This window comes from Lithobates pipiens, unplaced genomic scaffold, assembly GCF_037356315.1.
Source record: "Lithobates pipiens isolate NorthernLeopardFrog02 unplaced genomic scaffold, aLitPip1_a1.2 Scaffold_16, whole genome shotgun sequence".
NCBI classification, from domain to species: Eukaryota; Metazoa; Chordata; class Amphibia; order Anura; family Ranidae; genus Lithobates; species Lithobates pipiens.
This window is the reverse complement of record NW_027507748.1, coordinates 40685491-40754931: the sequence shown is the minus strand read 5'-3', so window position 1 is coordinate 40754931 and position 69441 is coordinate 40685491. Positions and strand designations below refer to the sequence as shown.

At 46.5% G+C, this 69441-nt stretch overlaps 1 protein-coding gene across 2 annotated transcripts; it reads right to left on the bottom strand.

The window, feature by feature from the left end:
- Positions 1 to 8766: 8766 nt before the first annotated feature.
- LOC143981719 (cell surface glycoprotein CD200 receptor 2-like) lies at positions 8767 to 46588 on the bottom strand. 2 transcript variants are annotated; one of them, XM_077479762.1, is made up of 5 exons: positions 46509 to 46588; positions 29452 to 29757; positions 17490 to 17735; positions 13883 to 13989; positions 8767 to 9271 (listed from the first exon to the last, which is right to left on the bottom strand). In XM_077479762.1, the coding sequence occupies exons 1-5, from the start codon at positions 46558 to 46560 to the stop codon at positions 9239 to 9241; spliced, it is 744 nt and encodes a 247-aa protein (XP_077335888.1). In that variant the 5' UTR covers positions 46561 to 46588; the 3' UTR covers positions 8767 to 9238. The 2 variants fall into 2 exon arrangements, with proteins under 2 accessions (XP_077335888.1, XP_077335887.1); XM_077479761.1 differs by lacking the exon at positions 46509 to 46588 and having other exon boundaries at positions 29452 to 29812.
- Positions 46589 to 69441: the final 22853 nt, after the last annotated feature.

Below are 69441 nucleotides of genomic sequence, written 5' to 3'. Positions count from 1 at the left end.
AACCACTTTAAGTAGCTGAGAAGATATTGAAGATGCTTTGACATTCTGCAGCAGAAACAAATATATTTATTAGGTCTACAAGTGTGGAGATGGGACATTGAGGTTCACAAAAACAAACACAGTGGATGATCTCAGGGATGGAGCCATCTTCCATGTATGGATTCCCATATATAGTCAATCATACAGTTTAGTTACCATTAAGCAAGCGTTTTGTCTAATTAATTTTTTTTTTTAAGTGGAACTCCAGACACAGAAAGCAATAAAACCCTCAGAGCTTTTAACACCCTTTTAATCACTTGCCTACCGGGCACTTACACCCCCTTCCTGCCCAGGTCAATTTTCAGCTTTCAGTACTGTCATATTTTGAATGCCAATTTTGTGGTCATACAACGCTGTACCCAAATTACATTTTTCTTATTTTTTTCCACACAAATAGAGCTTTATTTTGATGGTATTGAATCACTGCTACGTTTTTTATTTTTTGCTGAAAAAATGAAAAAAGACCGAAAATTTTGAAAAATAAATAATACTGTTTCATAGTATGTTATAAAATTTTGAAAACAGGTCATTTTTCTCCTTCATTGATGTGCACTGATGAGGCTGCACTGATGAGCACTGATAGGTGGCACTAATGGGTGGTACTGATGGTTGGCACTAATGGGCGGCACTGAAGGGCACTGATAGGTGGCACTGATGGGCTCTGATGGGTAGCACTGATGGAAACTGGTAGGCACTGGTAGGTGACACTTATAGGCAGCACAGTGACACTGATGATGAGGTAATGATGGGCACTCATTGGCAGCACTGGTGGGCATTGATAAGTGGCACTATTGGGCAAATGAAGGTGGCAGTGTGGGCACTGGTAGGTGGCACTGTGGGCACTAGTAGGTGGCACTGGTGGGCACAGATGAGGCAGCCATGGCTCTCTGTGGGAGGGACCGATTTCCATCTGACAGAAGCCAGTGATCTGCTTTTTTTCACCTTTGTGAGATATACAGTATCTCACAAATTTATTTTTGTAAATATTTTATTCTATATTTTCATGTGACAACACTGAAGAATTGACACTTTGCTACAATGTAAAGTAGTGAGCATCTTCCTCAAGTGTCACCCCCGCTTCTCTGCTGGGTCTTTAGCTTGGCACTCCAGATACTTCTCAAGCTTCACCCCACTGGCCTGCTCGGTCACTGGCTTGACACATAAGGCTGCTCTGTAAGCATTACCTTTGTTGGCTGGGTTGGCTTCGCACCTGCTGAAGTTTCCCAATTCTTCACCGTTCCCCGGTTGGTGAGAACACCGCTCTGGTACTTTCTTCAGCTACTCACTGTGTTCCCTGGTAATAAGGTTGATAGACGCTTGGTTGTGACAGCTTCCTCTCTACTTCCGGCCAGTAGAACCGTCACTTCCTAGGCTGCTCTCTTGCTTCTGGATAGGCCCTCAGACAGCCTAGCAGCCAGATGTGCCAGGGATAGGCCTAGCAGCCCGGGCAGTACAACACACATCCACCCAGACAGCCGTCCAGGTGCACAGAACCTGGATCACCTGACTTCACCCAAATATTTAGGTTCTCCCAGCAGGCCAAGAGATTTAAGAAAACCACGCCCATTGGCTGAGATACCCCATATACTCCTAAACCGTCCTTGCTTTGCCCTTGTCTTATCTAATGTCACCTGGTACCAGGCCATCTAGCGGCAGAATAGAAAAGTGCAGCCATTCTGGACTAACAATGAGCCAAGGTAACTATACCTGGCAGGTAAATTTAGGAGCCACTCTGCCTAAACATCAGGGTGCTACATATTGCTTTAGCATTCTGCCAAACCCGAATTGTAGTTTTCATAGGAGTAGTCTTGTTTACAAGTTTAAATCGCCATCTTTTGCTAGAAAATTACTTAGAACCCCCAAACATTATACATTTTTTTAATAAAAAATAAAATAATAAAATGGTGATCGCTGCAATTGTAGAACCCTCTACCTTAGGTAGGCAGTTCCTAGTATAGGTTTTTGTGTAAGCTGCCAGTGCAGGTAACTTTAAGCAGGCCTACGCTGTGAGCTAGGCCCGTTTGGTTTGATCTGGGGGCAGGAGAGTGGTTTCTGTTTCCAGGGAGAATGTTCTGGAAAAGGGGCAGGGCAGAGAGCTGGAGTGACATGGGGTACATGTGAGGAGCTCTGACCAATCCCAAACTAGGATTGGCAGGGGGCAGGCCTCCTACATATACCCATGGTCAGCCTGCTGGGGGAGGAGTTGTTGGCTGGATGAACTGGATGATGGAGTGTTAGACTGTCGCAACTGAGGGAACCCCCTTTTTGGGGGGGGTGTACCTCAGGCAGGGAGCTTGGGAGCTTGGAGGGAGCCTCTCTTTACATGGTCATGGAGAGGTGTCCTGGAACAGGAGCTGAAGGAGAGAGTTGGTACGCATGTCCAGAGTAAAGTCATTCAGGAAGGATTCAGGGCAGATGTCGGTGAGTGGAAAGCTCTGGAAGAGGTATGCCAGGGGAGCTGGATGTAAAGCCAGAGGGAGAGACTGTGGGAGTTTGTGTCAAGTCGATGCAGCCAGGATGGCGAGCAGGATTTGTTAGTTGGACTTCCTAGGATCAGAAGTCCATCAAGTACATTTATTCTTTTCAAGTAAATCGGTTGCTACCACAAAGGGGTACTGCAGGCCCCGGCCCTACAAGAGGCCATCAGTAAAGACACTGGGACTTATTTAGAGTGAGTGAGGCCTAGTCATGTTCTGCTGGTGTGACAGGACAGGAGTACTAAAATTGGACAGTGAAGTAGTGTGGTGGAGGAAGTGAGCTGGAAGAAGAGTTCTGTGGTAAAAGCCTGTCAAGTTTAGGGTCAGCCATCTTGTTCTTCCGAGAAGTGTAATGCAGTTACTTTTATTCTACAAAGTACAATTTACCCTACGGGAATCCCATGTCCCTTTTCCCCAACCAAGTTCAATCCCCTAATAAAAACAACAAAAACAATACAAGACTGTTCATTGACTGAGAAATGTGTCTAATGGAGGTCATGCGAGCAGGGAGAAATGTGAGGATGCTGTAACATGTAGCAACCCCCGCGGGGCCATCTCTACACAATATTTTATGCCACACCATATTTGCGCAGAGGTCTTTCAAATGCATTTTTTGGGGGGGGGGGGGGGGGGGGAAACACACTTTTTTAAAGAAAAAAAACAAAACAGTAAAAGTTAACCCAATTGTTTGTATAATATGAAAGATGATGTTACGCTGAGTAAATAGATACCTAACATGTTAGGTTTTAAAATTGCGCATACTACAATTATTGCTCTCACTCCAACGATTGTGGCGATACTTCACATGTGTGGTTTGAACACTGTTTACATATGTGTTTTTTTCTTATTTATTTTACTTTTTATTTTTACGCTGTCCCTTAAATTTATTTATTTTTGATCACTTTTATTCCTATTACAAGGAATGTAAACATCTCTTGTAATAGAAATAAGCATGAAAGGTCCTCTTTATTGTGAGATCTTTTGTCAAAAAGAGCTCAGATCTCTCATTTACCTTTAAAAGCAATAAAAGAAAAAAGTAATTTTGCCTTTAGGAGAAGAAAAAAATCATACCTTTAAGACCAAAAGGCGGAAGTGATGTCGGGCGTTGCTCCAGTCCTCCAAGGGCATAGAGCCAAGTGGGGGCTATCTTGCCCTCACTCGGCTTCCTGCCCAGCTTTGGTTTGGATCGGCTCAGGGCTAACAGACAGGTACAAAAAGCTTGGAGACGACTGGGAAGTGGCGGGGGAGGGGGGCACCTCTCCCGCTGCCTTTAAAAGTGAACCAGTGGCAAATCCATGACGAGCCCACTTTTAACAGACGCGGAATCGCCCACAGTAGAAAAAAATATCAGGCTTATGACAGCTAGCTGCTGCCATAGCAATGGTATTTAGCGTCAATATAATGACATATATACTGTGTTCAGTCGGCAAGTGGTGCTTCTGTGTCACCACCATGCTTTTAGAGAGAAGAATGGCCGCTTACCAAACCTATATATCCAATGTATATCATAAGTGCATAGAGAAAACCGCAGCTTTTTGCAGTCTGGTCTCTGAGGCTTGAGGTGAATCCATGATCCCAACTCAAGGAGTATTAAAAACAATAGAGAGGACTTATAGTGTATTCCCTTTTAAAATAAATGTTTCATAAAAAATAATGTATCATTCTTACAGAGTAATCACCTTTATAAGGCAAACAGTGATGGCTGGCTCCGCCCGACGTGTTTTCCCTCAGAAGGCTTCAACTGGGATTATTATGGAGACATTGTCTCCAATCCCAGTAGTTGTGGCTCGGGTGCTCCCAGAGCAAGCTGCTTGCTGTGGGGGCACTTGTCAGGAGGGAGGGGCCAGGAGCGTGGGACCCGAGAAGAGAAGGATCTGGGCTGCTATGTGTAAAACCACCACATAGAGCAGGTAAGTGCTGTAGCTGTGAATGCTATTGAGGCCTATAAAGGGGCGAATCCTGATACAAAATTATAGCTTTTTTCAAGGCTGATAGGCAAGGTATTATCAAAAAAGGGAATGGTTATCTGGGCACCGCCACAGAGTACATTTAACAAAGGAAAATACAGTACAGTAGGGGGAGGGTACTTTTGATACAACTTCGGAAGCAACATGGAAAAAACACAAATGCTTTAAATTACATGGTTGGAAGATGCCTTTAGACTATTTGTAGTAGTACAGAACAATACAATTTTTTACAGACAGCATCAGCTAAATTGTATTCTGACATTCCATATTTTATAATGTAACTTTTACATTCAGTTTAGCCCAAATATAGCAGCATCCCCCAATCTGATTTAATTAAATCTGGAAAATTAAAGCCTATTGCAAATCATTTAAGATTGTGAATGTAAGCACGACAATTTTGGGGGGCTTTTTTTTCTGCAAATAAATGACACTCTAATGCTTATTTCTTCATTTTTAAATGGTTGTTTGGGGGCACTGTTGAAATAGGGGCCTAGTGCAAATCAAAAAAATATTATAATATAAATGTAGGCTTTGTAATCTTTTAGGGGGATTTTTTTTGTGAATAAATGACACTGATATGTTGATTTTTATATTTTACAATGGCTGTTGGGAGTCCTGTTCAAAACAGACCTTTGTGTACATAATGTAATATTGCACACATAGCCACCCCCAACTTTTGGGGAGTATTTTTGTCTGTCAATAAATGACTTTCTAATGCTAACTTCTAAATTTTACAAATGGTTGTTGGGGGTCTTGTTCAAATAGGGGCCTCTAGTACAAATAATATTAAACTGCACAAGTAGGTACTAAAAACCTTTTGTTTTTTTTCTACAAATACATTTCACCCTAATGATAATTTCTAGATTATTGGGGGTCCTGTTGAATTTGGGGCCTAGTGAAAGTATTTTCATACTGCAAATGGAGGCACAACGGTCTTTGGGGTAATTTATCTACAAATAAATGACACTCTAATGTTGATTTTTTGTTTTTACAAAGACTGTTGTGGGTCCTGCTGAAAATGGGGCCTAGTGAATATACAGTATTTCATACTTGGATCATACTGCCCTTGTGCTGCCCCAACGGGGCATAGAAGTTATATAGATTGTTCTTAACCATTTTCTATGGACGTTTTATATTTAGTTCACATGTGGCCATCTAGTTACCTTTTGTGGTAATGCACTTGTTTTCTTATTTTCTTTTTCCCTTATGTTTATGACACACTTCCTTTTGTATGTAATGCTCCACCCTTCTTCCCGAGATTGTAATTCCTGTGTCATGGATGCAGCTACAAGCCACATGTAGCAGGGCACATGCATTCTGCATAGTAAGCTACAGACAATATCATCTTTTGACCGCATAAATACTACAAGCTGTTCATCTGTTTGTATCCTGTCATCTGCTGTAACCTGATGTTCAGAATAAAAGCACCTTTGTGGATGGAATCAGTATTTGGTGAGTTCAAGCTATCTGAGGAGGATTGTCCTCAGTGATTATATCTTATACAGACCAGGCATAGAGGTCTCACAAGGGATAGTCGCTTCACAACAATCAGAGGGAGAATAGCCCTGGAAGGTTTACCCCCCCTTCATGACCAGGCCATATGGCACTGCATTACTTTTACTGACAATTGTGCGGTGGTACGATGCTGTACTCAAACAAAATTGATGTCCTTTTTTTTCTCACAAATAGAGCTTTTGGTTGTATTTGATCACCTCTGCGGTTTTTACTTTTTGCGCTATTAACAAAAAAAGACAGTTTTGAAAAAAATATATATTTTTTTACTTTCTGCTATAAAACATATCCAATAAAAATTCGGGCAAACATCAGGTCCGCTGGACCAGCTGATTGGCTCCTGCTGTGTCCAGTCACAGTGGGAGCAGATTGCCAGCAGTGTGTGTGTGCACCCCAGACCCAGAATTAGAAATACATGTACGTGATTTTGCGCTGAAGGGCCGCTCTGCTGCAGTAAATGTACGTGGGGTGTTCTGGTCAGACTGGGACCTAATGCAAATAATTTCATATTGCGCACATAGGTGCTACAAACTTTTGAGGTGCTTTCCTTTTCTGCAAATAAAGGACACTGACTCTAAATTTTAACATGTTGAAACTGAGACTTAGTGAAAGTATTTTTGTACTGCAAATGGAGACACAGCAGTCTTTGGGGGGGGGGGGGGGGCATTTATCTCCAACTAAATGCCACTCCTATGTTGATTTATCGGTCTTACACTGGCTGTTGGGGGTTCAAAACAGGCTCTACTGCAAAAAGTTTCCTATAGGTTCTGAGTTTTTAATGTGGGTACAACAATTTTATGAGCTGGCTTTTCTATGAATAAATGACACTCTAATGTTGATTTCTAGATTTTACAATGGCTGTTGAGAGTCCTGTTCAAATTGGGGCCTAGCGCAAATAATTTCAAACTGCAAACACAGGCACAAAAAAAGGCACAAAAAATGGATCAGATGCCGTACAATGCCATCAGATGCCGTACAGTGTCATCACATGCCGTGCAGTGTCATCACATGCCGTGCAGTGTCATCACACGTTGTACAGTGCCATCACATGCCATGCAGTGCCATCACATGCCTTACAGAGCTATCACATGCCGTACAGAGCCATCACATGCCGTGCAGTGTCCTTACATGTTTTACAGTGCCATCACATGCCCTACGGAGCCATTGCATGTACTACAGTGTGATCACATGCCGTACAGTGTCATTATGTGTTGTATAAGAGTACAGTGACAGAGATGATTGTATGTACAATAAAGGAGACTCTGGGGACATATAAGGGTCACTTTAGATGTGGGGGAGTTGTCAGTCTCCTCTCCTATGTACTTTACACAGGTATGCTCTATAATCATAGCACTGTGTACATTTCAGAGAACAGACATTGGGCACAGGTCACTATGCTCCTCACCATGTCGCCTCTTCTGATATAACACAGTGCTATGTGTAGAGAACTTACCTGTGTTCATTTCTGGACATGAGAAATGACTCTCCCCCAACTAGCTGGAGGAGACACTGATACAGACTTTGAATGAGTGAGGGGAGGGGGATAGGGAATTCGGAGGACACAGGAACATCAAAGCCCAGGAGAGAGGTGTTGGAGTCTGTCAGAGGAGAGCTTGCAGATAACAGCCAGGGAAAGGTGAGGATTTCACTGCTTGTATCACACTGTCTCTGCTTCTAGGTTTTAGTTGGGAGCATGCTGCCATGGAAACAGAGGCACACGAAGAACGTGCTCGTTCTAGATAGCAGCCTGGGTGTGCACCTCTTCACTAAACACCAGCCCCTGGGAAACATTTGAACTGAGAAAGAACTGTTAGAGGCTGATTCTGGGATTTTCTAAAAACTATTCTGCAAAAACTAAAGGACTGGTGAAAGAAAGAAATGCAATGCAGGTATGAGGGTAGCATGTACTACCTATTTTTGCATTCCCATGCTTCTCCTTTAATGAAGATGAAAGAGGAGAGTGCAAAAGTTGGCCTGAAATTGAACAATAAGAAAACTAGGATCATTGCAAGCGGTCTCATCACTCCTTGACAAAAAGAAGGAGAAGGAATGGAAACAGTGACAGATTGTATCTTCCTAGGCTCCAAGATCACGGCAGACAGTGACTGTAGCCATTAAATTAAGAGACGCTTGCTTCCTGGGAGAAAAGCAGTGGCATGGTGAAAGTTGGACCATAAGAAAGGCTGAGTGCCGAAGAATTGATGCTTTTGAATTATGGTGTTGGAGAAGACCCTTGAAAGTCCCTTGGATGGCAAGAAGATCAAATGAGTCAATCTTTATGGAAATCAACCCTGAAAATTCACTGGAAGGACAAATCCTGAATCTGAAGCTTAAAGACTTTGGCCATCTAATGCGAAGAGAGGACTCATTAGAAAAGACCCTGATGCTGGGAAACATGTAAGGAAAAAGATGAAGAGGACAACAGAAAACAAGATGGATGGATAGCATCATCATCAAAAAAATTAACAAAAGTCAAGCAAGCTCCGGGAGGAGTGGAGGACAGAAAAGCCTGGCATGCTATGGTTCATGAGGTCACGAAGAGTCAGACACGACTAAACAACAACAACAACAAAGTAAACTGTAGTTTGGTCTAATTAAATTAAATTAATCTTATTAAAAAAAGAACTGTTTAAAGTGGGAATCCAGGTACCGACACCCTCTTACACAGAGAACTATAATTTTCAAAAACAAAGCTTTGACTAGAGTTCTACTTTAAATCTGGAATTTATTAAAAATAACTTTAAAATATCAAATAAAGATGTATCCAGGGAACATTTTTATTTATTTATTTTTTAATAAAAAATAAATTTTAATGTATTAGAATATAACTACTGCTATAATAACTGCACCTTAACATAAGAATATGAAGAAGAGAAAAATGTCCACATTAAATCTATTGTATCTATTAGAAATCTTTAGGGAGAAGCTGATGCACTTCAGGAATAACAAGCATTCTTCTTCAGGATTGATTAGTTATTTTTAAGCAATGGTCATATACAGCACAGAGAAAACAAAATAATTTGTATGACTGTTAAATTAAAAGACAAAATGTTATTTTTTTTTGTTTTTTTGTTTTTTCTTTATTTTTGTATGAAAATGTAAAAATGATTCAAGTCTTTTTTTTTTTTTATAATTTACATATTTCTACTCTTCAAGCATATATTTCTCAATGTAGAACAGAGCAAATGGTTGTACTGGACGCGTCTTGGTTTCAAAGTCCGGATCAAGGTTACAGTAGAATTTTTAGGTCGGCCCATCCTGATTTGCAGTGGTCTTCTAAAACACAGAGAAAGATTGTTATTACTGGCAAACAGCTATAAAGTTTATTTTTATTTTTTTATTAGTTTTATTTCCTTTGTACTGTGGTAATATTTCTCGTTCAAAAGTTTTTATTTTATGTTAAAATAAATTACATGTACAGAATATAAAACAAATTATGCAATACCAGAAATAAAAAGTAGACATATTGAAGTACGGATGATACAAAGCAAAGAAGAATTTCAAGATATTCTCGTGGGAATAACAATAAATGGCCTTATATATTTTAGAATTTGAAAACATTCTTATAGCTGAGTTTTAAACATTTCAATCCCAAGAAAATATAAATATGTCTAAAAGAAAATATATGATTTTAAAGTTTTGACCATAACTTCTAAAGTATGTTTATAGTAAATATTATATAGTAAGGGAAGAACATAAAAGGTATATAGGAGGGGAAGGGGAGGGAATAATTCTCCGGAGGAGGTTTTATATATCAGCTAATGTTGTAATTTTATAAAAAATCTTAATCACCATAACAATAAAACTCGGTTGTCAATATTATCTGACGTATAATATTTAATCCAGGGTTTCCATATGATATCAAACTTTGTCATCTGGTTTTTATCTATAGCGTCCATTTTAGCATGGATGAAAGATTGATTCATTCTACGTTTGGTTTCTGCAATATTCACCACGTCTGTTTTCCATGCATTGGCTATAGTCTGCTTTGCGGCTATCAGGAGTGTAAGAACTAATTTGAATTGTTTCTGATTCAGAAAGGCTGGTTTTAAATTAAGGAGAGCTATGATTGGGTCTGGAAAAATTGGACGATCAAAAAATTTTGTAATTATCAGAAAGATAATTTTCCAAAATGATTGTACAATTGAGCAATGCCACCAGGTATGTATATAGGTACCCTTTTCTGGACAGCCACGAAAGCAGAGGCCAGTGTTGTCTGTTGAGAATTTGGCGATTCTCGCAGGAACCAAATACCAGCGTGTGAGAACTTTATATGATGATTCAGACGCCAATATATTTATAGAGGGAGACTTTGTGAAAGATCATATGTTGGACCAAGACCTAGAATCGATCGTACAATCCAAATCTTTTTCCCACTTGGCCACATATTTAGGTATAAGAGTATTAGAATTAGATATCAATTGTGTATACAATGATGTAATACGACCTTTAGCGTGTGGTTCCTTGAGACAAAATCTTTCAAATTGAGAAATATTATGTAAGTTTACATTTAAATTGAGAAGAGGAGTATAAAAAAATTTGATTTGGAGATATCTGAATATTTCTGATTGTGGAAGCTTATATAATTCACATAGATCTGTAAAAGATTTTATTGATGTAGTTGAAGTTAAATTATATAGACAAGTGATACCAGCCTTAGACCAAGCTTTAAAGGTTTTGGGATATTTCCAGGCTGGGTAAAAAGTCGTACTGTAGTAATATTTCAGACACAAGTAATTTATACTATTACTATAATATTTTATTTATATTAAATATATATCAGAGCTTGGGTGAACATAGCCACTTAATGCGTAGGTGTGGCTAAAAACACTTCCCAGATACTGGCATCGCTCATGTGACTACCCAGCCACGGTTAATATGGATGAGCAAAAATTTGAGATTTCTTATCCCCTAACATTGTCAAGAATTTGGTAGATTTAAGAGAGATTTTGCAATTTTGGTGCCATGCATTGGCATAAATGGGAAAAGTTAAATGAAGATGATGTTTGATTTTTTTTTTAGGGTGCAATAGGCTTTAACCACTTCTAGACCACCCTACGCAGTGATACTGGGGCAGGGCGTCCCTCTTGCATGAAATAATGTACCCGTACATGATTTCGTGCACGGGGTCTGGGGCATGTGCGGGCAGGATTGGGACCCACCGATCGTTCTGAGGAGAGGCAGAACGGCGGTCTGCCTATGTAAACAAGGCAGACAGTCATTCTACCAGAGGGGGAAATGGAGATCTCGTGTTTCTGCTAAGCAGAAATACTGATCTATGTTTTCCCCTAAGTCACAGTTAGGAGGCACCACCAGGGACACATTTAACCCTTTGATCACCCCTGATGTTAACCCCTTCCCTGCCAGTGTCATTTGTAAAGGGACAGTGCATTGTTTTTAGCACTGATCACTGTATCGGTGTCACTGGTCCCCAAAAATTGTCAGATTTGTCCACCACAATGTTGCAATCCCACTAAAAATCGCTGATCACTGCCATTATTAACCCTTTCATGACTAAGCCTATTTTTGGAATTTGGTGTTTACAAGTTAAAATCCATATTTTCTACTAGAAAATTACTTGGAACCCCCAAACATTATATATATTTTTTTAACAGAGACTCTACAGAATAAAACGGCGATTGTTGCAATATTTTATGTCACACGGTATTTGCGCAGCGGTGTTTTAAATGCAACTTTTTGGGAAAAGGGACACTTTCATGAATAAAAAAAAAAAAAAACAGTAAAATTATCCCATTTTTTTTGCATAATGTGAAAGATAATGTTACGCCGAGTAAATAGATACCAAACATGTCACACTTTATAATTGCACGCACTTGTGGATTGACGACAAAGTACGGTACCTAAAAATCTCAATAGGCGACACTTTAAACATTTTTTACGGTTACCAGGTTAGCGTTACAGAGGAGGTCTAGTGCTAGAATTATTGCTCTCGCTCTGACGATCGCGGCGATACCTCACATGTGTGATTTGAACACCGTTTACATACGCGGGCGCGACTTCCGTATGCGTTTTCTTTGCTTTGCGAGCTCGCGGGGACGGCGGGCGCTTTAAAAAAAAATTTTTTATTTTTTTATTTATTTTATTTATTTTAAAATGACTAAATTGTTTAAAATAAAAAAAATAAAAATTTGATCACTTTTATTGCTGTCACAAGGAATGTAAACATCCCTTGTGACAGTAATAGGCGGTGACAGGTACTCTTTATGGAGGGATCGGGGGTCTAAAAGACCCCCCACCCCTCCTTTACACTTCAGTGTATTCAGATCGCCGAAAACGGCGATTCTGAATACCGGATATTTTTTAAAAACCGGCGCCATTGGCAGCCGAGTAAACGGGAAGTGACGTCATGACGTCGCTTCCGTGTTTACTATGAGGAGACTGGAACGAAGCCGATTACGGCTTCGTTCCAGTTCCTCCCCAGCGGCCGGAGGCAGCGCAGAAGGAATCGGTGCTCCCGATCGAGCGGGAGCACCAGTAACAGCGGCGGGAGGCGGCGGGAGGGGGGGGACGTCCCCTCCCGCTCCTCCGGCATAACAGCCGAGCGGCTTTTAGCCGCATCGGTTGTTATGGCTGGATAGCCAATCGCCCGCTGATCAAAACGGTACCGGGATGATGCCTGCAGGTGCGGGCATCATCCCGGTATACCCCCCGGAAGCCGAGTACGCAGATGTGCGTACGCTCGGCGGGAAGGGGTTAATAAAAAAAATCCTAAATATATCCCATAGATTGTAGATGCAATAACTTTTGCGCAAACCAATCAATATACGCTTATTGAGAATTTTTTTTACCAAAAATTTGTAGCAGAACACATATTAACATAAAATGATGAATAAATGCTATTTTTTAAATGTTTTTATTGGATATGTTTTTATAGCAGAAAGCAAAAAATATTGTTTTTTCTTTTGAAAGTGGCGTTTTTTTTTTTTTATAGCGCAAAAAATAAAAATCACAGAGGTAATCAAATATCACCAAAATAAAGCTCTATTTGTGGGAAAAAAAGGACATCAATTTTATTTGGGTACAGCTCTGCACAATGGCGCAACTGTCAGTTAAAGCGATGCAGTGCCTTATGGCAAAAAATGGCCTGGTCAGGAATAGGTGTAAAACCTTCCAGGTCTGAAGTGGTTAAATAGCTCTCGAGGGTTACAAATGTTTCTTTCAACTACTTTCACCCGTTTTTGTGCCCAATTTTTTTTAAAAAAGACTCCTTATTCAAGATTTTTTTTTGCAAAAAACAAAAAAAAGTTAAAATAATGTAACTATACACAAATAATGATTATACAGACAAGAAATAGGAAAAACATAAATACAAACGAAAGAAAGAACAGTAAATAAAATAAAACTGCCCTAAATAAAAATTTAGCAAAATCAATTTCACAGAGATCATTCAATCGGGAAATCCGTTCGTCTGTGTGCTGGTCCGATGGACCAAATACAATGCAAGGGAAGTTATTGGTTACTGGCTATTGAACTTATGAACGGACTGTCGGAAAATACGATCGTTTGGAACAAGGTGACGTTCGTAACCTACAACGGGACTACATAGAGGCCAGTAGCCAATAGCTTTCATCTCCAAATTTTTTCTGAGCATGCGTGGCAGTTTGTGCGGCAGAATTCTCTACATACGATTGGAAAAAGTCCGATCGGATTTTGTTGTTGGAAAATTTTAGATCCAGCTCTCAAAATTTTTCCGTCGGAATGTCCGATAGAGCCCACACACGATCGGATTTTCCGACAACATTTTCTGACTTTTTCCGTCTGAAATTTCCGACCGTGTGTATGGGGCATCAGTGACAGACTATATCATATACTGTATGCTATTTTTTATTTTTTGAGTTTCGATTTGGGTTATGTTTCTCTTTATACCTTGGATTTGTATCTGTTGTACAAAAAGAGTCCAATGACAACACAACTGAAGATGATGAAGGCAATAATCCTCCAGATACAATGATGTGAAATATACAGATGATCACCTAAAGGCAAAAGGAAATGACATCATTTATAATCATGTTTACAATCTTGTCTGGATTAGTTGTCTCAGTGATTTAGTAATATAAGGGAACACATACAGTTTACATTGCAGTGTACAGTGACCCCCTGCAGGATGTCCCTTTCCATTGCAGCATGAGTTCCCCCTATTTTCTCCAGTGACACCCACAGTCCCAAGAATGAATGGGAGTCTATGGTAAGGTGACCACAGTTTCAAAATTAAATCCGGGGACATCTTACTGACCACACCCACTTATAATTACACCTTCAAAAGATGATATGAAGCCACACCCATATAGTAAGGCCCTCCATTTATATCACACCATAAAACGTACATATTTTACATAAGCAGATAATAAAAGTATAAAGACAATATAAACAGATTCCAATAAGAGGCACCATAATATGCATGTAGAGCACCACCTGCCGTACACCTGGAGGCGTGGCCAATAAGGTGGGTGTTGCTTCATGGTGTATGGCTTGTAGTGCAGTAATAAAGAATCTCCCAGCATTCTGCAGACATTCCCATGAGGCACCTGATCAACAATGTTCACTGAAGGATCCCAAAGTGACTGCTCAGGGGCCACAGAGAAAACCAGGGAAGGCCCCTAGAGAAAATGAGGGAAGGGATTAAATCGATATTAAAGTCTTGCTTTTTTTTTCTAAAATAAAAATAAATGTCATACTTACCTGCCCTGTGTAGTAGTTTTTCACAGAACAGCCCCGATCAGCCTCTTCTCAGTTCCCACCCCAGCACGCCTGGAACATCCCTCCTGCCGGGTGCCTCCACAGCAAGTAGCTTGCTCTGGGGCACCCAAGCAAGAGCGGTCCTGAGCCACAGCTCTGTGTGTCCATTCACACACAGAGCCGCAGGGTGGCCCCACCCCCTCTGTCTCCTGATTGGCTCACTTTCTATGGTTGACAATGGCTTCCAAAAGCCAATCAGGAGTGTGGGTTCCCAGAGAGCCAACTGTCTCATGGACATTGCTGGATCAAGAGGGGGGCTTAGGTAAATATTATGGGGGCTGGCCTTCTGCACACAGAAGGTATTTCACCTTCACGCATAGAATGCATGAAGGTAAAAAAACCTTGTGCCTTTACAACCACTTTAATAAAGCATCAGACAGCCTTGCCTTAAAGAGGAACTGCAGTCTGCTCACATAATTTGTAATAAAAAAATCTTTGCCATTCTGAAGCTTCCCTCCAATCACTTTGCATATTTTTTAATATATAGTATACTGTGACTCTGTACTTGCCAAATATGCTGCTAAAATCTCCCTCCACTGAGTCTGGCAGCTATCATTTTAACTGTGGGCAGCTGAAGCTGCTGCCTGTTCACTTCCTGGATTTCTGGCTCTGCAGCCCTGCAGCTCTCATTGGCCCTCTTATGACTCATCCCCCCTCCCTTCCTGGCAAACACCCATGAGAGTGAGAGAGAGAGAGAGAGAGCTGTGTATGATGTCATAAGCCTAGGCTAATGACCAGACAAGAAACAGGAAGTGGGCTGTATAAGGCATTTAATGGCAGATTATTATTATTATTTTTTAATACCGAAAGTTAAAACAACAAGAGCAGAAGATTTAATAGATGGAAAGATGAAAAATGACTGAAGGGCCGCTTTAAGATATCTAAAGGAAGAAAGGGGTTAGTGACAAGCAAGGCTGAAGATCTCCAGTGAGGAATTCATGGGTGACTGCACTGGGGGATAGCATTGGAAGGTTTAGGGGCAACAGGTGAGCTATGGGAGGGCATGGTTCTGTAGTCCTGGAATAATAAGCTGATAACAGTGCAACACAAGCAAAGAAAGACGTTTTTCACTTATATAACAAAACACTTTCAATGGTCTATTTAATAAACCAAAAGGGAGTAAATCAGGGAAATTCAGTGTTGAGGTGTAGATACAGTATCTCACAAAAGTGAGTACACCCCTAAGTGAAAATGGCTAATTGGACCCAATTTGGACATTAATGGATGTGTGTTGAGTTATTTTGAGGGGACAGCAAATTTACACTGTTATACAAGCTGTACACTCCCTACTTTACATTGTAGCAAAGTGTCATTTCTTCAGTGTTGTCACATGAAAAGATAGAATAAAATATTTACAAAAATGTGAGGGGTGTACTCACTTTTGTGAGATACTGTACATTTTAATGCTGATAGACATCAGAGATTTGTGCCAGCAGAGCAAAAACAGAGTCTACTCCACCAAATCAAAGAGGAGAATTTCCTGTTATTACTATTAGGCCTCTTTCACACGGGGCGGATCAGTAATGATCCGCCCCGTGATGATCCGCTCGCTCAGAGGGGATCGCTCCGTTGTCAATTCCGGCCGGAGAGAGCGACGTGTCAACATCTCCTGGAGAAGAAGAAGAAGAAGAAGAAGATGATGAAGAAGAAGAAGAACGGAAGGCGGCGGCGTCGACGACAGCGGCGACAGAAGACCGGGCCACCGCCTGTAAAAGAGCTATAAGAAGGCGCGGTGGCCCGGCAGAAGAACCGAAGAGGGGGACAAGACCCCCGAAGTCGGGAGAAGAGGCCGGCGGCGGCGAGGAAGAAAGCCGGACTCCTCCGCTAGCAAAAGAGCTACAAGAAGATAGCGGAGGAGTCCGGCGAGAAGACCCCCGAAGATGGAAGACCCCCGGAGCTGTGCAATAAAATATTTTATCTCGTGTGTTGTGTTTTTTTTTGGGTACTTTTATTTTACAGGTGAATGGGTAGGGGTACATTGTACCCCATACTCATTCACATAGGGTGGGGGGGCCGGTATCCGGGGGCCCCCTTATTAAAGGGGGCTCCTGGATTCCGATAAGCCCCCCGCCCGCAGACCCCGACAACCAACGGCCAGGGTTGTCGGGAAGAGGCCCTTGTCCTCATCAACATGGGGACAAGGTGCTTTGGGGTGGGGGGGCCGCGCGGCCCCCCCTTCCCCAAGGCACCCCCCATGTTGAGGGCACGCGGCCTGGTACGGCTCAGGAGGGGGGGGGGGGCTCGCTCGCCCCCCTTTCCTGGCCGGCCGGGTAGCGTGCTCGGACAAGGGTCTGTTGTGGACTTTGGGGGGACCCCCACACCGATTTTTTTTGGCGTTGGGGTTCCCCTTTAAGTCCATTCCAGGCGGCGGAGCCCGCGACGTCTCCGTCGCGGGCCCCGCCCACCTTGACACGCGCTCGAAATGAGCAGACTTTTCTCCGGGCGGGAACAGTCCGCTCATTTCGAAAGTACAGCGGACTGGACCACACACGGGCGGACTGTCCGCTCAAACCAAGTTTCAGCGGACAGTTTTTCGGGATTTCCGAAAAACTTTGTTCGTCAAACTGTCCGCTGAAACTGTCCGCTGAAAGCCCACACACGGGCGGACTGTCCGCTGAAACACTGTTCAGCGGACAAAGTTGAGCGAACAGTCCCCGCGTGTGTACGCGGCCTAAGAAGGCTGTTATGTCTGTTAGGAGAATCTAACATACTTTACATACACACTCATCAGTTTTACCTGGTAATAATATTAACTGGCTCCAGACATTCAGAAATGTGGGATGAGACACAAAGCATGCCACATAATCTCTGTCATAGTTGTATGTGCTGATCACTGTCCACGTATCATCCAAATCTTTAATTTCTGATTTGTTTATATCATCTGAATGTGGGATCCAGAAGATCTCTGCAGCCGGGAATCCACCAATGGCTCTACACTCGGGAGATCCATCACTGTTTCTATCCAGAGACACAGAGGGCTGAGCTGGAATAATAAATAAGAATTTCTTACATAAATAATTACTAGCGATGGTTTAGCTCATGTAAATATGGAAATCTGTGAAATATACACATTAGGAAAATAAGAACATTTCTAGGTATGGATATTGTTTACACAGCTACACTGGTCTTGCTTGGACTAATGCAAGTGTGTAGGTTCCATACCTGTTAGATCCCTCTACAACAGTCTTTCTCAACCTTTTCAACAGAAGAATCCTTGAAATAACTTTCAGATCTCAGGGAATCCCTGCTAAAATAAACTAATATCTACAACTCAGGATACATTAGTGTGATGGTGAGGGGGAAGAATGCTCCTTACACATGCGGTCATTGGGAAGAATTACCTCCTTACAGAGAGCTAAAAGGATCAATGGTGTCAGTGGAAACCTATCTGAGAGTCAGCAATTGCTCATTGCTCAAGGAACCCCTAGCAACTTCTGGAGGAACCCTAGTTGAGAAATTCTGCTACTCCAGTGATCAGTTAAATTGGTCTGGCTTCTGGGTTTTGGCAGTAGCTACTGGTGCTCCATCAGTCAGAGGGGTAGCAGACGGACCTGACCACAGACCCCACCCCCCATCGCTCCAGCCCACGCACCATACCCCCCGGTCGCTGGCTCACTCAACCTGTGTTGTCCCCGGTCTGACATGGAGGCGGCAGCGGCTTCCCCTCTCGGTCTCCTCCATGTCCTGGCCTCTGTGTTCCCTCTCCAGGTTGGGCTTCCCCTATGTCTCCTTGGATCACAGCAGCCGTACGTCTCCTCCCTCCTCCTCCTTGGCCAATAGGATGGCTTTTCCTTTTGGCCAATCGGGAAACGGGTCTAAGGACCCGCTTCCTGATTGGCTGGGAGGAGAATCAGTTTGACAATAGCGAATAGCTACTGTATACCTCCGCATGTAGATTAGGGGGCCGGATGCATAGATAGGGGGGTGGCGCCCCTGCACCCCTAATGAACGGGCCACCACTGGGTTTTGGCCTAATGTAACTGTGTAAAAATATCAATGCCTGGAATTCCTCTGTAATGCCTTGCCCTGAAGGGAGCACTGATAATAACCAAGTCTCCCTTCATAGTGTACAGAGGCTGCTCGACCTACAGTAGGCTCAGTTTGAAGTACACTGACAAATGTATGCTCAGCCTAAGGGATGTTTTTTATGTATTTATTACAGAAAACTTGAACAAGAGAGGGACATGGGTGCAAGAAACTCCAAAACGTTACAGTAGAAGAAAATAACAGGATGGCAACTTCAGAAAGACTTCTCTTATAGGAGCTTTTGCTGGGGGTAACAAGAATGGCCAGCTAATCAATGACTCTATGCAAGCAGTCCCAGTCCTTACAACAACTCCTGGTTCTTTCCCAAGTACATTCACAACCAGAGTCTTTAGCAAGTCCCTACTCACAATGTCCAAGTATAGCCATAACATTCTTGTGTGATGCAAGGATCCCACTTTAAGTCAGCCTTTACAGGTGATGCCCTCCAGCAAGTATCTTTTATCCCAGATTTCTTCAGACCCTCAGCCAAGCGAAGGTCAAGGTCCAACATCAGCTCTCAGCTACACAGGTTGCATCCCAGGGGCAGTAGATCTAGGACATGCACTCTCTGAGCAAGCCTCCCAAACATTTATCTTCTCTCTAAGCCACCTTTTTGGTACCAGGCATTGGTAGTGAGTAGATACATTTTCATAACTTCAGTGACTGACTCTCCTAATCTATTCTCCGTAAGCTTCTTCCAGAGAAAGGCAGGAGTAATCGACCACAAAGCTTAGGGAGACCTGAGCAGGCATAAAAATAGATCACTACTCCCCTGAATACAGCAGAGCCTAATTCTTTACCACTCCTGCACCACAGTTAAAGGAGAAGTTCAGCCAAAGGTCGTTTGGCTGGGCTTCACCTATGGATCACAGGAGTGCAATTCGTTTTGCACTCCATTGACTCTTTTTCAGCAGATAGCGGACTGACAGAAATCAGTCCAAGCACCGCGTCATCCCGACCACGGAGTCTGGATCCACCAGGTGCCTGGACTGATACTCGTCTCAGCCTGTCAGTGAACCGCTGAGAGCCTGAGACAGCCACCCTGCCCCTCCACAGCTCAGCGCTCCAGTGAGCGAGGAGGAACACAGTGGAGAGCTGCTGATTGACAGTCAGCAGCTCTCTACTTGGGGAGCTGTGAGAACCGAGCCATCAGTGGCTTTCGAATGCTCGGTTCTCAGCGCAGAGGTGCTAGGGGGACAAATGCAGCATCGGACCGATGCTGCATCCAGCTAGGTAAGTATAAATGGGAGGGAGGGGGATCCCATACTTCTCTTTTAATTCAAGTCAATCTTCCATGGGAGTGTCAGACCCAAAATTAGAGAAATGATTAGGGAGAGAGGAACGGGTAATATAAATGATCTTTTCTGCAGCTCTGCAAGTCTTGGATTTTAAGCACCATAAGTACAGGGGAAGTAAAATATACCCATAATTAAAATAAAGCACACAGAATAAACACTGTAAAAATAAATCTGAAAAGCATGGACACTGGTGGACTGACTACACGACAAAATGTTTTTATTGAAACAGGAAGTGGGCTTTCTAAGTACAGAAGGGCCCTTTCACACTGGCGGTTGAGGGGTGGTAAAAACAGGTGTGTTACATACCTGACAGGCGTCTGAAATGACATGGTCCACCTATCTTGTATCTCCAGCCCAGGCCCCACTGAGAGTGGAACAGTTGGTGCCAAGGGAAAGGAGGAACACGAGTGCTTGTAGGTGTCGAATGCAGAGCTTGTTGCTAGAGTTGTAGACAGTAGGGATGAGCCGAACACCAACCCCCGGTTCGGTTTGCACCAGAACTTGTGAACAGACAAAAAATTTGTGCAAACACAGTTATGGGACACGAACATAAAAAAACAAAAGTGCTAATTTTAAAGTGGTTGTAAACCCTTACAAACCACTTTGACATACAGGTAAGCCTAGAATAAGGCTTACCTGTAGGTCCAAGAAAAAATCTTCTAAACCTACACGGTTCAGGAGATATTTACTAAAAGACCGTCACAGCTGTTTGCGGCGCATGCCGTTATTGGCAGGCTCCCAATGCGCATGCACAGGAGTGACGTCATTGCTGCTCCGGCGCTGTGAGTGACCGGAGCAGTGATACCCAGAAGAAGATGGAGGCTCCGGACTACAGGGGACAGCGGTGACATCGCTGGCTCCTGTGTCAGGTAAGTGACACATAATGGGCTACTATGCGATGCATAGGAGCCCATTATGCTTTACCTTTGCAGGGAGACAAAGAGGAAGTAAACCCATCAGGCTTTTCGTTTTATTTTGGTTTTGTTATCCAGAATATAAATTAGCAATTGAAGAAATTGGTTGATAAAACTGGGTACTGTGTAGATATGCTAGTCGCCCCCTGGAAGAGCAATTTAGTGCCTTTTTTTGTAGCCTGTGATGGAAAGAGGTGGCCAGAACAGGGAAGAGCCTACCAGTGCCCATACCCTATCCACATGAGCAATTAATATTAATAAAATACTGTAGGTTACTAAATATTTAAAGCATATCTATACCAACAAACAAAAATGTATGTTGCAGATTACCAATTCTTAGATGTGATGGTTGCATCAGATGTTTATTTTTAGTTTTTCTACATTTATTTTCACCTGGTGATCTGGCCAGTGACACCCTACCTGTGTTAGGGCTCGTTCACACATACACCCTTTGTTTATTCAGCATTTTAAAAGCCTCATAACTGCCCATCAACATACGCTGTGAATATTACAATAGGCACCACACACACGCGGTAGCATCATGTTGTGCTGTGTTAAAAATGAAGCAGTCTGTTTATTTCATGAGGCATCAATGCTTGTCACTGTCAGCCGCCTCCACTGATTTCAATGGTAATGCCCTGTAACTGCACCTTAGCAGCACCTACAGCATTTATGATGTCTTGTTGAAGAATTCATAAATAGTGATGGCCGAACGGTTCGCCCGGTGGTCGCTTCGCGGCGAATTTCGGTCGTTCACGGTCCGCGCGTTCGCTCGCCTTTTCCCGTCGTTCGCCCCGGCGGACTTACGTGTTTAATGTGTAAAAGAACTTTGACCTATGATGACACGTCTGTCATGGGGTACAGGCCAGCCAATTGAGACATGACAGCACATGGACACTTGGACATTCCCCCTAACCTATAAATACACCCGGTCCGGTGGCCATTTTACATTCTTTCTTCTGTCACTATAGGGAAAGGTTGCTGTGTGGAGTAGGGACAGATAAAACGCTAGCTATTTGGTACACAAAAGTTCTTTTCAGGACTGGTATAGGTGTTAGGTGTATATAGGTTTGCTGTGCTACTGATTCTTGCAGCAGCCTGAGTGTCTTTTGTCAGTTTAGAGAAAGGGAAAGGACGGTGTGTGCTACAGGGACAGCCAGATTAGTCTTTCATCATCATCATCATCATTAGCTGTTACAATCAGGTCCACAAAAGAGCTATTCCAGTAACCACTAATCGTTCCAGTCTACTCTTTTTTGCCACTTTGTATAGGGACAGGAAGGAAGCAGTGTTGGCAGGCAGTGAGAGTCAGTTTAAAGACTTGCTGTTACTATTAGTTCCACAAAGGTTCTTTTCAGGACTGGTATCAGTGGTACGGTAATAGGCTTGTACACGTATAATATTCTTTCTTCCAAATATAGAAAGAATATTATACTTGACTGCTGCCCTTCTGCTGCAGTCTGCTAATCATTCACAACTCACTTGTTCCACAAAGCTCTTTATCAGGACTGGTAACTTGGTCTGTGTAGGGTGCTACAGTACATAGGGTTGAGTGCAGTACAGTCTGCTGTTCTGTAAGGACCGCTATCGGTCCACAATAGATAGGGTTGAGGTGCACCACTGCTGACCACTGCCCTATACTGCAGCAGTCCTTCATTGGTATAGGGACTGAAGTACAGTCTGCTAATCACTAACACACAACCTGCTTGGTCCACAAAAGTTCCTATAAGGACTGGTAACTTGGTCTAGGGTGCTACAGTACATAGGGTTGAGTGCGGTACAGTCTGCTGTTCTGTAAGGACCGCTATCGGTCCACAATACATAGGGTTGAGGTGCACCACTGCTGACCACTGCCCTATACTGCAGCAGTCCTTCATTGGCATAGGGACTGAAGTACAGTCTGCTAATCACTAACACACAACCTGCTTGGTCCACAAAAGTTCCTATAAGGACTGGTAACTTGGTCTAGGGTGCTACAGTACATAGGGTTGAGTGTGGTACAGTCTGCTGTTCTGTAAGGACCGCTATCGGTCCACAATACATAAGGTTGAGGTGCACCACTGCTGACCGCTGCCCTATACTGCAGCAGTCCTTCATTGGTATAGGGACTGACGTACAGTCTGATAATCACTAACACACAACCTGCTTGGTCCACAAAAGTTCTTATAAGGACTGGTAACTTGGTCTAGGGTGCTACAGTACATAGGGTTGAGTGCGGTACAGTCTGCTGTTCTGTAAGGACCGCTATCGGTCCACAATACATAGGGTTGAGGTGCACCACTGCTGACCGCTGCCCTATACTGCAGCAGTCCTTCATTGGCATAGGGACTGAAGTACAGTCTGCTAATCACTAACACACAACCTGCTTGGTCCACAAAAGTTCCTATAAGGACTGGTAACTTGGTCTAGGGTGCTACAGTACATAGGGTTGAGTGCGGTACAGTCTGCTGTTCTGTAAGGACCGCTATCGGTCCACAATACATAGGGTTGAGGTGCACCACTGCTGACCGCTGCCCTATACTGCAGCAGTCCTTCATTGGCATAGGGACTGAAGTACAGTCTGCTAATCACTAACACACAACCTGCTTGGTCCACAAAAGTTCCTATAAGGACTGGTAACTTGGTCTAGGGTGCTACAGTACATAGGGTTGAGTGCGGTACAGTCTGCTGTTCTGTAAGGACCGCTATCGGTCCACAATACATAGGGTTGAGGTGCACCACTGCTGACCGCTGCCCTATACTGCAGCAGTCCTTCATTGGCATAGGGACTGAAGTACAGTCTGCTAATCACTAACACACAACCTGCTTGGTCCACAAAAGTTCCTATAAGGACTGGTAACTTGGTCTAGGGTGCTACAGTACATAGGGTTGAGTGCGGTACAGTCTGCTGTTCTGTAAGGACCGCTATCGGTCCACAATACATAGGGTTGAGGTGCACCACTGCTGACCGCTGCCCTATACTGCAGCAGTCCTTCATTGGCATAGGGACTGAAGTACAGTCTGCTAATCACTAACACACAACCTGCTTGGTCCACAAAAGTTCCTATAAGGACTGGTAACTTGGTCTAGGGTGCTACAGTACATAGGGTTGAGTGCGGTACAGTCTGCTGTTCTGTAAGGACCGCTATCGGTCCACAATACATAGGGTTGAGGTGCACCACTGCTGACTGCTGCCCTATACTGCAGCAGTCCTTCATTGGCATAGGGACTGAAGTACAGTCTGCTAATCACTAACACACAACCTGCTTGGTCCACAAAAGTTCCTATAAGGACTGGTAACTTGGTCTAGGGTGCTACAGTACATAGGGTTGAGTGCGGTACAGTCTGCTGTTCTGTAAGGACCGCTATCGGTCCACAATAGATAGGGTTGAGGTGCACTACTGCTGACTGCTGCCCTATACAGCAGCAGTCCTTCATTGGTATAGGGACTAAGAGTTTTGTCACAGGGTGATTTAAAAAATGACAGGCAGAGGAAGAGGCAGGCCCTTCCGCAGGGGTGGTAGGGGTAGGGCAGGAGCACCAGCCTTGAGCCAAAGTGGGAAGTTGCAGAAGGTGCGTTCAATTACTTTAAAGGATGCACCAGACTTGGTTGAGTGGCTCACTCAGCCTTACTCTTCTGCACCCTCCTCATCGTCTCGATCTGCACCCTCTTCTTCACTCTCTGCTATGTGCACCCCCAAAGACACTACCACCAACAACACCACCACCACCACATACCTTCCGCTTGAGTCACAGGAATTATTTTCCGATCCATATCAAGAGGACATTTCTGATGCGCAGCCACTCTTGGTATTGGATCAGGAAGAGGAGGTAGCAACAACCGCTACTCAGCAGTCTGACGACAGTACCCAGATCAGCCCAAGGAGGAGGCTGGTCCCCGGTGTTGCTGCCTACTCCGAGATCTCTACTTATAGCGGTGGGGAAGGTGACGTTGATGATGACGTGTCTAGTGATGTCACTTGGGTGCCCACAAGAGAGGAAGAGGAGGGGAGTTCAGAGGGAGATATGGACCAGCAGATAGGGAGGAGAAGCAGGACTAACTTACATTGCACAGGAGGGACAAAGCAGACTGCAAATGTATCAGGAGCGAGTCATCGACCATGTACGGTCACATCTGGCGCTCCCAGGACACCGGCACATGGCTCCGCAGTGTGGGCTTTTTTTAACGTGTCCGCTGCTGACAATAGCGTTGCCATCTGCAATCTTTGCAGTCAACGCATTAGTCGCGGTAAGCCCAACACTCACCTAGGGATGACCGCCTTAAGAAGGCACATGAGCAGCCATCACCGAGCCGAGTGGGAGCAACGGAACACACAAAGCCACACTGCAGGCTCTCACCGTCCAGCCTCGTCTTCTACTTCTCCTCTCTCCTCACAATTGTCCTCCACTCCACCTTCCATCACGCCAAGCTCACGTTTTTCTGCAAAAAGGCAGGCTTCCGTGGGCCTAATGTTCGAGCGTAAAAAAAATGATGACGCCGGATAACCCTCTTGCCCAACGGTTGACGGCTGGCTTGTCAGAACTCATAGCTCGCCAACTACTGCTATATAAACTGGTGGACTCGGAGGCCTTTCGCAAATTTGTGGCCATTGGAACACCACAATGGAAGGTCCCAGGAAGGAAGTATTTCTCAGAGAAGGGCATCCCAGAGCTATATGGCCATGTTCAGCGGCAAGTGAATGTATCTCTGGCACACAGTGTCGGTGCCAAGATACATCTGACCACAGACACGTGGTCTAGCAAACACGGGCAGGGAAGGTATATCACTTTTACTGCCCACTGGGTGAACCTTCTGACGGCCGTCAAGCATGTAACCCGTGGCACCCGTGTAGATTTGGTTTTACCGCCACGGATTGCATGCAGGCCTGACTCTTCTTCTCCTCCTCCTCCTACTCCATCCTCCTCCCTCTCCTCCTCAGCTGCCTCCTCCTTTTCTGCTGCTAGCGTCTCTTCCGCTGCACCGCCCAAGCTCCCCAGAACCTACTCCACATGCCAGGTGAGACGTTGCCATGCCGTGCTGCGTCTGTTGTGCCTGGAAGCCAAGAGCCACACTGGCCCGGCACTCCTTTCAGCTTTGCGTTCACAGGCAGATCAGTGGCTAACACCGCTCAATTTGACAGTTGGTAAAGTGGTGTGTGACAACGGTGCCAATCTGCTTAGCGCATTGAAACAGGGCAAAATCACGCACGTGCCATGCATGGCACACGTCTTAAACTTGGTCGTGCAGCGATTCCTTGTCAAATACCCTGGGGTCCAGGACATCTTGCGGCAGGCAAGGAAAATCTCGGCCCATTTCAGAAGATCTTACACGGCCATGGCTCGCCTTGCTGACATTCAGCGGCGACACCATCTGCCAGTCAGACGTCTTATTTGCGATTGCCCGACGCGATGGAACTCAACCTTCTATATGCTTGATAGGCTGCTCCAGCAGAAACGTGCAGTTAACGTCTACCTGTATGAACTCTGCGAAAGAAACGGTTCTGGGGAGCTGGGGTTTTTTTCACCGCGCCAGTGGCTGCTCATGCGCGACGCATGCAGACTTCTGCGGCCATTTGAGGAGATCACCAAACTGGTCAGTCGCAGCCATGGCGCCATCAGTGACATGGTACCTTATGCCTTCTTTATGGAGCGTGCAATGCGTCGTGTCATTGATCAGGCTGTGGAGGAGCAGGAGCGGGAAGATGAGGAAGTCGCAATGCTGGATGAATTCCCAGGGGGGGCTACTCTATCTGAGACAAGTCAACAACAGGAGTCTGAAGAGGAGTCAGAGGAGGATGGTGCTGGGGCGGATGAGGAGGAGCAAGAAGAGCATGCTTTAAACCTTTCTGGGATCCCTGTTGTGCGTGGATGGGGAGAGGAGAATGAAGAGGACGACATTATCCTGGATGATGAGCAGGAGCCAGGCCACCACACCGCTTCCACTTTAGTGCAAATGGGGGCCTTCATGCTCCAGTGTTTTAATAGGGACCCCCGTATAAAAAGCATAAGGGTCAAGGACCAGTACTGGGTGGCAACGTACTTAGACCCCCGGTACAAACACAAAATGGCGGAAATGTTACCGCCGTCGCAGAGGGCTGTCAGAATGCAGCACTTCCAGGCCTTGCTTCGAGAAATGCTGCATTCTGCTTTTGCGTGCGCTGGCAGAGGAGAAATTCCCACTCCCAGAGAAGGATTTGCGGGTACCAATCCAACAGCGCCTGCAAGAAGAGGTCGGTTTGAAGATGTGTTGGTGACTTCCGATATGAGGTCATTCTTTCAGCCGACCCATCGACAGGTGTCATCCGGATCCAGCATCAGGGAACGCCTAGACCGTCAGGTGTCTGACTACATTGGGTTAACGGCCGATGTGGACGCTCTGAGGAGTGATGAACTCCTGGACTACTGGGTGGGCAGGCTTGACCTCTGGCCAGAGCTTGCCCAATTTGCAATCGAACTGTTGGCTTGCCCCTCATCCAGTGTCCTGTCCGAAAGGACGTTCAGCGCAGCAGGGGGGGTCGTGACCGATAAGCGTACTCGCCTAGCTCACGACAGTGTTAACTACCTCACATTTCTAAAAATGAATGAGGCATGGATCTCGGAGGAATTCAACACATGTGACCAGTAGACCATGTATATGTCTATAAAAATTTTTTTAATCAAGCACACAGACCTTGTTTCTTCATTTGGCTCACTTCCTTGTCCCAAAAAAGCACACCGTACTATATGCCCCTACCCTCCTCTTTGAAGAGGTTGAGCGGTGTCATATTTCTACTGGGGCTGCTTATGATATCCCTGTGCTGTGCTGACTTCCTCCTGGGGATTCTTATTATGAGGTGATCACACCATCCCTGTGCTGTGCTGAGTTTCTCCTGGGCCTGCTTATTATGAGGGGATCACACCATCCCTGTGCTGTGCTGACTTCCTCCTGGGGGTTCTTATTATGAGGGGATCACACCATCCCTGTGCTGTGCTGACTTACTCCTGGGGCTGCTTACGGTGCTGCTGTCAGTGCTGTATATCACGGTGCTGGTGTGAGTGCTTAATGTCACGGTGCTGCTGTCAGTGCTGTATATCACGGTGCTGCTGTCAGTGCTTAATGTCACGCTTCTGATGTCAGTACTCTCTATCACGGTGTTGCTGTCAATGCTGTATGTCACGGTGCTGGTGTTAATGCTTAATGTCACGCTTCTGATGTCAGTACTTTCTATCACGGTGTTGCTGTCAGTGCTATATATCACTGTGCTGATGTCAGTGCTGTATGTCACGCTTCTGATGTCAGTGCCCTCTATCACGGTGCTGCTGTCAGTGCTGTATATCACGGTGCTGATGTCAGTGCTTAATGTCACGCTTCTGATGTCAGTACTCTCTATCACGGTGTTGCTGTCAGTGCTGTATGTCACGCTTCTGATGTCAGTGCCCTCTATCACGGTGCTGCTGTCAGTGCTGTATATCACGGTGCTGATGTCAGTGCTTAATGTCACGCTTCTGATGTCAGTACTCTCTATCACGGTGTTGCTGTCAATGCTGTATGTCACGGTGCTGATGTTAATGCTTTATCTCACGCTGCTGATGTCAGTGCCCTCTATCACGGTGCTGTTGTCAGATGCGCCTATCACGGTGCAGGTGTCATTGCTGTATGTCACGCTGCTGGTGATCATCTCCTGCACCCTCTTCTTTGCCTACCCTGGTCCCTGACCTTCCCTCTCCTCCATTGCCTTCATGCGCTCCACAGTCCTGAATTGTCAGAACAATTTCCCAAATAAAAAAAGAATGCTTGTAGTTATCGATCCCAAATTCACCTCATACATGTATTATGTCATTGGCCATGTGGTGGGACTATGTTTTTCCTGCTAATAATTACCTAGTGGCTGCAAATTCGACCTAAAGGTTTGAAACGTTCGCCTCCCATTGAAGTCAATGGGGCCCGCGGCGAACGTTCGGTTTCGTGAACGGTCAGCCCCGTTCGTGGTCCGCGTTCGCGAAATGTCCCATCGGAAGTTCGTCCATCACTATTCATAAAGTGTTAGCTGGGCCTTGGGGGAGAGACAATGGAGGTTCTTGTTTCCTAGAACACTGTAAAATAATAGAGAAGTAGTACAGAGCAGCTCCAGACACTTCCTGTTTCCATGTGGTTACACCAGTGTCACCCTCCTAGGTAGGTACTAGAGTAGTTAGAATCGTTGTTGGCCCCTATGCTTAACAGAGGAGCAGCTAGGTAAATTTATTTGGGCTGTTTGCTTAGCAGGAGCTGTGATCATTTAGTTCTGCTTTCTATGCTGTCTGGAGTTTCCCCGTATCCAAGCAACCTAGTGCATTGAGGTTGGCTTTTAATTTTGAGACATCCTGCAAAAACGTTATTCCACTTTTTAGTAATAATTATATTTTTGGTCAGGGGTATGCTTTTATATACTATGGAAGACAGAAAATAATTTTACAAAATTGGTTTGACATTCTCATGATGGTGAAATCAGATATTACTCACCTAACACTTGTAACATAATTGTCTTGATGAAGGTTCCTGAAGGAGATGATACATCACAGGTATATTTTCCTCCATCAGATATCTGGGTGTTCTGGATGGTCAGTGTTACATTGATAAGTGTCATTCTTGTACTGCAGTTGTTGTATATCTGGGGTCTTCCTTTGATGTATGGAGCATATGAGAATAAACACTGAGAATTATTCTTGTGATGGATCATCCATATAACACTCGTTATTTGATCTCCGGGATTATCCCCACATCGTAGAATGGATGAATTGCCTCTTCTTCCCACCACAACTGTAATATCTGTAATCAGAAGATTGGCTTCTTTAGTACATTGTTCATTGACCTTCACTGTCATCTATTATGTATTATCACCAGGACTATTTACATTTAGTAACAGTGGTGGCCCGTCTATAGGGGGTGCAGGGGCGCCGCTACCCCCAAGCTGTTCTAAAAAAAAAGATCACTTTAAGAGTGAGTAGGGGCCGGACACACTGCGGTCTATGGGAAGCTTCCCAGCCTGCAATCAGCTGATTGCAAACTGGGAAGCTGATTTGCCTGTGTTTAGGGCGTGTTTGGGGCACAAGCAATGAGCCCGCAAGCGCTCCTACTCTTCACTTATTTGTCTAATACTCCAGTAACTTGTTTTGTATTGGTGGGGACCAGAAGACAGCGGGCGGTGCTTTTTCTGGGTGGAGTCAACTAGTGTAGGTGCAGTGGACTGGATTGAGGCCTGAGCAGTGCTGGTGCCTGTGGGTAAAGGTAAGTGCTGACAGCACTGGCCTCAGCCTCAGACAAGACTGCTCTCCTCTCTGAGATATTGCCGCCCGCCCCTCTGTTCCGCACACACTGACACTTCCCTGCACAGTGCCGACAGCCTGACTGAATTCAGTCTCCACTCTGACACTGATACTGACACTGGCCAGGATGGATGATTTCAATGTGGTCTGGACTGGAGCCATCAGGGTGACATGCCTACATTTGATGGGCACAGTGGCTGCATTTGATGGGCACAGTGGCAGCATTTGAGGGGCACAGTGGCTGCAATTGATGGCACAATTGCAGCCACTTTGCAATTGTGCCATCAAATGCACACAGTGGCTGCATTTGATTGGCACAGTGGCTGCATTTGATGGGCACAGTGGCTACATTTTGTGAGCACAGTGGCTGCATTTTATGGGCACAGTGGCTGCATTTCATGGGCACATTGGCTGCATTTCATGGGCATAGTGGTTGCAATTGATGGCACAGTGGCTGCATTTGGTGGGCACAGTTGCTGCAATTGATGGCACAGTGGCTGCATTTTATGGCACAGTCGCTGCATTTGATGGGCACAGTGAGGCTGCAATTGATGGGGGAGGGGGGTTCAGTATTTTTCTCAATTTTTCAGTTTGTTTGCACCCCCCCAAAAATTTTGAGCACCAGCCGCCACTGTTTAGTTATGTAGATTTTAGTCCCTACAACCTTACATGGAATAAAAATGTAGATTATCATTCCTAATCTGCAAATGCTAGTAGCCTATCTGACCCTTTTGTTTTAATACTTTCAGTCACTGACTAAATTATACAGTGCCTTGAAAAAGTATTCATACCCCTTGAAATGTTCCACATTTTGTCATGTTATAACCAAAAACATAAATGTACTTTATTGGGATTTTTTGTGATAGACCAACACAAAGTGGCACATAATTGTGAAGTGGAGGGAAAATGATAAATGGTTTTCAACATTTTTTACAAATAAATATGTGAAAAGTGTGACGTGCATTTGTATTCAGCCCCCATTACTCTGATACCCCTAACTAAAATCTAGTTTAACCAATTGCCTTCAGAAGTCACCTAATTAGTTAATAGAGTCCACCTGTGTGTAATTTAATCTCAGTATAAATACAGCTGTTCTGTGAAGCCCTCAGAGGTTTGATAGAGAACATTAGTGAACAAACAGCATCATGAAGGCCAAGGAACATACCAGACACGTCAGGGATAAAGTTGTGAAGTATAAGTATAGTATAAAGCAGGGTTAGGTTATAAAAAAAATATCCCAAGCTTTGAACATCTCACGGAGCACTGTTCAATCCATCATCTCCAATGGAAAGAGCATGGCACAACTGCAAATCTTCCAAGACATGGCAGCAGGGCCGGGCTGGCCTACGGGGATACCGGGAGATTTTCCGGTAGGCAGCCTGCCCTGGGGCTGCTTTTTGTTGCGGCTCCATCCTCTGCTCTATCCTATGGATCACAGCGCTGGCTGGCTCTATGTTCGGCGGCCGCTCTGTAACACAGTCCCGCCCCCTCAGACCAGCTCGTGTGATAGTAGATAGAATCAACGTTCCGCCTATCACATGAGCAGGTCTGGGGGGGGGGGGGGGCGGGACTGTGTTACAGCACGGCCGCTGAACACAGAGCCAGCCAGCGCTGTGATCCATAGTAGGAGATGTGTGCCACAATGCCTGGATAGGAGGATCGACGGGGGGCTGCAGGGGGCCCCTCTGCCGATTCTCCTATCCAACTTATTTTACTGTCCCCAGTTCACCTTGTGCTCCCTGCCCCCCCCGCCCCCAGTGCTCTCCTCCACCACCACACTTCTGCCCCCCCCACAGTTCTCTCCTCCCCTGTTCTTGCTGCCCCCCTGCTCTCCAGCTCTGCCCATCCTTCTCTAGCCACCATCCCAGTGCTCTCTACTCCCCCCTGTTCTGCCCCCCGTGCTCTCCACACCCCCCAGTGCTCCCCCCTGTTCTCCCCCCCAGCGCTCTCCACTCCCCCCAGTGCTCCCCCCCTGTTCTCCCCCCCCAGTGCTCTTCATTCCCCCCATGCTCTCCCCCCCTGTTCTATCTCCCCCAGTGCTCTCCACTCCCACCAGTGCTCCCCCCCTGTTCTTTCTCCCCCCAGTGCTCTTCAGCTCTCCCCATCACTCTCCAGACCCCACCCCAGTGCTCTCCAGCCCCCCATTCTCGCCACCGCTGTTCTTTCTGGCCCCCTGGTGCTCTCCAGCCCACCCAGTGCTCTCAACCCCCCGTGCTCTCCACCCCTGTTCTTTTTGTCCCTGTTTTTTTCCCCCCAGCACTCTCCACTCCCCACCCCTGTACTCTCCACTCCCCCCTGCATTTTGCCCCCACCCATGTGCTCTCCAACCCTACCAGTGCTCTCAACCCCCATAGTGCTCTCCAGTCCCTTGTGCTTTCCACCCCTGTTCTTTCTGGCCCCCACTGGTGCTCTCAAGCTCCCCCCCATTGCTCTCCACTCTCCCTGCTCTTTGTACCCCTGCAGTACTCTCCAGCCCCTGTGCTCTCCACCCCTGTTTTTCTGCCCCTCCAGTGTTCTTCACCACCCCGCACTTTTAGCCCCCCCAGGGCTCTCAGCCTACCGTGCCCTCAACCCTTGTACTTTTTGGCCCCCCCAGTGCTCTCAAGTCCCCCCCAGTGCTCTCCGCTCCTCACCCCTGTGATCTCCACTCTCCCCTGCTCTTTGCTCCCACCCATGTGTTCTCCAAACCCGCCAGTACTCTCTGCTTCCCCTTCTCTCCAACTCCCTCCCAGTGCTCTCCACTTCCCCAGGACCAGAGGACAGGCTGACTGGGGACAGAAAATGAGGACGGCTGAAGGTGCAGGTGGCCAGGGACCACTCCATCTCACAGCAAACAGATCCTCTGGAAGGAGCATCCAAAACGAGAACAGACCCTGCCTGCTGCTGGCCGTCATGGATATCCTGCTGGCATGCAAGGTACTGTACCGAGCATCAACAACACACCTTCCCACAGACAGGGACTGCAGACTGGGACATGGGGCATAGGAGGGGCTGCAATGATGGGCACAGAGAGACTGTATTCACAGCACAGTAAAGCTGCATTTGATGGACACAGTGAGGCTGCATTGATGGGCACAGTGAGGCTGCAATGGTGGGCACAGTGAGGCTGCATTGGTGGGTACAGTGAGGCTGTATGGTTTTCCCTTTCATGAACAAGAAAATAATGACGTTATGCTGTTGGGCTGGTATGAAATTTTGAAATTTTTTCTAGGGCTGGTTTTTATTCCCAGTCCAGCCCTGCATGGCCCAGTCCACCTACACTGACAGGCCGGGCAAGGAGAGCATTCATCAGACAAGCAGCCAAGAGACCCATAGTAACTCTGGAGGAGCTGCAGAGATCCACAGCTCAGGTGGGAGAATCTGTCCACAGGACAACTATTATGCCCCGTGCACACGAGCAGATTTTCCGTCAGAAAAATCTTGGATGGTTTTTCTGACGGAATTCCGCTCAAGCTTGGCTTGCATACACACGGTCACACAAAAGTTCGCTGAACTTTTGACTGTCAAAATCGCGGTGATGTACAACACTACGACAAGCCGAGAATATTAAGTTCAATGCTTCCGAGCATGCGTCAAATTGTTTCCGGGCATGCGTAGGAATTTTGCACGTCGGAAATACTACAGACGAACGGAATTTCTGAACGTAACTTTTTACGACCGAAAAAGAGAGAACTTGCTCTCAATCTTTTGCTGGCTGGAATTCGACCAGCAAAAGTCCAATGGAGCATACACACGGTCGCATTTACCAGCCAAAAGCTCTCATCGGTCTTTTGCTGGCCAAATTTCCGATCGTGTGTATGGGGCATTAGTCGTGCACTCCACAAATCTGGCCTTTATGGAAGAGTGGCAAGAAGAAAGTCATTGTTGGAAGGAATGCATAAGAAGTCCAGTTTGCAGTTTGCAAGAAGCCAAGTGGGGGACACAGCAAACATGTGAAAGAAGGTACTCCTGTCAAAAAAATGTAACACCATTTATCATTTTCCTTCCACTTCACAATTATGTGCCACTTTGTGTTGGTCTATCACATTAAATCCCAATAAAATACATTTACGTTTTTTGTTGTAACATGACAAAATGTGGAAAATGTCAAGGGGTATGAATACTTTTTCATGGCATTGTATATGATCGTTTCTGACTTTCCTCATATGCATAATTGTTCCAGGGCTGCATATGTTCCAAATGGAAAAACAAAAACAAAAAAAAACCCCGCTGATCCTGACAGACACATCATGTCATGTTTGCTCAAGCAGACAAATAAGCTCTCCAAAATACCTCCCCTATGGTGCGGAGAGAGGGAGGAATTCTCTAGTTTGGAAAAAGGAAGCCAGTCAGGGCTACATGTTACATGGGGGAACACATTTACTGTGCCGGCAGCAGCTCTCATGTTATTATAAGATAACCCACTTACTTGTATTCATTTGGTTAGGTGACAGTGCAGGACTATCGTTAAAAACAAGCTTGGCAGGGCTGACACCATTTCTCTGGATTCCAATACAGAAAAGGCAGCGTGTTGTCAGCTCACAACAGAAAATTAGGAGCTGATTGCATAACTGTCGGGATCTACAGCCTTCTACAGCCTGAGACTGTATTGTAAAACGTCCTTGTAGTTTTGGATAATGTATGGAAGACCTCTGTCAAAGTTTATTACTTTTTGCATACCTCCCAACTTTTTGAGATGGGAATGAGGGACACCTATCAGCAAAAGTATGCAGGCATAGGACACGCCCCCTGCCACGCCACCTTAACCACTTGTCTGTGCACTTATACCCCCTTCCTGCCCAGACCAATTTTCAGCTTTCAGTGCTCTCACACTTTGAATGACAATTACTCATGCAACACTGTACCCAAATGAAATTTGCGTCCTTTTTTCACACAAATAGAACTTTCTTTTGGTGGTATTTACCATATTTATCGGCGTATAACACGCACATTCATTTTAAGATGGAAGTTTCAGGAAAAAAACATTTTAAATAGGGAACTTTGAAGCAAAATAAGGGTCAGTGCCCATCTGCAGCCTCACCATTGCCATCAATGCATCCTGATCAATGCCCACCTGCAGCCTCACAGGTGCCATCAATGCAGCCCCATTAGTCCACATCAATGCAGCCTCACCATTGCCATCAATGCATCAATGCAGCAGCCTCACCATTGCCATCAATTCAGCCTGATAGATGCCCATCTGCAGCCTAGAGGGGACAGGGAGGAGGGGCCGGGACAGTGCTGACAGATTACATACAGTGAGAATCTCCTATGATAGACAGAACAGTGGTCCAATGCCGGCCCATGACCCGTGTATAACCTAGGTGACTTCTTCCCCTTTCAATCTTTTCCCACTGCTACGCCCCTTAACTTCTAAACACCCCAGAAACTGAGACCACACCAATCTGGAGTAAAACATGGCCGTAGCAGCCAATTAACTTTATTATAAAATTATTCAAAATAATTACCATAAATAACATAAATAACATAAATAACATAATTAACAAATTTAAACTAAAGTATTAAGGCACTTCCTCCCATAAACTCCTCCCGTTGGTCTGTGCTAAGATACCCACCAAAAACACCATCATAAAAAACTTCCGGCACTGCGGTCCCCAACTCTAATAGACCTCAAGCTGCCAAACTAGCTCAGAGGCCAAACACTGACCGCAGTGCACCTAATACCAATTTCAGCTAAAAAACCCCTGTTAGCTGTACACCACCGACGGGTACTATCACCGATAGGTCCCGCACTCTTCGATCACTGGGGTAAATCCATTCATCTGCACAGACCAACACCATGCCGCTGCCACGACAGCTGAACTGAAAAAGAAAGCAAACTCGTTACTAAAAACAACATCCCCCCCAAAGCTAAGGGAGGGAGGGTGGGAAGCTCGCTCCTACTCTGCAGACTGAGGAGGGGAGGAGCCACCCCCTCTAAACTAAACTTCTGCTCCTCCCCTCCCAGAACGAAACCTTGTACCGCCCTCTCAGTCCCTGTTAACCCTGGTCATGCCGCCCTGCGCCTACTCTGTCGGGTTCTGCTCCGGGCTTTCTTGACCCGTGTATAACCTAGGTGACTTCTTCCCCTTTCAATCTTTTCCCACTGCTACGCCCCTTAACTTCTAAACACCCCAGAAACTGAGACCACACCAATCTGGAGTAAAACATGGCCGTAGCAGCCAATTAACTTTATTATAAAATTATTCAAAATAATTACCATAAATAACATAAATAACATAAATAACATAATTAACAAATTTAAACTAAAGTATTAAGGCACTTCCTCCCATAAACTCCTCCCGTTGGTCTGTGCTAAGATACCCACCAAAAACACCATCATAAAAAACTTCCGGCACTGCGGTCCCCAACTCTAATAGACCTCAAGCTGCCAAACTAGCTCAGAGGCCAAACACTGACCGCAGTGCACCTAATACCAATTTCAGCTAAAAAACCCCTGTTAGCTGTACACCACCGACGGGTACTATCACCGATAGGTCCCGCACTCTTCGATCACTGGGGTAAATCCATTCATCTGCACAGACCAACACCATGCCACCGCACGCAAGGGCAAAACCTTACCCTTGCGTGCCCTGCCACACCCTCAATGCCCTCTGAATGCCATCCTGAATACCCAGGGACCATAAATCCGTCCCTACATCATTCAGGTGCACCCCATCTTTCCTCAGGTAGCGCCAAGTGTCCACCTCCAACTCCAAGTGCCTCACTGCCAACCCCCCATTCCTGACCACAAAACCGCTAATCTCTTTGTTGATCTTCTTTCTGGCCCTGTTAATTTTGTCAACGGACCTTGCGAACCTCCAGGACGTACGACCCACCATGTCCGACCACACAATGAGCATGCGTGGGAAGGCAAGGCGGAGCTGCCAAAAATCCAGCTTAATGGCCTTCACTAAATCCAGCATTGTTGAAACACCCAAGTCGTTGCCTCCAACGTGCAACACCAGCACATCAGGAGGCCCGCCCAGGCGCGCAATTCTATGCACTTCCACCACCGCCCTGTCCCATAGCATGCCCGGCACCCCCAGCCACCGTATAACTGCATCCTGCCTGGAAAAGCCGAGTTGACGACCGTCCGGGCGGGCATCCCCCCGTCTGGCCCCCCAACAAACATAAGAGTGGCCAACTATCCACACCAACCCCTGCCGTCCGCCTGTAAGAAAAAAGAGAGAAGACATATGCCCAACGTCAATAAGAAACACCAAACCGCCCAAACCCCCCTACCAATCCCCTCCTGAAGTTAAACCACTAAATGCGGGCGTACATAAGACAGGAACCGCCGAGATTCCCATCGCCCAATGCGCTTTACCGCCGCTTCATCCAAACCCCACCGAACCGCTTCCGTCGCCGCCCCTATACGGAAAGAATGCGAAGAGAATTTTTGCTCCCCCAAACCCAACGCTACCAGGCATCGCTTAAAAATGGCCGTAAACTGAAAACGCGAAAGCGACCGTCCATCCTGATGTACCAAAAAGGACCCGCCCACAACCGGACGCACCCCCAAAAAACTGCGCACCAACCCAATAGGGCACAAGGGCGAACCGGGCAGCGCAAACACTTGCACCATCCTACCCTTGCCCCGCTGATCCGTTTTTGACCGGCTCACCAGAACGGACAGCCGGTCACTCTCACACACCACCTCATCCACTCCCAGACCCCCTTGTTGCCGCTGGGACGGGCTTACCAACTCGCTAACCCGAAAAGCCCCAAAAAACGCCAACGCAAAAGCCGCCCTAAACAAGGCCACCTCATAGCTCGAGGAACAAATCCCAGAAAGCTGCGTCAGCAACTCCCCTAACAGCGTGAACGAAACCGGGCGCCTAGCATCCCTGCTAGGATGTGCGCGTCTATAACCCTTCATGGCCTGCCGCACCCAAAAATCCTTGGTCAAGTCAGGTAAACCCCGCAACTTGAACCAAAATGCCAGCCCAGCCAACTTTTTATTAAGCCCTGACACGGAAACCCCCGATTCCAAATTCCTGGAAACAAAATAAATCACCAGCAAACGGAAGTCCCGATCCTCCCGACCCCCAGCAACCTGCTCCACAAAGGCGGCCCATTCCGCCCACACTTTACTATACGCTGACCACGTAGTCTCGCTCACCGACCGCCTGATCCAACCGGCTATTCCTCCAAAGCAATCTTCCATAGCCATTCCGGGCAAGGGACCCCGCGTTCCTCCGCCCCCGGTGCCAACTCCCGAAACCTGTCCCACTGGAAGCGAGACAAAGCATCAGCGATAACGTTCTCCACCCCCGGAAGATGTACAGCGTATAGAAAAACGTTTAACTGTAAACAGCGCAGAACCAGGTGCCTGAGCAACCTGACCACCGGCGGAGACGCCGCAGAAACCCGGTTGAGCACTTGAACCACCCCCAGGTTGTCCCCATGGAAACGCACTTTTAGATTCCGAAACTCCTCGCCCCACAATTCCACCGCCAGCACCACCGGAAAGAGTTCCAGCAGCAACATGTTCTTGACCAGGCCCGCCGCCTTCCACGACTCCGGCCATGGCCCCGCGCTCCACCTTCCTTGGAAAAAGGCCCCAAAACCTGCCGCCCCTGCAGCATCCGTGTAAAGCTCCAGGTCAAAGTTGCTGACCGGGCCCGACATCCACAGCGCCCTGCCGTTGAAGTTAGCCAGGAACGCGTGCCAAGTCGCCAGATCCTCCCTATGTGCTTTTACCAGACGCACATAGTGCTTGGGCGAAGTAGCCCCCGCGGTGCTGGCCGACAGCCGTCGGCAAAACACCCTCCCCATGGGCAGTATGCGACACGCGAAGTTCAACTTACCCAACAATGATTGCAATGGCCTAAGCTGAACCTTGCGCAGCCCTAGCATCCCACGAATGTCATCCTGCAGCGCCTTCAGTTTGTCCTCCGGCAGCCTACATTCCATCCTTTCCGAATCCAAAACAATACCCAGGAAACTCAACACCGTGCGCGGACCCTCCGTCTTGTCCGGCGCCAGAGGAACTCCAAACTTGTCGGCAACATGCTCCAACGTAGCCAACAACACCGCGCAGACTTCGGAAGCAGGCGGGCCCACGCAGAGGAAGTCGTCCAGGTAGTGTATTACTGAATTCAGTCCCGCGACGTCCCGCACAACCCATTCCAAAAAGGAACTGAATTTCTCGAACAGCGCGCACGAGACGGAGCAGCCCATAGGCAAGCACCGATCTACATAAAACTCCTCCTGCCACTTACAGCCCAGTAGGCGGAAGCTATCAGGATGTACGGGAAGCAAGCGGAAAGCCGATTCAATATCAGTCTTCGCCATCAGCGCCCCCTTGCCATATTTGCGAACCCAAAAAACTGCCGCATCAAACGACGTATAAGACACCGCACAAATGGCGGGATCAATGGCGTCGTTCACCGACCCACCTTTTGGATATGACAGATGATGAATCAACCTGAATTTGTTGGGCTCTTTCTTGGGCACCACACCCAACGGCGAGACCACCAAATTCGGAATAGGCGCCACTGAAAAGGGGCCCCCCATGCGCCCCAACGACACTTCCTTTCGCAATTTTTCCGACACCACCTCCGCGTGTTGCAAGGCCGACCGCAGATTGCGGGCCAAGGGGGGCGCTACACCCAACTGCGCCGGAATCCGAAACCCCTCCGCAAACCCCTGTGCCAGCAATTGCGCCGCCCCCCGATCAGGATATCTAGCGAGGAAAGGCAACATCTTTCCCACCCTCACCGGCGTGGTCCCCTTTTCCCACAGCATCACTGGGCCTGCCTTTTCCTTGTTTAAAACAGCGGGACAAGGGATGTCCCCCCCCACCACAGCCGGAGCACTCATGCTTGTACTTGCACGACCCTCCGAACTTGCAGGCGCCCTCGTTGTACTGCCAGCACACCCCTTTTTTTCTTGTGGCCGATTGTCCAGAGGCAGCGGACCCACCGGCCCCACCCTGAAAAAACTGGCTGGGCGACCGCGCTGAGGTCATAAGGCGCATCCACAAACTGATGTCCTTATGATCCCATCTTAAAGACGGGCGAATAGCCCTCCGCTGACGAAATTGTTCGTCGTACCGCAACCAAGACGTTCCACCGTAGACTCGATATGCTTCTCCCACGGCGTCCAGGTAGCAGAAAAGGGCCGAACAGTGCTCCGGGTTCCTTTCCCCTATCACGCTTGCCAATATGGCGAACGCCTGCAGCCAATTCGCAAACGTCCGCGGAATGAGCCTATATCTCCTCTTCTCCTCGTCCTCCTTCTTGTGGTCCTCCGGCCTAACCCTATCGAGATTAAACTTCTCCAGTGGCAGGAGAGCGAAAATCTCCACGTATTCGTCCTTCCAGATCTTCTCCTTAACTTCCGGCTTCAAATGGGCCCCCAGGGGCCCCTCGAAGCACACATAAACCTCGCATTTCGCCGCATCCGCTAGGCGAACCAAGTCCTGCTTCTTTGCGGTGTCAGCGGTGGCCCCCCCCCCGGGTGACCCTTCCACTCCCTGCTCAGCCACCGTCGCCGCCGGGGCGGCCGGTGCCACCACCGGGGCGGCAGGCGCCGCCGTCTCCACCGACATGCTCACCGCACCCCCTGACCCCCCCCCAGCACCACCCAACCCCGCGCTCGGGCCCACCCACGCCGCCGTCGGGGGCAGACCCCCGCCCGACTCAAAACGCTGGACCAACTCCTTCAGGCCCGCCAGGAACCCCCGCAAACCCGCGTCCCCCACCTCACGGCCGGACACCCCCGCCTGCGGAGTGGCCGATGCGGCCCCCGACGGCCGCCCCTTGCGGACCCGCCCCGCCCCCACACCCCCCCCCACATCAACATTCAAAGCAGATAAAAAATGTAAGGACTCACCGTGTTGCCTGGATGGAGCCCCACCAGCCGAAGGTCCCGAGTCCACCACCGCCGGACGCTCCTGCTGCCCATCGTCGTCCGACTGCGACAGCTCCCCCTCCGAGCGACTTTCCGGGAGTTCCTCTTCGCTAGCAGACTGCCCTCCAGCGGACGCGTCGCTGGATGCCGGGGATCCGCGGACCATCCTCTTCTTCCGCAACGCACCAGATCCGCATGCCGACTTTCGCACCGCCTTCCCGCGACCCTCTTGCTGCTGCCCGCAGTGCCGCTCAAGGCCACTGCCCGACGCCAGCACGACTCCACCGCCAGCCTGCGCCCGGTGACCCCCAGCCGGAGTCCCCTGCCGTTTGCCAGTCCCAGAGGGGCCACCTGCTGTCTGTCCTTGCAGCCCAGCAGCCATCTTCTCCTGCAGTCCACCGGAAAGCCCTGCCCCCGCCGCCGCCATGCCAGGAGTCGGGGCCCTGTGCTCCACACGTGGCCTCCCCACCCTCCCAGAACCAGTCTTCCCCCTGCCAGGCTCCCTCTCCACCCGGCCAGTCTCATGTGTCCTCTTCCTGGAGCCCCCCCCCGCCGACGGCGCCGCCGTTCGCGTCCCGGGCGGGCCAGAGGGGGGGCGAAGACCCCCACCGCGTGTACCAACAGTCCCAGGGGGGGTGGGGAAGGGGGGGGGATCCGGCGAAAAACGGTCCGGAGGCCGCGAGCGCCGCGCTCGCGCCGTCTCCCGGCCGGGCCGCACTGCCGCTGGGGTCGACTCACCCAGCGCCGCTGCTAGCCGTGCCTCCAGCCATCCAGGGCCCCTGGACGCCGATTCCGCCTTCAGCCGGGCAAAAAGGTCTTCCACCGCCGCCATCGCTCTGCTCAGCTCGCTCCTACTCTGCAGACTGAGGAGGGGAGGAGCCACCCCCTCTAAACTAAACTTCTGCTCCTCCCCTCCCAGAACGAAACCTTGTACCGCCCTCTCAGTCCCTGTTAACCCTGGTCATGCCGCCCTGCGCCTACTCTGTCGGGTTCTGCTCCGGGCTTTCTGGAGACGGGACTTCCACTCCACAGAGGCCACCAAGTAAACAGGAGATTCACACTGTATGTAATTTTTACTGCTCTCATCCTGCCCCCCTCCCTGTCCCCTCCGAGGCAGCCAAAATTGAAGTATTGGCGTATAACACGCACACGCTATTTGCAACCAATTTTCATGGTGAAAAAGTGAGTGTTATACGCCAATAAATACAGTAATCACTAGTGGGTTTTTTTTTTATTTTTTGTGCTATAAATAAAAAAAGACTGAACATTTGGTGAAAAAATACCTTTTTCTTTGTTTCTGTCATAAAATTTTGCAAATTAGTAATATTTCATCAGAAATTTTGGGCAAAATTTATACAGCTACATATCGTTGGTAAAAATAACCCTACTTAGTGTATATTATTTGGCTTTTGTGAAAGTTATAGGTTCTACAAGCTATGGTGCAAATCATTGAAAATTGATCACATCTGATCACACCTGATGCACTGAAGACCTCATTTCTTGAGACACTAACAAGCCAGGAAAGTACAAATACCCACAACATTTCCCCCATTTTGGAAAGCAGACACCCCAATGTATAATCTATGAGGCATAATGAGTCTTTTGAACTGTTCATTTTTTTCCAGACGTTTTTGGAACATGTGGAAACAAAATGAAAACGCATTTTTTTTTCTCCAGTTGTCCATTTTTAAGATACTTCCAACACATAGAATGTACATAGCAAAAATGACACCTCAAAATACATTCTGCTACTCCTCCTGAGTATGGCGATACCACATGTGTGAGGCTTTTACACATCCTGGCCACATACAGAGGCCCGCCAGTGAAGTAGCACCTTCAGGCGTTCTACAAGCATAAATTACACTTCTAATTTCCTGACAACCTATTATTTTTGAAGGGCCTTATATTTCTAACATATAGCATTTACATACCAAAAATTACACTCTAAAATAAATTCTATTGAGGAAAGGGTAAAAAAAAAAAAAGTATTACCTGTGGTTTTTGTAGTGTCCCCAGAGAAGGGAATTGGTCCAGGCAGCAGGCAGCAGGCAGGGATGTGCTTAGCAACAATAGCAATTATCCAGGCAGCAGGCAGGAATATTGTCTATAATCAGCACGAGGATATCGCCAGCACAGCCAAAGCATTTGTCCATAGAAATTGTCCAGGCAGAGACAGCCAGCTCAGCCAAGCGGTTTTCAGAGGCATAGTCAAAAAACAGGCCAGGGTCAGTTCACGTGGAAGGCAGTGACATGGTTATTTGAGGAAGCATGGGGAATGGTCAGCACAGATGATGAAAATGTGGAAATGGTTAAGAATATGGGCTAATATTTTAGGGATGTGTGATATAGTCTGAAGCATTCACCAATGCAAAGGCCGGGTTCGGAAGGACACTGGGCACAATGGTAGCTGGTATCTCTTCTAAATCCATTTTTGCTGCATACTCAACATCTTTTTTGGCGTCTTCGGCCTACTTCAGATGGTGGAATGTGGTCCGGGAAGTGGCGTTCATGAAGTCGGCTAACAGCATCAGAGCGAAGGTCTTCTGGGGGGGGGGTCTTTGATGGTAGATGAGGGACGTGACAAGTTCTTCTATGAATTTTAGGAAGTTGGCAGGGCTTTCTGTGGATTTGGTGTGAATTATGTAGGCATTATAAATGGCCAAATGAATTAAATAGAGTGCTACTTTCTTGTACCAGAAACGGGACCTCCTTATTGCTAAATAGGGCTGAAGCATTTGGTCGTTGAAATCCACCCCCCCCATGTACAAATTGTAATCTTGTACACATGTTGGCTTTACAATGGGACCTCGTCTTCTCTGAACTTCAACTGCTGTGTCATCATGGATGTTGGACATCATGTACACATTCCTGGTATCCTTCCACCTCAAGGCCAGTACTTCGTTGCATCTCAAAGTAGCTCTTTCTCCATTCGCAATTTCTTATTTACTAACGCTTGCAGGAAGCCCTTCCTATTCTTTCTGGAGGTTCCACAGGCCAGGGTTTCTGCGAGGTATAGGTTTTTAAAAAGGGGCAGGCTGGTGTAGAATTTATCCAGGTATATGTGGTAACCTTTCTTCAGCAGTGGGTATGCCAGGTCCCATACAATTTTACCAGTTGTGCCCATGTAAGCTGGAGCTCGGAATCTCTTTCTTCATATATGCGGAACGCACACAGATATCCCGTGACTCTCTCGCAAAGCTTATAAAATTTCACTCCGTATTTGGCCCTTTTGCTAGGAATGTATTGTTTTATTCCTAGCCTGAAAAGGGTACCAGGGACTCATCTACACATATATGCTTTTCGGGGACATAGCATTCTGCAAATCATTGGGAAAACAAATTAATGAGTGAGCGAATTTTATATAATTTGTCATAATTTGGATAATTGTGGGGAGGGCACTGGGTGTTCATTGAAATGAAGAAAGCGCATTATCATCTCGTATTGGGACCTGGACATTACAGAAGAATAAATAGGCATGTGGTGGATGGGGATAGTGGACCAATAGGCATGTCCTTCATTTTTTTTGTAAGCCCCATGTTTATGGTGAGGCCCATAAACAATTTGAACTCCTCCAGGGTCAAACCTCTCCACTCAAACGGAGGGGCGTATGATGATTGGGGGTTGCTGGCAATATGCTGCTGGGCATATAAATTGGTCTGGTCCATGATGAGTTGCAGCAAAGTGTTGGGCAAAAATAAATAAAAAAAATCAATTGCAGAAAAAATTTGGGTATTGGCCTGCACACATGGCTGCACGGTGAAAGGGGGGATTCTTGCTGATCCTGAGTCAGAAGGCAGCCATGTTGGATTGGCAAGACCATGTGGGAGGTATGTAGCGATCCTGGCTCTTGGGGGATGTGGCACTCCAGTGCTGGTAGTTGGGGGATTTGAAATTCCTGTGCTGCCATTTGATGCGGCAGCGCTGGTGCTGGGCCTGGGAATTTTGATCCTGGGGTATATTGCTGGTGGCTGCCTGGTTTCCAGAGCGCCATGCTTGTTTAGGAGGGATCCATTCTTCCTCTGATTCATTTGCCGATCCACTACTATCATTTCAAATGCTGAATTTGATTCACAATCGAAATTGACAGTTGAATCTGATGAGAACTCCCCACTGCTCTCATCAGTCATGGAGAGGATCTGGAATGCCTCATTTGTATAGAATCTTTTGGATATTTTTTCTGATGGGCTGTGCGACGAGTAACAAATGACGGTTACTGATGGGCAACAGGTGATGGATGACAGGTGACGGATGATGGTCAGTGGTGGGTGACAGGTTATGTGTGACGGTCACTGTCGGGTGACAGGTGACGAGTGACGGGTGACAGTCACTAATGGCAGTCTCTGATGGTGACTGATAGTTGACAGATGAGGGTCACGGATGGGTCACTGATGACAGTCACTGATGGCGGTCACTGATGGGTGACAGGTGCACTTTGTGGTCACTGATGATGGTCACTGATGGCGGTCACTGGTGATGGTCACTGTTGAGCCTTTTTTCATTTATAGCGCAAAAAATTAAAAACCCAGAGGTGATCAAATACCACCAAATGAAAGCTCTATTTGTATGAAAAAAAGGACAAAAAATGTATTTGGGTACAGTGTTACATGACTGAGTAATTGTCATTCAAAGCTTGAGAGCACCGAAAGCTGAAAATTGGTCTGGGCAGGAGAGGGATTTAAGTGCCCAGTAGGCAAGTGATTAGGCAGAATGGGGAGATGCTGTTTACATCGGCATCCCCGCGTTCTTCAGCTCCGTGACATGATCACGGGTATCCCCGAGGCGATCGAGTCAGTGGGTTCCGCAGGTGCGGTTACAGAGCTTGCGGCAGGGGCGCGCACAGCAGGAAATTTAAAGTAACGTACGGGTACGTTACTTTGCCCAGCCGTGCCATTCTGCCGACATATATATGCCGACAGCGGTCGGCAAGTGGTAAAGAAAAAATAAATAGTGCATTTTGTATACAACTATATAGATCAGACCAAAATGAGGGACGAGGGACAGAGGGACATTGCTTCAAATCAGGGACAGTTGGGAGCTATGCAGTTTGTGTTCTTGTAACATTGCCCCTTTCTTTGTCCTGCTGACCATTCCCCGGTACAGGCAGTGATAGGAAATCTAAAATGTTTAGGTTGTCACTAAAACAGAGGGTGAGAGAAAACCATCTATAGGGAACACTTGTCTTGGTGACAAATATCTAAGAGGGGGTTTCCTGTCTGCTTTGGGGAGCTTTCCTCTCACTTCCTGTTGGGTCTCTCGGACAGGAACTGAGGAGGAATTTCCCTGATGGAACACTTTTCTTACGCACAAAAACTAAAAACTTTGTTTTACAGGCACTTTAAATGCAAACTCTCTGTTTATAGCAGTAACCTCCCTGCCCCCACCCTCCTCTCCTCACCCCCAATATAAAGCTCTCACCTGCGGATGATACATCCCGGTATAGAAGCAGCAGAACGGCCAGAAGATACATTGTCTGCAGGTGAGACGTTGACACTGATAAAGAAAAGAGTACTATGACAGTGTTTCCGACGCTCGAAGCTATTAACAGATTCACACATCCTGTGTATGTCTAATGGAACTTACATATTCTGCCCAATCAGTGGTTTCTAACAAACCCATCAAGAAAACTTTAAAATTAGGTTTGAGAAAATATTTTTTTTTCTACACTAAATGGTGCATTTATAAAAAAAAAAAAAAACAATTGCAGAGCTATTTGTACTTCAAAGCTACTTGCACATTAGTTTTGTGTGAACTGGGGGAAAAAAAAAAATCAAATGTTACAAGGATATTTTCTCTCCAGGTTGAAAGTTATTAATTAAAAAAAATAAAAATAAAGGCTACTACATGAAGTTAGCGCTCATAAGAAAATAATTTCTTTTTTACTAGGATCATCAGTTCCATCTATTGGCCAAAATGCAAAATTGCAGCCTCTGCCTGATTACCCGATTAAATCATAATAATAATAATAATAATATTCACTTTTTCCTCTTCAAATATACCTGCAGTTTTGCAGGATGATTTTTTTTTCATAAATACACCTTTTAAATTACAAATGTAAATACATTTTTTATTTATTTATATGGAAACACAATATATAGTCTTTTTTATTTTTTTTATTCTTTACAAATTATATAAATGTTTTAAATGAAAAAAAAAAAAACTTAAATTTTTTTTAAATGTAAAAATTTTGTAAATAGACTTCTTAAACTACGCACCTATACATGTTTTTACAGTGCCTTGAAAAAGTATTGATACCTCTTGAAATTTTCCACATTTTGTCAACGTAAATGAATTTTATTGGGATTTTATGTGATAGACCAACACAAAGTGGCACATAATTGTTAAGTGGAAGGAAAATTATAAATGGTTTTCAACATTTTTTTTAAATTAAATATGTGAAAAGTGTGGTGTGCATTTGTATTCAGCCCTCCTGAGTCAATACTTTGTAGAACCACCTTTTTCTGTAATTAGGGATGGGCAGAACGACGCCCTGTTCAGTTCGCACCAGAACTTTAAAACATCAAGAAAGTTCGGAACTGAATACTTAAACCCATTGAAGTCTATTGGACCTGAACGGCAAAAATCAAAAGTGCCCATTTTGAAGGCTTGTATGCAAGTAATTGGGCATACAATGGTTATGGGGGATCCGGTTACTGTTCTGGGGGACATGTATCAGTGAAAAAAAAGTTAAAAAAAACGTCATTATTAAATGAGCAGCGATTTATTGATGCTTAAAGTGAAAATATAAATAAAAAAAAAATCCTTTCAATATAGTGCCTGGGGGTCCCATTAGTCCACCTGTAAAATGGCACATCTGTACTGTGTATAGAAGCTGCTGCAGCAAGAATTGCATTTATAAAGCCCAAAAAATGAAATTTTTCCCTGCAAGCTGTCTTTATTTTGTAAGCAACAGCTTGCGGGGCCAGTCTGTATGATAAGGCACAATGAAGATTAGAGACTTTGGATTTCTACTTCTTTAATGGATGCGGAAAAATTGTTCTTTGGGTGTCGGTGGCGCCTTCACACCGTAACCCTGTAGAGGTACTCTTGATGAAAGCAAGAATTGGCCTTGCTGTCAAAAATTGTAATGTCAAACAGGTGCGTAAAAAATTAAATTTTTTGGGTGTTAATTGTGCCCATGAAACCTACACCAAAACCATTCTTCCAGCTGAAATCAACACCTACAATACTAGGCAGCCTAGAAGTCGTGCAGAGTTTCCCAAAAACAGTTAATAGATGACATCGGCATCAGGGGCTTCCAGGACTGATTCATTTTGATAAAAGTCAGACGGTCCACAGAATCTGTGGACAGACGTGTTCAATGATCAGTAACAAAACCTCCAGCAGCACTGAATGCTCGCTTGGAAAGCACGCTGGATGCAGGGCAGCTTAGCAGCTCAATAGCATACTGGGTAAGTTCTGGCCAGTGGTCTATTTTCATGACCCAGTAAGCCACTGGATCGTCGACTGGAGAGCTCTCCATCTCTGTTTTCACCCCTAGATAATCCTCCACCATGTGATGCAAATGCTACCGATGGGATGTGGAAGCTGACCGGCTAAAAAAATTCAGAAATGCATTACTTCGGCGGCTGCCTTCTCCACCACTCCCCTCTTGACCAACAGAGGCCTCAAAACTATGTTTTCCACAACACTAACCTACTAGAGCTGGGAAAACTGTTTGATAAACTTCTTTTTAAGGTGTCCTCAAGGAGATTTAATTTTCTGCACTCTGTGGGGATGGGATATGTTCTGAGACTTTCCCATTATAACGGTGGTCAAGGAGGGTTTCCAACCAATAGTGATCCTTTTCCTTTAAGCCATGCATTCTTGGGTCCTTTCACAGGCTTTGAAACATGAGGAAGCCCATGCACTGCAAATTTATGGAGGCATGAGAAGCAGACTCCTTGGAGTCACTGAGAATTAGAGTATCTGGAACTGCCTCTTCCAAACCACATACTATTCCCAAGGGTTCTACAGATGGAAAACCATCTCCTACTGACATATGTCATCCTCTGCTTCAATGCCTCTGAAACTGCCAGAATCCACCTCCTCCTCCTTGCTCTCCTCTTGTGTGTTCTGTGACATGGGAACAATAGTGTCTGCATAAAGTGGGCCTTGAGAGAAAAGGAAGTCTTCCTCTTTGTCCCGGTGCTCTGCCTTGAGTGCCCTGTCCATAATGCCAGTCAGAGTCTGCTCCAGCAGGAACACAACAGAGATTGTGTCACTGATGCATGCATTGTCACGGCTCACCTTCCTTGTGGCCTCCTTAAATGGTGACAGAACAGTGTTTGCATCCTTTATGAGCAGCCATTGGCGTTGTGCCATACTCACATGTTGACGCCCTCTGCTGCATGTGCAGCCACTGCAGCATTGCCAACGTTGAGCTCCACCTGGTGGGCATGTCACAAATCAGACGGTTTATGGGCAGGTGGAATTCCCGCTGAATTTCAGCCAACCGAGCACTGGCTGTGTATGAATGCCTAAAATGGCTACACACTCTTCTGGCCTGCTTTAGTAGATCTTCCAACCCAGGGTACCTATTTAGAAAAAGCTGCATCAGCAAATTGGGTACATGTGCCAGTCATGGCACATGTGTCAACTTTCCCCATCTAAGGGCAGACAGGAGGATTGTGCCATTATCACACACCACCATTCCTGGCTCCAGCTGGCATGGCGTGAACCACCTCTGGCCCTGTCCCTGCAGAGCTGCAAGAATCTCTGCTCCAGTGTGGTTCATGTCCCCTAGACACACCAGCTGAAGCACTGCATGGCATCTTTTAGCCTGACTCATTGAATAGCCTTTGAATGCTTAGGGGGTACTTGAGGTTCATAGGACAATTCAGCATGGAGGAGGAGGAGAAGGAGGGGGTATAGCTGACAAATCTGGCATCACCATCTGTATGGAGACGTGGGGGCACAACAAGCTACAGCACTGAGCCCTGACCTGCATCTTTCTGAGTTACAAACAGTTACTAAGTGTGCTGTGAACTAAATATATTGTCCCTGCCCACGTATCAGCTGGACCACATGTCAGCAGTAATGTGGACTTTAAGACTGTATGTCTTACTCAACGATGCCACAACATTGCCTTCGACGTGATGGTAGAGAGATGGAATTGCCTTAAGTGAAAATAAATACCGATTGGAAACTTGCCATTGCGCTACAGCACATTCTGCAAATTCACGGAAGGGGGCAGAATCCACCAGACAGAAAGGCAGAAATTGTAGAGCCAGCAGCTTTGACACACTTGCATTTAGACGCTGGGCATGTGGGAGGCAGGAACTTTTTTTACCACTGCAGCAGATTGGGCAGGGCTATAGTCTACAGCTGGTGGAGTGCTGCTGGCAGATGTGCTGCAAGGACCTGGGACACCCTACGCTATACCATCATCCCTGTCAGTGGAGGCTGCTGAGAGGATATGAGGTATAGCAAGGATACACTCAGGTGAGTAAGGAGGAGGGACAGAATTGTGCCCCTTTGTGTGGCTTTTAGGTGCTCTTGCCAATGAGCTGAGTAGTGGGAGGTTAAATGCCTTTTCAAGCAGGTGGTACCCAAATGGTTGGTGTTTTTGCCACGTTTGATGTGCTTGAGACAAAGTTTGCAAATAGCAACGGTGCGATTGGCTGCACATGTACTAAAAACGCCAAGACAGCTGAGCTGTGGGAAGTGGGTCGGGAGATAACCGCTCTACAATGTGATGGAATAGGGTGGCTGCTCTCTACTCTTTCATGATGGCTGCCTCGTTGGGGTTGGGCCTCACCCTCACTTTCCTCCTCTGCTCTATCTGACACCCAAGTCGAGTCAGTGACCTCATCATCATCATCTCCTCCATCCTCGTTACCACTGGAGACAACTTGGCAATACGCTGTGGCTGGGGGAACATGACTGAAATTTGTTTACCAGTGTTCTCCCTTCTCTGTAGGCTCATGTTTCTGCCTTCCTCAACCTCAGAGTCAGAACCAACATCTGAATTGAGTAATGGCTGTGCATCGTCAAGGAGGAAGTGGCTGGCACTGTGTTCAAATAACTCCACTGACTCCTCCATACCTGATGCTGGGACTATGCAGGAATAGCTGTGGACAAGGAGACAGGTTTTGCCACTCTAGCAGCTGCAGGAGACTGCGTACTAGTCTCTACTTGGGTGACGGAAGATGAGGAGGATGAGGACGGTTTAGTAAGCCAGTCCACCACCTCCTCTGCATGCTGTGGCTGGATAGCACAGGCAACATCACTAAACAGAGGAAATGATGCCCTGCCTAAGGACTGAACACGTCCACCTTTGCCTGTGACACATACACTATGGGAACATCTGCCTCAACTTGCTGTCCTCCCAGACATGATGAGGGGAGTACTTATTAACAAAATGTAATAAAGGTGTATGTGGATGCACTTTAATCAATGGAAAGTGGGGTTTGGTGCACTTTAATTTGAGTATTCATGACACAGACACACTCAACGGATACACTATATTATACTGCAGTATACTGTGTTAAACTTGCATTAGCACACAGAACTATATGGCGTTAAACTTGCAGTAACGCAATGAAATATACGGTGTTACACTACACTGAGTGAACTATCCCTACATTCACACTGATGTAAAGATAAATGGTTGCACTACACTCACACTAAACTATCCCTAGATGCACACTAAACTGATATGCTACACTGACAATAGAATCAGAATGGAACACTATAGCATCCTAATGCCGCATACACACGGTTGGACTTTCCGATGGCAAATGTACTAGCGGAGCTTGTTGTCGGAAATTCCGACCGTGTGTAGGCTCCATTGGGCAGTTTCCATCGGAATTTCCGTCACACAAAATTTGAGATCCAGTTTTCAAATTTTCCAACAACAAAATCCGTTTTGGAAATTCCGATCATGTGTAGTAAATTCCAACACACAAAGTGCCACGCATGCTCTGAATCAAGCAGAAGAGCAGCACTGGCTATTGAACTTAATTTTTCTTGGCTAGTTGTAGGTCACCACGTTCTTGATGTTCGGAATTTCTGACAAAACTTTGTGCGACCGTGTGTATGCAAGACAAGTTTGAGCCAACATCCTTGGAAAAAAAACATGGGATTTTATTGTCGGAATGTCCGATCGTGTGTATGCGGCATTACTGTCTAAAAACACTAAACAGAGCCCTGTTCTATCTCTCTCCACGCCACTATCACAATACAAATGACAGCTGTGTAAAGAATATTTTTATAGTTTGGGGTGGGATTAAGAGCAATGAGCCATGATTGGATACAGTCATCATGACAGTGTCCAATTATTGCTCTGACAGTGATTTGTGCCCTGATTGGGCAAAGCTTTCATTGCATCGGCCAATCAGGGCTTTCAATGCACTGTGCGACGGCGTAGTGCATTGTGGTAGTTCGGCGGGCCAGACAAACAGTCCATCGACCCTATAATTTGGTTGTTCGCAGAACTTCCGAACAGCCAATGTTCTGTCTGAACTCATGTTTGGGACGAATCGTTCGCCTATCCTTATCGGTAATTACAGCTGCAAGTCTTTTTGGAGATGTCTCTACCAGCTTTGCACATCTAGAGAGTGCATTTTTGCCCATTCTTCTTTGCAAAATAGCTCAAGCTCTGTCCGATTAGATGGAGAGCGTCTGTGAACAGCAATTTTCAAGTCTTGCCACAGATGGCGATTTTAGGGCTGGACTTAAACTGGGCCATTCTAACATATGCTTTGATCTAAAACATTCCATTGTAGCTCTGGCTGTATATTTAGGGTCGTTGTCCTGCTGGAAGGTGAACCGCCGCTCCATTCTCAATTCTTTTTCACACAGGTGGACTCTATTTACTAATTAGGTGACTTTTGAAGGTAATTGGTTCCACTAGATTTTAGTTAGGGTATCAGAGTAAAGGGGGCTGAATACAAATACACCCCACACTTTTCACATATTTATTTATTTGTAATTTATTTGTAAAAAAAAAATGGAAAACCATTTCTAATTTTCCTTCCACTTCATAATTAGAGTATCTCACAAAAGTGAGTACACCCCTCACATTTTTGTAAATATTTTATTCTATCTTTTCATGTGACAACACTGAAGGGATGACACTTTGCTACAATGTAAAGTAGTGAGTGTACAGCTTGTATAACAGTGTAAATTTTTCTGTGCCCTCAAAATAACTCAACACACAGCCATTAATGCCTAAACTGCTGACAACAAAAGTGAGTACACCCTTAAGTGAAAATGTCCAAATTGGGCCCAATTAGTCATTTTTCCTCCCCAATGTCATGTCACACTAGTGTTACAAGGTCTCAGGTGTGAATGGGGAGCAGGTGTGTTGAATTTGCTGTTATCGCTCTCACTTTCTCATACTGGTCACTGGAAGTTCAACATGGCACCTCATGGCAAAGAATTCTCTGAGGATCTGAAAAAAAAAAAAAAGAACTGTTGCTCTACATAAAGATGGCCTAGGCTATAAGAAGATTGCCAAGACCCTGAAACTGAGCTGCAGCACGGCGGCCAAGACCATAGTGCAAATTAACACTGTTATACAAGCTGTAAACTCACTACTTTATATTGTAGCAAAGTGTAATTTCTTCAGTGTTGTCACAAGAAAAGATACAATAAAATATTTACAAAAATGTTAGGGGTGTACTCACTTTTGTGAGATACTGTATATGCCACTTTGTGTTGGTCTATCACATAAAATCCCAATAAAATACATTTTATGTTTTTGGTTGTAACATGACAAAATGTGGAAAATTTCAAGGTGTATGAATGCTTTTTCAGTGCACTGTATTTATGTAAGTGCAAACAGAATATACTGTATAGTATTTTTTTTCAATGCAAAGACTAATGGCAGGCACTATCTATAAATCAGTTCCTCAGTTGTGCACAAGATTCCACAACTGAATCTTGAAATTTTGGAAAAGAGCTGTAGAAGCTGGGTGTATCATATAGCGGCATTTCTGTTTCTCCTGCCATAGGTAAGAGGTTCTTGAGAAAGGGGATTTCTACAACCCTGAAATGTTGGGTTTTCCTCCTTCTCTCTATTTTCACCAGGGTCTGGCTCTGCTCTCTTGCTCATCATTCTATTCTGGGTATTAACTTCCAGAAGAGCCCGGAGCGGAAAATAAATAAAACGAAGAGATGGCGTAGGGCTGGCATGATGGAGTTAACAGGGTACAGTAGAAGGGATAGGTCTTAACTGATGGGAGGAGCGGTGGGGAGGAGGGGACAGGAGAGTAAAAAGGAGCTGCCCCCCAGCATCAGTGCAGAGTACAGGAACAAGCTTCCCACCCACCCTCCCTGTTTGTTTTTTCGTAGTTAAATATGTTTCTTCCTACAGATCGGTGTGTACTCAGGATGTCGTTGCAGCTGGCGGGTGTTGGTCTTGGTGGCTGAATGAAGAAACCTTGGATAAGGAGAGTAGGGACCCATTGGTGGTATGGGTCCCAATGGTGCTATTCCAGCTAACAATGGTTTTAGCTGGAATTGGGTGCACTGTGGTCAGTTGGTTGTTTCCGAGCCAGTATGTCATCTAGAGGCCTATTATCAGATATAAAAGGTTCCGTAGTGCATTATTATTATTATTATTAATATTAAACAGATGGTATGTGGAGTGCCTTTCAAGGACAACGCAAATATCAGATGTTTATGGTTATGTTTATTTACATTTATTAATTAAGGGGCTGCTACGGCCAATTTTACACCAAATTGGTTTGGTCTCTATTAATTGGGAATGGTAAGGGAGCTGTAGCAAGGTTTGGTCAGGTAGCATGGAGGTACACTGCATCTGTTATACAGTAGTCATGTATGTATATCTGAACATCAGCGCTATATGAGTACTGTAAGTGGTGCTCACTTTACCTTTGTACATGCTTGTATTCTTTTTTATATAGATTTTGATTAAGATTCAAATTGTCTGTGAAGTAGATACTTTTTGCTTATTATGCTTGATGTCATATTACATGCCCAGATATTTCTACCCATATTCTAAATACAACTTGACCAGGGTAGATCAGAGGTAACCTGCGTACCAATGTCCATCTGATTATCCTTCCTAACACCCTCCCTCTGAAAGAAAACACAATACTCTGAAGTTGAGTTAATTGGCCATAACCATCTTTTATTTTAAATAACATACAAAATTGAAATAACAAAAACATAACATGACAAATCCAAACAGGTTGCAGGTCCTTGAAGGTGCCATAAAACCATATAAAAAAGCCTTGTGTCTGTAGCACCAGTTAGCTAAGGTATGTCCCCACCCATAAAAGACTGCCTCTGGGACTGTCCCAGCTGACCTCAGACATGTACTAGGCTACAACTACCCGGTCACTATGAGTTGACCAAACCAACTACAGGCTACCATACTAAACATGATTCCCCACTTTTTCCTAAAACAACACCAGATGTAAACCACCTTCAAGGACCCCAAACTGCCAACTTCTACTATAACCTAAATCCAGACTATCGGGATCCAATAAATAGGGTGGGAGGGAGAATCATTCACTGGGTGATTTCAGATCTCCAGCTGGATCCTCCCCCGCAGATTATCCTCCCATGCTCCACTCCATCAGCCTGCTTCTTCTGACCAAACCAGTAAGTGTCACTACTTTATTTCTTTATTTTTAAAAACCAATTAAAGTGGGTGTAAACCTCAGACATGAAATACCTACAACTCTGTCTCCTCCTCTCCATTTCCTCTTTCTGTAGGGGTCCTCCCAAGGCTGTTCTTGGACCTCTTCTCTTTTCTATCTACACCTTCTCCCTTGGTCACTTGAAACCCCCCATGGCTTCCAATACCATCTCTAGGCTCATGACACCAAAATCTATCTATCTTTTCGCCTCACCTCCTTCAGTCACCTCTCGCATTACTAACTTACTAACTGACATATCAGCATGGATGTTGCACCACTTCCTTAAACTAAATCTCTCTAAAACTCAACTGATAATATTACCCCTGCCCGTGCCCCCCTCCGTGAATTTTCCATGAAGGCCAATAATGCAAACATCAATCCCTCCCTTCACGCCAAGATACTAGGTGTAATCCTAGATTCTGACCTTCTCTTTCACCTCCAAATCCAATCATTGCCAAAGCTTGTAGATGTCACCTCAGTAACATCTCTAAAATTCTTCACTTTGTAACAAATTAAAGCAGAGGCTATCCCCTCTTATCAGCCTACCAGGAATGCTGCTGCCAGACTCATCTAGCTTACCAACCGCACAGCGTCTGCTACTCCTCTCCGCTAATCCCTACACTGGCTTCCGATCGCCCAGCAAATTCAAAATAGTAACAACAAACAAAGCCTCTCACAACTCTGCCCTGAGCCACATCACCAGTCTTGTCTTCAAATATCACCCAAACTGTCCTCTCCGGTCCTCTCAAGACCTCCTGCTCTCAAGCCCCTTTGTCTCCTCCTTCCATGCTCATCACCAGGACTTCTCCAGAGCCTCTCCCATCCTCTGGAACTCTCTACCTCAATCTGTCCGCCTATATCCTACTCTGGGTGACTTTAGGTGATCCTTGAAAACCCATCTCTTCAAGGAAGCCTATCACACCTCCAACTAATCTTTAACCACTTCCATCAGCTTATTCCCCACAGTTACGACCTTTTGTACCACCTGTCCCACTCTATTAGATTGTAAGCTCTTATGGGCAGGGTCCTCTTGAATTTTATTGTATTGTAACTGTACTGCCTCCCTTTTATATTGTAAAGTGCTATGTGAACTGTTGGCACTATATAAATCCTGTATTATAATAATAATGAAATATGAACAAAGCATATCACTCTCTAGTGTGTAAATATTTTAAGACAGAGCACTAAGTGTCATTTCTGTCTGCTGTTTTGTTCCTCTGCTATCGGTAATTTCCGACACATTTTCCTGACATCAAGAGAAAAATGGTGACGGGGAGGGGCCTCCAGCTAATTGACAGCCTCAGCTCTGTTCCTGTGTGCTGTGTGAAAGGAGGGGGGGGGGGTCCATTCCCTCCAATCAGCTCTCACTGAGCTCTGCAGAGTGTAACTTCAGCTCTCCGCCCCCTTTTTTCTGAACTTTCAGACAAGCTTTACAATTCAGCCCTTTGAACGGGTGTAGAGAAGAGAAGACTACAGATAAACAGATACAACTTATGTAGGGGGATTTGTTTAATCTCCGTGTATCACCTGAGGCCAGTCCCTTCACTGGGTATATGGAAGGGTTTACAACCACTTTTCCTCCACACTGCCTGGTTCCCTTCCAGTAAGTCACGTATGCCCTGTGCTTAACTGACTCCCCTCCAAGCTCCAGACCAGCCTTTATTGCAAATGCTTTCTTGGAATGTGGTGAGCTTACTCTATTCATTTAAATATATTGTACTACAGGTTGTTACACTGTGGAGAGTTGGTTGCAAAATAGAGCAGCTAATAGTGGTGTGCAGACCCTTATTTCTAACGAAATGCTTGGTTATGGCTAGAGTACCAGTAACAAACACTTTTACTCATCTCACCCCTCGCTCCATCGGCAGCCAGCACTTACTCAAATGTTATCCTTGACTCTCTGGCTTTTGGGCAGTCCCTCAGCATCCTTATGCACAGTGGCAGCCCCAACCATGCATCCGGCCCCTTAATCTACATGCGGGGCGCCGGACACATGGATTCCAATGGGGTTTTTTTTTTTAAAGCATGTGATTAGAGCCAGAGGCTCTAATAGGCTTCAAAAAAGGGTGGGCTTGGGGCGCAAAACACAGAGTTGATCTAATACCAGCAGAAGGAGTTGTAATCAACTTGGGTTTCTGTGTAAGTTCATTTTTTATGGCAGATTGAAAGTTGGATGAGAGGATTAAATGTGTACAATATTGGATTGTTGAAAGCATGCAACATGATGGAATTAGACCAGGCAATGCAAGCGTTATCTAAATGTTTAAGAAATGTTTGATAAGAAGAAAGATAGCTAAGTACGGCTGAGTTGAAAAAAAAAAATAAGTTTGAGAATTCATTAGGGATATGAGAAGTCTGCTCGTCTTTTGCAGTTTCCTCCTCTTGCGTGTATATGCAAGAAAGGAGTGAGGCGCCCCTCCCCTTCACATTGCTGTGTAACGTGTATTTGTAGAAAAGAGAAACTGACGGTTTGCAGATATTTTCTTAAAAAGATGGTGCCCGTTTGAAGCCAGAGATTTTTGAACATTTAAGTACTATAGAAAGTTGTAAATGAGAAAAGTGAACAATATAGAAGAGTTAAATTGTATGTACTGAAACTGAGGAAATTATATATGAGAAAGATGGGAAGCCTTTGTAAGAAAGTCTTTGTAAGTTTAACTGAGAAATCATTTGTAGAAGAGGGGAGAATTGAGACGGGCATCCAGCTTCCCCCTTTGACCCCCTTTAATTCTCTTCTTCGATAGACACATCCTGTGTGAGAGGCTGTGTCTGTAAAATGTTAAATGGGTTGTAAAGGTTAGTTTTTTATTTTCTAAATAGGTTCCTATAAGCTAGTGCATTGTTGGCTCACTTACCTTTTCCTTCGATTTCCCTTATAAATGTTTTTTTCCTTTGTTTTCTTTGTCTGAATTTCTCACTTCCTGTTCTTCCTCAGTAAGCTGTTCAGTAAGCTGTTCTGGCTGACTAACCACCAGCTCGGATGATGGTGAGAAGTTTACTGAGGAGAAACAGGAAGTGAGATATTCAGACAAAGAAAAAAAACATTTAGAAGGGAAATCGAAGGAAAAGGTAAGTGAACCAACAATGCACTAGCTTAGAGGAACCTATGTAGAAAATAAAAAAACGAACCTTTACAACCCCTTTAAATCTTGACCAGCTATGAAATTACTAGTATAACATGTGATGTTCAAATGTGAGTGATATACAAGACCAAGGGAAATGTTTAACTATGTTGTAGAAGTGGAATCCTAGTTGAAATTGTTAGTTTTTGTTATGTAACTATAAGGCCGCGTACACACGGGCGGATTGTCTGTCCAACTTAGTCCGCTGAAACACATTTGAGCGGACAGACCGCTCGTGTGTGGGCTTCAGCTGACTTTTTCAGCGGAGAGTCTGGCCAACTAAGTCTTTCGGAATGTTGGAAAGACTGTCCACTGAACTCGCATTTGGGCGGACAATCCGCGGACAATCCGCCCGTGTGTGTGCCAGTCCGCCCAACTTTTGAAATGAGCAGACTTTTCCCGCCCGGAGAAAAGTCCGCTCATTTCGAGCGGGTATGCAGGTAGGCGGGGCCCGCGACGGAGACATCGCAGGCACCGCCGCCTGGTATGGACTTAAAGGGGAACCCCAACGCCGAAAAAAATCGGCGTGGGGGTGCCCCCCAAGTCCACAACAGACCCTTTTGCGAGCACGCTACCCGGCCGGCCAGGAAAGGGGGGCGATCGAACGCCCCCTCGCCCTGAGCCGTACCAGGCCGCATGCCCTCAACATGGGGGGGTGCCTTGGGGAAGGGGGGGCCGCGCGGCCCCCCCACCCCAAAGCACCTTGTCCCCATGTTGATGAGGACAAGGGCCTCTTCCCGACAACCCTTGCCGTTGGTTGTCGGGGTCTGCGGGCGGGGGGCTTATCGGAATCCGGGAGCCCCCTTTAATAAGGGGGCCCCCGGATACCGGCCCCCACCCTATGTGAATGAGTATGGGGTACAATGTACCCCTACCCATTCACCTGTAAAATAAAAGTACCAAAAAAAAACACAACACACGAGATAAAATATTTTATTGCACAGCTCCGGGGGTCTTCCGTCTTCGGGGGTCTTCTCGTCGGACTCCGCTATCTTCTTGTAGCTCTTTTGCTAGCGGAGGAGTCCGGCTTTCTTCCTCCCCGCCGCCGGCCTCTTCTCCCGACTTCGGGGGTCTTGTCCCCCTCTTCGGTTCTTCTGCCGGGCCACTGCGCCTTCTTATAGCTCTTTTAGAGGCGGTGGCCCGGTCTTCTGTCGCCGCCGCCTTCCGTTCTTCTTCTTCTTCTCTAGGAGATGTTGCCTCGACGCTCTCTCCGGCCAGAATGCCAGAGCCGCGCTGCGCGGCCACTTATATAGTGACAATGGGGCGGTGTCACATGGTATATGTCACATGGGTTGGTGTCACATGGTGACCCCGCCCCCTTACGATGTCATAGTCCCCATGTGACATCAACCCATGTGACCAACCCATGTGACATATACCATGTGACACCGCCCCATTGTCACTATATAAGTGGCCGCGCAGCGCGGCTCTGGCATTCCGGCTGGAGAGAGCGTCGAGGCAACATCTCCTGGAGAAGAAGAAGAAGAAGAAGAAGAACGGAAGGCGGCGGCGACAGCGGCGACAGAAGACCGGGCCACCGCCTCTAAAAGAGCTATAAGAAGGCGCGGTGGCCCGGCAGAAGAACCGAAGAGGGGGACAAGACCCCCGAAGTCGGGAGAAGAGGCCGGCGGCGGGGAGGAAGAAAGCCGGACTCCTCCGCTAGCAAAAGAGCTACAAGAAGATAGCGGAGGAGTCCGGCGAGAAGACCCTCGAAGACGGAAGACCCCCGGAGCTGTGCAATAAAATATTTTATCTCGTGTGTTGTGTTTTTTTTTGGTACTTTTATTTTACAGGTGAATGGGTAGGGGTACATTGTACCCCATACTCATTCACATAGGGTGGGGGGCCGGTATCCGGGGGCCCCCTTATTAAAGGGGGCTCCCGGATTCCGATAAGCCCCCCGCCCGCAGACCCCGACAACCAACGGCCAGGGTTGTCGGGAAGAGGCCCTTGTCCTCATCAACATGGGGACAAGGTGCTTTGGGGTGGGGGGGCCGCGCGGCCCCCCCTTCCCCAAGGCACCCCCCATGTTGAGGGCACGCGGCCTGGTGCGGCTCAGGGTGGGGGGGGTGCTCGCTCGCCCCCCTTTCCTGGCCGGCCGGGTAGCGTGCTCGCACAAGGGTCTGTTGTGGACTTGGTGGGGACCCCCACGCCGATTTTTTTCGGCGTTGGGATTTCCCTTTAAGTTCATTCCAGGCAGCGGGCCCGCGACGTCTCCCTCGCGGGCCCCGCCTACCTGGAGACGCGCTCGAAATGAGCGGACTTTCCTCCGCGTGTGTGGGCAAGTCCGTTCATTTCAAAAGTTGGGCGGATTGCATGGCAGACTTAGTCCGCTGTATTAGTTCGCTCAAAAAGTGCCGTGTGTGGGCAAGTCCGTTCATTCAAAAGTTTGAGCGGACTGTCTGTCGGATTGTCTGATGAACCTAGTTGGGCAGACAATCCGCCCGTGTGTACGCGGCCTAAGATTCATTTTAAAACAAAGAAAGAAAAGGCTGATTTAAATTCCTAAAAGGTAGCCATGATTGGTGTAATTATTTAAATGTTTAGTTCTTCATTCCAGCCTACTGAGCGCGAAAATGGAAAAAGTTCCACACACTGATAAGACCGGGTTGATTTAGTATTTTAGCATGCCAGAATATTAAAGGAACTATGCAAGTTAAGAAGCCGTATTTAGACAAGGAAGCACATGCCAGAAGAGAGAAATCAGAAGGTTATTGATGATTTAATGAAGTAGATAGGAGACGTGAAAGTGAATTGCACTAGAAGAAAGTGGACAGAATGTTGTAGAATTATTAATTAGGATTGTTGGATGTGAGACAAGAAAAGGCTGAGGATGTTTTGATTATTTAAAATTTGTCCAGTCCACGGCAGAGACGGTACATGTGGATGTGACTGAGTACTAACTTTATTGCCATAATAAGGAAACAAAGATTTGAATGGGCTTTGCTAAGAGAAATTTGCAATAACATTAAAGCCCAGAGAGAGGAGACAAAAGAGAATACAACAGACTTAATGCTTTTATAGCCTAAGATGAGGAGCAAATGTTTATGCTCATTGGATGCCAGAGACCATCAACATGAAGAAAAAGATGGTGATGAAGGCAAAGATGAGACTGGTGCCAGTACTTTAGCATTAATACAAAAAAAGTGGCCTTATGTGATTCGCATAGCCGATACCCCAAGGGATATTTGAGATATACCAAGCCGTGAAACGGTGTAATATCAATAAATTTATTAATCAGAAAAGTGTATTTGGTACATAACAAAAAACATATACTGGCAATACATAAACAAGTTGCTAAACCAATTAGAAATGGTGTCAATAGTAAACTTGTGACTTAGGTAGCTTTGGAGAAAAATGCCGACATGTTTCGGACCAACCGTCCTTTTTCATAGGCATATGATTTATCTCGTATGTACAGTGTCTAAAAGTACAAATGTGATTGAAATTAATACAGCAAAATGTAAATTTAAATGTACAAAAAGCTTGCAAAAAAATTGTACATAGGAAAATATTTGATACATACCAGCCAAGCATTAACACCAATCCAATAGATACCAGCAGGGGGTGCGAGTATAGTACTGTTGATGATTGCCACAATAATTAAGGCAGTGCCTGATGTCAAATAAGCGCTTTAATGGGATGGTATTAGAATTGAGCCAAAAGTGTCAGAAGCTGCAATGGAAACAAGCTCTCTCTCAGCTAGGAAGGTATGGGAAAACCTAACCCAGCGCAAACACCGCAGCATTGGTGGATAGTCTGGACAAAAGAAAATATAAATAAAATAAGTGTATGGGAACAGGTTGTCCTCAATAGTGATGGACGAACTTCCGATGGGACGTTTCGCGAACGCGGACCGTAAACGCGGCCGATAGTTCGCGAACCGTAACGTTCGCGGCGGGCCCCATTGACTTCAATGGGAGGCGAACTTTGCAAACCTACAGGTCAAATTTGCAGCCACAAAATAATTAATAGCTGTGCAAACATAGTCCCACCACATGGCCAATGACATAACACATGTATGAGGTGAATCTGGGATCGACAACTACAAGCATTCTTTTTTTATATGGGAAATTGTTGTGACAATTCAGAACTGTGGAGCGCATGAACGCAATGGAGGAGAGGGAAGGTCAGGGACCAGGGTAGGCAAAGAAGAGGGTGCAGGAGATGATCACCAGTAGCGTGACATACAGCAATCACACCTGCACCGTGATAGAGTCATCTGACACCAGCACCGTGATAGAGAGCACTGACATCAGCAGCGTGACATACAGCAATGACACCTGCATCATGATAGAGTGATCTGACAACAGCACCGTGATAGAGAGCACTGACATCAGCAGCGTGACATAAAGCACTAACACCAGCACCATGATATACAGCACTGACAGCAGCACCGTGACTTAGAGCACTGACATCAGCAGCGTGACATAAAGCACTCATACCAGCACCGTGATATACAGCACTGACAGCAGCACCGTGACAGAGAGCACTGACATCAGCAGCGTGACATACAGCAATGACACCTGCACCGTGATATACAGCACTGACAGCAGCACCGTGATAGAGAGCACTGACATCAGCAGCGTGACATAAAGCACTCACACCAGCACCGTGATATACAGCACTGACAGCAGCACCGTGATAGAGAGCACTGACATCAGCAGCGTGACAGAAAGCACTCACACCAGCACCGTGATATACAGCACTGACAGCAGCACCGTGATAGAGAGCACTGACATCAGCAGCGTGACATAAAGCACTCACACCAGCACCGTGATATACAGCACTGACAGCAGCACCGTGACAGAGAGCAATGACATCAGCAGCGTGACATAAAGCACTCACACCAGCACCGTGATATACAGCACTGACAGCAGCACCGTGACAGAGAGCACTGACATCAGCACCGTGATATACAGCACTGACACCTGCACCGTAAGCAGCCCCAGGAGGAAGTCAGCATAGCACAGGGATGGTGGGAGCCCCTCATAATGAGCATAGCACAGGGATGGTGGGAGCCCCTCATAATATGCACAGCAGAGGTACAGCCCCAGGAGGAAGTCAGCACAGCACAGGGATGGTGGGAGCCCCTCATAATAAGCAGCCCCAGGTGGATGTCAGCATAGCACAGGGATGGTGGGAGCCCCTCATAATGAGCATAGCACAGGGATGGTGGGAGCCCCTCATAATATGCACAGCAGAGGTACAGCCCCAGGAGGAAGTCAGCACAGCACAGGGATGGTGGGAGCCCCTCATAATAAGCAGCCCCAGGAGGAAGTCAGCACAGCACAGGGATGGTGGAAGCCCCTCATAATAAGCAGCCCCAGTAGAAATATGACACCGCTCAACATCTTCAAAGAGGAGGGTACGGGCATATAGTACGGTGTGCTTTTTTTGGACAAGGAAGTGAGCCAAATGAAGAAAGAAGGTCTGTGTGCTCGATTAAAAAAATTGTTTATAGACATATACATGGTCTACTGGTCACATGTGTTGAATTCCTCCGAGATCCATGCCTCATTCATTTTTAGAAATGTGAGGTAGTTAACACTGTCGTGAGCTAGGCGAGTACGCTTATTGGTCACGATCCCCCCTGCTGCGCTGAACGTCCTTTCGGACAGGACACTGGATGAGGGGCAAGCCAACAGTTCGATTGCAAATTGGGCAAGCCTGCCCACCCAGTAGTCCAGGGGTTCATCACTCCTCAGAGCGTCCACATTGGCCGTTAACCCGATGTAGTCGGACACCTGACAGTCTAGGCGTTCCGTGATGCTGGATCCGGATGACACCTGTCGATGGGTCGGCTGAAAGAATGACCTCATATCCGAAGTCACCAACACATCTTCAAACCGGCCTCTTCTTGCAGGCACTATTGGATTGGTACCCGCAACTCCTTCTCTGGGAGTGGGAATTGCTCCTCTGCCAGCACACGTAAAAGCGGAATGCAGCATTTCTCGAAGCAAGGCCTGGAAGTGCTGCATTCTGACAGTCCTCTGTGACGGCGGTAACATTTCCGCCATTTTGTGTTTGTACCGGGGGTCTAAGTACATTGCCACCCAGTACTGGTCCTTGACCCTTATGCTTTTTATACGGGGGTCCCTATTAAAACACTGGAGCATTAAGGCCCCCATTTACACTAAACTGGAAGCGGTGTGGTGGCCTGGCTCCTGCTCATCATCCAGGATAATGTCGTCCTCTTCATTCTCCTCTCCCCATCCACGCACAACAGGGATCCCAGAAAGGTTTAAAGCATGCTCTTCTTGCTCCTCCTAATCCACCCCGGCACCATCCTCCTCTGACTCCTCTTCAGACTCCTGTTGTTCACTTGTCTCAGATAGAGTAGCCCCCCCCGGGAATTCATCCAGCATTGCGACTTCCTCATCTTCCCGCTCCTGCTCCTCCACAGCTTGATCAATGACATGACGCAATGCACGCTCCATAAAGAAGGCATAAGGTACCATGTCACTGATGGCGCCATGGCTGCGACTGACCAGTTTGGTGATCTCCTCAAATGGCCGCAGAAGTCTGCATGCGTCGCGCATGAGCAGCCACTGGCGCGGTGAAAAAAAACTCAGCTCCCCAAAACCTGTTCTGCCGCAGAGTTCATACAGGTAGACGTTAACTGCATGTTTCTGCTGGAGCAACCTATCAAGCATATAGAAGGTTGAGTTCCATCGCGTCGGGCAATCGCAAATAAGACGTCTGACCGGCAGATCGTGTCGCCGCTGAATGTCAGCAAGGCGAGCCATGGCCGTGTAAGATCTTCTGAAATGGGGCGAGATTTTCCTTGCCTGCCGCAAGATGTCCTGGACTCCAGGGTATTTGACAACGAATCGCTGCACGACCAAGTTTAAGATGTGTGCCATGCATGGCACGTGCGTGATTTTGCCCTGTTTCAATGCGCTAAGCAGATTGGCACCGTTGTCACACACCACTTTACCAACTGTCAAATTGAGCTGTGTTAGCCACTGATCTGCCTGTGAACGCAAAGCTGAAAGGAGTGCCGGGCCAGTGTGGCTCTTGGCTTCCAGGCACAACAGACGCAGCATGGCATGGCAATGTCTCACCTGGCATGTCGAATAGGTTCTGGGGAGCTTGGGCGGCGCAGCGGAAGAGACGCTAGCAGCGGAAAAGGAGGAGTCAGCCGAGGAGGAGAGGGAGGAGGATGGAGTAGGAGGAGGATGAGGAGAAGGGCCAGGCCTGCATGCAATCCGTGGCGGTAAAACCAAATCTACATGGGTGCCACGGGTTACATGCTTGACGGCCGTCAGAAGGTTCACCCAGTGGGCAGTAAAAGTGATATACCTTCCCTGCTCGTGTTTGCTAGACCACGTGTCTGTGGTCAGATGTATCTTGGCACCGACACTGTGTGCCAGAGATACATTCACTTGCCGCTGAACATGGCCATATAGCTCTGGGAGGCCCTTCTGTGAGAAATACTTCCTTCCTGGGACCTTCCATTGTGGTGTTCCAATGGCCACAAATTTGCGAAAGGCCTCCGAGTCCACCAGTTTATATGGCAGTAGTTGGCGGGCTATCAGTTCTGACAAGCCAGCCGTCAACCGTTGGGCAAGAGGGTTATCCGGCGTCATCATTTTTTTACGCTCGACCATTAGGCCCACGGAAACCTGCCTTTTTGCAGAAAAACGTGAGCTTGGCGTGATGGAAGGTGGAGTGGAGGACAATTGTGAGGAGAGAGGAGAAGGAGAAATAGAAGACGAGGCTGGACGGTGAGAGCCTGCAGTGTGGCTTTGTGTGTTGCGTTGCTCCCACTCGGCTCGGTGATGGCTGCTCATGTGCCTTCTTAAGGCGGTCGTCCCTAGGTGAGTGTTGGGCTTTCCGCGACTAATGCATTGACTGCACAGATTGCAGATGGCAACGCTATTGTCAGCAGCGGACACGTTAAAAAAAGCCCACACTGCGGAGCCATGTGCCGGTGTCCTGGGAGCGCCAGATGTGACCGTACATGGTCGATGACTCGCTCCTGATACATTTGCAGTCTGCTTTGTCCCTCCTGTGCAATGTAAGTTATTCCTGCTTCTCCTCCCTATCTGCTGGTCCATATCTCCCTCTGAACTCCCCTCCTCTTCCTCTCTTGTGGGCACCCACGTGACATCACTAGACACGTCATCATCAACGTCACCTTCCCCACCGCTAAGTAGAGATCTCGGAGTATCCAGCAACACCGGGGACCAACCTCCTCCTTGGGCTGATCTGGGTACTGTCGTCAGACTGCTGAGTAGCGGTTGTTGCTACCTCCTCTTCCTGATCCAATACCAAGAGGGGCTGGGCATCAGAAATGTCTTGATATGGATCGGAAAATAATTCCTGTGACTCAAGCGGAAGGTACGTGGTGGTGGTGGTGGTGTTGTTGTTGGTGGTAGTGTCTTTGGCTTTGGGGGTGCACATAGCAGAGAGTGAAGAAGAGGGTGCAGATCGAGAGGATGAGGAGGGTGCAGAAGAGTAAGGCTGAGTGAGCCACTCAACCAAGTCTGGTGCGTCCTTTAAATCAATTGAACGCACCTCCTGCAACTTCCCACTTTGGCTCAAGCCTGTTGCTCCTGCCCTACCCCTACCACCCCTGCGGAAGGGCCTGCCTCTTCCTCTGCCTGTCATTTTTTAAATGACCCTGTAACAAAACTCTCAGTCCCTATACTGATGAAGGACTGCTGCAGTATAGGGCAGCGGTCAGCAGTAGTACACCTCAACCCTATGTATTGTGGACCTATACCAGTCCTTATAGAATAGCAGACTGTACCTCACTCAACCCTATGTACTGTAGCACCCTAGACCAAGTTACCAGTCCTTATAAGGACCTTTGTGGAACAAGTAGGTTGTGACTGATTAGCAGACTGTACGTCAGTCCCTATACTGATCACGGACTGCTGCAGTATAGGGCAGCGGTCAGCAGTAGTGCACCTAAACCCTATGTATTGTGGACCTATACCAGTCCTTATAGAATAGCAGACTGTACCTCACTCAACCCTATGTACTGTAGCACCCTAGACCAAGTTACCAGTCCTTATAAGGACCTTTGTGGAACAAGTAGGTTGTGACTGATTAGCAGACTGTACATCAGTGCCTATACTGATGAAGGACTGCTGCAGTATAGGGCATCGGTCAGCAGTAGTGCACCTAAACCCTATGTATTGTGGACCTATACCAGTCCTTACAGAATAGCAGACTGTACCTCACTCAACCCTATGTACTGTAGCACCCTAGACCAAGTTACCAGTCCTTATAAGGACCTTTGTGGAACAAGTAGGTTGTGACTGATTAGCAGACTGTACATCAGTCCCTATACTGATGAAGGACTGCTGCAGTATAGGGCAGCGGTCAGCAGTAGTGCACCTCAACCCTATGTATTGTGGACCTATACCAGTCCTTACAGAATAGCAGACTGTACCTCACTCAACCCTATGTACTGTAGCACCCTAGACCAAGTTACCAGTCCTTATAAGGACCTTTGTGGAACAAGTAGGTTGTGACTGATTAGCAGACTGTACGTCAGTCCCTATACTGATGAAGGACTGCTGCAGTATAGGGCAGCGGTCAGCAGTAGTGCACCTCAACCCTATATATTGTGGACCTATACCAGTCCTTATGGAATAGCAGACTGTACCTCACTCAACCCTATGTACTGTAGCACCCTAGACCAAGTTACCAGTCATTTTAAGACCTTTGTGGAACAAGTAGGTTGTGACTGATTAGCAGACTGCAGCAAAAGGGCAGCAGTCAAGTATAATATTCTTTCTATATTTGGAAGAAAGAATATTATACGTGTACAAGCCTTTTACCATACCAGTCCTGAAAAGAACCTTTGTGGACCTAATAGTAACAGCTACTGATTAAACTGACCCTCACTGCCTCACACACAGCTTCCTGCCTGTCCCTATATAAACTGACAAAACAGAGGCTGCTGGAACAATAACTTGAATAGCACTTTTGTGGACCTGATAGTAACAGCTAATGATTAAACTGACTGTCCCTGCAGCACACAGCGTCCTGTCCCTTTCTCTAAACTGACAAAAGACACTCAGGCTGCTGCAACAATCACTAGCACAGCACTGCCTCAAACCTATATCCTGAACTACACCTAACACCTATACCAGTCCTGAAAAGAACTTTTGTGTACCAAATAGCTAGCGATTTGGGTCACTGCAATCTCTCCCTGCTCCACACAGCAACCTCTCCCTATAGTGACAGAAGAAAGAATGTAAAATGGCCACCGGATCGGGTCTTTTTTTAAGTTAGGGGGAATGTCCAAGTGTCCATGTGCTGTAATGTCTCAATTGGCTGTCCTGTACCCCATGATGGATGTGTCATCATAGGTCAAAGTTCTTTTACACAGTAAACACGGAAGTCCGCCGGGCGAACGGCGGCTATAGTCCGCCGATCGGGCGGACTGCGAACAGCCGAAATTTGGCGCAAAACGACCGCCGGGCGAACCGTTCGGCCATCACTAGTCCTCAATAGGCATAAGTATAAGTAGGGTGCAATCACTCACCAAATGTTACACAGTGTATAGATCCAAAGCGGCATGCAGCGGGCAGCATACTGACTGTTGGCACATAACTCAGCAGCACTAGTTGGCACATAACTCAGCAGCGCTCC

Excerpts from the sequence above, each read along its gene's own strand:
- LOC143981719 (XM_077479761.1), bottom strand. The coding sequence starts at position 29,812 with ATGACAGTGAAGGTCAATGAACAATGTACTAAAGAAGCCAATCTTCTG. Across the intron at positions 17,736-29,451 it reads AATTATGTTACAAGTGTTAG|CTCAGCCCTCTGTGTCTCTG; the intron begins GTGAGTAATATC and ends TTATTATTCCAG. Across the intron at positions 9,272-13,882 it reads ACAACAGATACAAATCCAAG|AAGACCACTGCAAATCAGGA; the intron begins GTATAAAGAGAA and ends TCTGTGTTTTAG.